The 72,089-nt window shown below is 39.5% G+C and overlaps 2 long non-coding RNA genes across 3 annotated transcripts; both read right to left on the bottom strand.

Annotated features, from left to right (window-relative positions):
• Window positions 1-33,621: 33,621 nt before the first annotated feature.
• LOC149161163 (uncharacterized) lies at window positions 33,622-37,658 on the bottom strand. 2 transcript variants are annotated; one of them, XR_016261864.1, is made up of 3 exons: window positions 36,979-37,658; window positions 35,858-36,130; window positions 33,622-35,601 (listed from the first exon to the last, which is right to left on the bottom strand). It is a non-coding gene; the product is annotated as an uncharacterized LOC149161163 (long non-coding RNA). The 2 variants fall into 2 exon arrangements; XR_016261863.1 differs by having other exon boundaries at window positions 35,858-37,658.
• Window positions 37,659-63,191: 25,533 nt separating this feature from the next.
• LOC149161162 (uncharacterized) lies at window positions 63,192-66,867 on the bottom strand. The gene is made up of 2 exons (XR_016261862.1): window positions 65,136-66,867; window positions 63,192-64,876 (listed from the first exon to the last, which is right to left on the bottom strand). It is a non-coding gene; the product is annotated as an uncharacterized LOC149161162 (long non-coding RNA).
• Window positions 66,868-72,089: the final 5,222 nt, after the last annotated feature.

Here is a 72,089-nt window from a genome sequence, read left to right as displayed (position 1 = left end):
GGATGTGGTCCATTTTGGGCAAAGGATAGTGGTCTTTTAGGGAGACTTGGTTTAAATTTCTCAGATCTACACAAAGTCTAATCTCACCTGTCTTCTTTCTTGTGGGAACAAGATTGGATACCCACTCAGAAAATCTGATGGGTGCTATTATGCCTGCTTCAAACATCCTCTTTACTTCCTTCTCGATCGGGGGAAGAAGCATAGGGTTAATTCTTCTAAGTTTCTGCTTGAAGGGTTTCTGATTTGGTTTTAAGGGAATTGTGTGTTGGATCACCAAGGTGTCATAGGATTTCAAGTCCTCATAACTCCAAGCAAATACATCTTGAAACTCTTTGAACAAATCAATATACTTGGGCTTTTGATCAGGTGGTAAATTTTTGGACAGTTTGATCATTTTTGGATTCTCTGTTGTCCCAATGTTGTGTTCTTCTATATCAGTGTTTATGGGCTGTAATTTCGGCTTTCTGGGAACATCATTGGCGTCAAACATGTCTTCTAATGGGGTTAGGCTAGCAGGCAGAAAATTATCTTTTAAGTCAATGATCTCAGCCTCTGTCTTGTCTATTTCTTCCAAGCACATTTGTTTCAGCTGTTTTATGTTTGCATTGTCAAAAACAGTTGGGTTTAGGATCTGTTTGGCTGTTGCAGCTGTTACAGCTTGTTGATTTTCCTGCTGATTTTCAGTTGTTTGCTGTTAGTCATCTGTCATAGCGTCCATGTCAATGTTAATATTTGAAACCTCATGCTCAAGGGTGAGGAAATTATTGATCTGGACGTCATTTTCAAACACTTGCCAATCTTTAACCTTATTTGGGACAACGGGCCTATGTTTTATTTCAGCTGTGAAGTGATGGTTTGGGTCAAAAGGAAGCTTGCATGTACTAGCAAAGGTGGCTAGGCTGTGAGCGTGAAAGTTGTGATTTCTTGAAATCTTATCAAGCTTGAATTCAGTGAATGCATTGAGTATGTTAGTGGCAGCAGTCCTGTAGGCCCTCATTCTATTATCATTGGTTACAAAGTTACCTTTCATCTGCTGTATGATTAAGTCAGAGTCTCCTAAAATAGACACTTTTGCAGCTCCCAGAGCTTTGAGTAGTTTAAGGCCTAACAGCAGAGCCTCATACTCTGCCATGTTGTTTGTGCATTTAAAGTTCAGTCTGTAGGCATGACCTTCCGCATGGTTATCATGTGTATTGTGAATCCAAACACCTGCCCCTGCTCCTAACTTGTTGACAGAGCCATCAAACTCTAAATACCATGTGATTTCTTGCTTGTGGTTTGTGCTAAGAGTTTCAGCTATGTTAGGATTGGGCAGATTTGAAATTTCTGTTTGGGGAGTTTCTTCTATCATGCTGGTTGCATTAATTGTTGTGACAGTCTCATGGGTATGTGCAACCGGTTCTTCATTGATTTGTGCTCGTTGTTCTAGAGCTAAAAGCTCATCATCAGTTAGAGAATTTGTATTATCATTAAACAAAATAAAAGAATCCATATCAGAATGGATTGAGTAGATGGGAAAATTTTCAGGCTTGCTCTCACTACTTACCACATATTTCATGAGCGTTTCTCTATACAGTCTCTTTGGTTGCCCAAAGACTGAAATAGTAGCATAAGAGAGGTCTAGTTGAAGGGGTCCTTGGAGCTTTGCTCCCCATGATCTTGATAGGAGCATACCATACTTTGGTGGGATGTCAGCCACCACCACATCCATGAGGATGGTCTTATTGGAATATTGGACTAAGGAGACACACAAGTCTTTGATGAGGCCTAAACATTTAACTTGACTGGAGTCAAATGAGTATAAATCTTTGTAGGGTCTTGTAATATTGAGGTTCAGTTTTTCCATAACTGCCTTGGGCATCAGATTGTGTGACGCTCCTGAATCAAACATGGCGTTGTGCAAAACTTTGTCATGTATATGCAAACTGACATAAAAGGGTGGGACAGGCCCATGTGTTGATTTTCCATTAACTTCTGGGCCAAACAACAGTTCAGGGGAATCATCCAAAACATTTACATCGTCCTTATTCTCTGGGATTTGAAGTGATCTTTGAATTTGTTGCCTATATACATCGTGTTTGGCAAGTTCTGAGAGGGGAATGGATATCTTCAACTTAGCTATTTCTGCCTCTAAATTAAATGGTTTTTCCAATGGAGTCTTGGTGTTGATAATGGCAGTTTTTTCTGTTTCATTTGAATTATCTGCTATTTGCTCTTGTTTACCAGCGTTATGGGAATTGATTGCTTGCGGTTTTTCAATTTCAGGAGGGCTTTTAGGAACGTTGTTCGAGTTTTGCTCAGAGGAAGAAGGTGGCAAAAGCTGATCTACAGAAGGTTGTGCTTCTGTAATGTCTTCTACAGTCACTTGATGCGGATTTGGGATAGTTGTATCAGCTGGTTCTGTTATGACAACCTTGCTCTTAATCTTGTTGGGTTGTTTGCCATCCTTTGTTTTGCTAGGTTCAGAAATATCAATGGTCCTAGCTCTCAGCTTATATTGTTTGTGGACTTCATACACAGCAGTATCATAACCTTGTTTAAAATCAAAAGATACACCAGATTTAGTCTGAAACTCATCACAGTCAAGTTCATTTTGGTCTTCTTGGCTCAGAAATGTTTGATGCTCACCCTTTAGATCCATCAGATTCATGTGAGTGTCCTCTATGGGTTCACTAGAAGTAGATCCTTCAACATAGTTATCTTGAAAAGGGGCTCTTATGTCATGGTCTTGGTTAGACCTACCAGCATTTGTGTTGTGTGTTTTTCTGAAATTTGGGTTCCTTATGGTATTGGACTGTTGTCTTTCCCATGATGATCTCCTCTCAACGCTTTCTACTCTTTCTCCCAGTCTTTGTAGGCCACTGATAATAGCATCAAGCTTTTGATCAAAGGATGAGGGTTCTTCCTTTCCATTCTAGCTCTGTTTCTCTTGGCAATTAGATTGGCCTCTACGGTCACGGCAACATTTTGCGCGTCTGCAAGGGTTTGAGGAGCTCTTTCTTTTAGCTGATATGCCATATCCGGGTCGAAACCATCAAGAAATTTGTACAAGGCAAGGTCAGGTGGAGGCCTTAAGTTTTGTGGTATTGCATTATAGACATTATTGAATCTTGCACAGTACTCCAAAACAGTTTCTTGAGGACCTCATTTAATTGTGTCATATTCAGCTAGTATGTGCAAGGGGTCTTTCTTTTTCTCCCATCTGTTGGTAAAGGATTGGTAAAGCTCCTCTGGAGTGGTTATGGAATTCGCAGCAAGTGATCTGAACCAAGTTCTTACATCACTTGTCAGACTCTGAACAAAAATTCTCATTCTGATGCTATCATCATCTATTTCATAGTTTTCAAAATAATCGTGCATCTTTTTGGTATGTTGAATGGCTGTGAAAGGACCAGTGGAGTCAAAATATGTGATTTTCGATTGGTAATCTTGAGGTAAAGCCCTAGCATTAGCAGGTAATTGCAGGGGTGCATATCTATTAGCCATATTGGCAGGGATAAGTGGAACAACAGGGATAAATGGAACAACTGGGGTAACAGGGATAACGGGAGTAGCTGGAAACAACAGTAGTGGTAATGGGAATATATGCAGTGAATGGAGTTGTGGAAGGATTGCTCTGAGATGTGGATGATGAACTAGGGGAAACAGGGGTTGAACGAAATAAAACCTTGACAGGGGTTGGAACGCAGCTTGGGTGAGCTGTTTCAGGACTCAAATCAGCAAAATCTTCCTGTCTTTCTTGCTTCCTAAGGATCTTTGGGATTAGGTTCGGATTTTCAAAAACAGCTGGAGGGTCTAGATCTGGATTTGACCTTGCATATCGCAGATTCTTCTTGGGAGCCAGCTTCCGAATTTTGTTTTTTGGTATTTTTATGGGAATATTTTTGTAATTAGCAAGGAACTGATCAGATTTTGAAATGGCTGTGTATAGCTTAAAACTAGCATGAAGATTGACTGAAGCAGCTTTTATTTGCCTTTGTTAATGTAAAATAGGAATAGTTTCAAAGGCTTCCTGGCTGACATTTAGGCTTCATCTGTAGTTTTAAGGGATATACAACAATTAGAAAATCGATTTGTTCAATGGATTTTTCCAACCTTCTTAGTGAAATTAACTGAGGATGGTCCCCAGTGGAGTCGCCATTATGTTATCACTCAGGTTGTCCCCAGGTTGGAGTAAAGGGATACGGCCGAGGTAACTACAGACCAACTTTGGACTGCAGATTCTAGCCCACTTGCAGTCAGAGAGGGCTCTCCCTTTATGGTTTAGATTTGTTGAGGGGGATTTTAGGCTAGCTATTGAGTTCAGGGGTTTTGTTTGTGTTTTGGTGGGAAGATTGATGTTTTCAGGTAAAGAGGTAGGTATAGTGTGGAAGTTTCAAACCATTGGGCATGGAGTCAAGGAGTAGGACTGCTGGTGCATTTTCTTTGTCACAGGAAGAATAAGGAGCAAGGTAGCTACACATGGAACAATTTTTCAAGTTTAAAGGATGGAAAGAATGCTAAGGAAGGAGAGGCAATTAAGAATATCTCAATCAGCTTAACAAAGAAGGGTGAATGAACTCTATCTAGGGGCAGTAAAGAATCCCTAGATAACTATCAAACACATATGAATTAGAGTAAATATGAGCCACAGGGAATCCATATTCATGTCCAGTTCAGTTCAGATGAAAAAAAAACATAAAGAAACAACAGAAATTGAGCTTAGAGTGCATTTAAACAAGTTCTAAGCTAATATTTCTTTCTGCTATTTAGATGGTGAAACGATGAAAACAGAGGTAAGAAGCACTTATTGAGCCATGTTGCAGCACAAAGATTCTACATTCACCTCCTCAGATCATTAGACACAGAGCAGACAGTCATTCCTCCAATCTCTTCAGCAATCTTTGATTAAGTAAAACATATCAGGTATACCGTGCGAGTCTCTAGTGAAAATTATCAATCGACCAACCCTTGAAACAATAGAGAGGGTGGTATATATAGGGAAAATTCTCCAAAATCGTTTATTACAGTTGTGACCTAAACAGGTCTGAAGGTAAATGATTACTTTTAACCTAACCCTATCAGCAATAAATGCAAGAAAATATCTATGGGCTGCGCTGAGGGCAGCCGTATCAAAACTGAATTAATGTGTTGTCCTCAGTGGCTTGGTGCAGTGCTTCTGCAATAACTGCGCATGGACTTCTGCTCCATTGTGGTTCGGTGGCTTTAAATGCTTTAGCTGTGATTTGAGAGCTGGGATGGGCTTACACCTCCTGATTTGACTTTGCTGGAGCTCATTCAATGCTAACCTGCTTTGGGAACTGAAGATTTCCATTAAAAATTTAACTGATACTCTTTGACAAATGAATCGGGCTGGTTCTCTCTTTCGCTGTGGGTCAAATCAAAACTTAATGGCCGTTGTTCGGCCCTCTGTTTCCTTTAGAACTGTCTTTTGATCCTTTCTGCATGCTTCGCGAAGAAAAACGGGTCATTCGGCGCCTTTCTGGCTTGCTGGGGGCTGTGCAACGAGGGGTTTTCCATTTCGGCCCTTTTCCCGTAGCCATGCGCGATTAGCGCTAAAAACTGCCTCAGAATTTGAATCCGGGCTTCCTAAGCACGATTTTCGCCTCTTGCGCCAAATATTGATGATGACATCAGCATGACGTCAGCAGGTGGGACCATGTACGGCGGATGATGTGGCAGGATGACGTCAGCACGTACGGAGGTGACGTGGCAGTACGGTAAATGGACACGGTGGCAGTGATGTGGCAGGGTGACTCGGCGGTGTGGTGGCAGGAGGCCACGCAGGCAGATGACGCAGCAGTTATGACGTGGGGCTTACGTCACCCAGAGGAGAGCGGTTTGTGGTTTTTTGGGCGCACCGCCTTAGAGCAAAGGTGGTTTCAGGGAGGGGGGCTCTACCACACCTGGGAAGGTGACGCGTGGCGGGAGTACGGAGACAATACCGCCCATCTCCCGGACGCTAACCTTCGGCACGTTGGGAGATGGGAAGGCCCGCCCACCATAGATCTCGGGCAGGCCAGATCTGACGGCTGGCGGGAAGGACGAGGCGGCAGAGGGATAAGGACTGGGCCGCGGGAATATGCGAATCTTCATATGGCGCGGCGGGGGAGGGGTTAAAAACTTAGAAAAATGGGTTTTGGGTCATGTACAAACGAGCGGGTTAATATTTTTACTCTTGGGACTTAGGCATAAGGGCGAAACAATGGGTTTTTGAGGGTTAGGACTAGGGGAAAAAGGTTGTTAGTATGACCAGGTGTCAAACTAACTCCTGTTAAGACTCGGATGGGCTAAAAACAGCCCCAGATGGACTATTTTTCCCTGGACTTTTAGGGAAATATGGCTATAGTGCCAGGGGGGGGGTATTATTATATTTTTGGGATTTTTATACATAGTTTTAGTAGGGGAAGGGGAAACGGATTAGGGAGTTAGATAATATAGTTAGTAATTAATATGGAGGTGACCAAAAAGCGCTAAGGTAAGGGACCTTAGGCTATTTGGGAAAAATGATTCATATAAGAGAAATGAACAATCCTTGAGTAAAGCAGATCTTCACCAAGGCAAGTGATATGGAGAATGATGAAACTAAGAGACTCAAGCAGATCTTGACCTCTTTGGGGCAATTAGTAAGTGACTTGGGAAATAAGAAGAAGGGGGAGTTAGTGATATCCAGCCTGAGCTCCTCAAGGTGAAAAACTGCATCATAACTGTGATCTGAAAAGATAAAACACTTTGTAACACAAAACTGATCATGAATCATCATTCTGCAACCTCAACGCTACCTACCCAGCCTAATATACCTAACATTTTTTCTTCGTTTTGGGTGGGTGCAGTTAGACTTGCAGACCCAACTTTACAAATTTTTTTTTTTTTTCTATTTTCCTATCTAAATCTACACTTATTTCTGCCAAGGGCCCAGATTAAGCAGTTGGGCTCTTTTGATTCTCTACCTATCTACAAATCTGCCAAGATTAAATTGCTTAGATAGATATCATTCTCTATATTCTAAAACATGAAATTGAAACCTAGAGAGATCAAGGTTAAACTGTTTGGCCTTCCCTTAACCTAAAGAACTTATCAAAATGAAACAACTCATCAAAATTGGAATACAGCAGTGGCACTTGGACTAGCACACTTTTATGACTTCTTCTTTGGCCTCTTTAAGGAAATATGGAACCTTGCAGCATGAAAGATGACATATTTGGCATGTAAAAATGTCAATCATGAAACATGAACACCTGTTGCAACAGGAGGCTAACAGGTAGGACCCTTCTAAATTTCTTGGTACATTATCCTAAAGGTACAATGTTTATTAAAGCAATGGATGAATCAACACATATAAGAGATGCAACATTGATATGTGAGTTGTTATATGGGTTCATCTGGGAGATTTGTGTGCAGAATGTGGTGCAAGTCATAATAAATAATGCAACTAATTATGTGTATGTCGACATGATACTTATGAAGAGGCACTGCACTTTGTTTTAGACTCCTTGTGCAACACATTATATTGATTTGTTGCTTGAGGATATGGGGAAACTCTCCTTCATCAAGGAGGTGATTGATATGGCTAAGAGTGTCCCCAAAGTTATATATAACGATGAAGAGATACTAGAAACAAGGAGTTGTGGCGTCCTGCAATCACATGTTTTTCCACCAACTTTATTACTCTTCAATCTTTACTTCGATGTCAAATTGAGTTGAAGCAAATGTTTGTTTTTCATGAGTGGTGTGATTGTAGATACAACAGGAGACAGGATGGGAGAACCATTGCAAAAATGGTGTACACTGACACATTTTATCAAAGAATAGAAGAAGTGTGCTCAGTTAGTGAACCTATAGTAAAAGTTCTGAGATTGGTAGCTGGGGACAATCATGCAATGGCTTATTTGTATGAGGCTGTGGGTAGGGTCAAGAGGCCATTCGTGCTTATTATGCAGAAAAGGGTTCTGTTGGGCTTGATAGACAAATGATGTTATGGGATGTGATTGATAGTCGGTGGGAAAAGATGCTTCATCGACCCATTCATGCAACAACGCTCTTCCTCAACCCCGCATTTTCATACAAATACAGCTTTGATTTTGATGGTGAAGTGATGGAAGGGCTTCATTCATGTATTCATAGGAAGGTACCTGATCCTAAACTTCATAGCAAAATCAATTGCGAAATACAATTTTATCATGATTGTGTTGCCCTATTTAGCTTTGATGATGTTATTAGGGAAAAGACCCTCTTCATGCCACGTAAGTGACAAGTCATGACTTGTTAGAATTTTTAATTTAGAATTTACGTATTTATAATTCTAGATTTTTAAAATTCAATCGAATAACTTTTATTTGAAAGTTTAAATGTGTTTTAAGTTTTAAACTTTTTTATTTCTTTATTTTGTTGTAGATATATGGTAGTGAAGCTATGGTGCAAAGACACTAAATTCACAGAAATTGGCCATAAGAATCTTGAGTCAAACATGTAGCTCTTCAGGTTGTCAGCGCAATTGAAGTGTATTTGAGAAAAATACACACAAGAGCGAATAAGTATAACTTTGAGCTTCAGCGTTCAGTTGAGCAATTGCATTTATTGTAATTTTAATTTATAACCCTCAAGTGTCAAGAGTCAAGACTCATTAGTTTTTTTGACATTCTTACAGGTTGGAGTTCTCACGCCTCAATGATTTAGTGTATGTGCATTACAATCTTTGACTTCGAGTGAAGCAAATAGAAACACCAATAGATCCAGATGTCATTTCCTTAGACAATATTGATGTATTGTCTAAGTGGAGGGTGGAGTCTAAAGTGGCCATATTGGAGGAGTCACCTGCATAGTTAGAGCCAGAGAACCATTAGAACAGGGGCGGTAAGAGGAGGACGACTCGGGGGAGGAGAAACACTAAGAGGAAGAAGAGGAGGAGGAGGAGACTGTGGGAGTATCAACATCAACACCATTTGCTATAGATATAGGAGAGCACAATTCCATACCCAAAAATTATTATTTGACATTAGTTGTAAGGTCAGGGCCTTCTATTGTTAAGGGCAAAGTTGGAAAACAACGCATCATGTTTTCTTGAAAAAGGAGGAGAGGACAATGATCTCAAATAGCTAACTGCTAGTTTTATTTGTTTTGCTACATATAACTTATGATGATGAGATACTTTTATATATGTGATGTTATGTTGTATTGGTTCTCTGCATTTGAGCCCTTGATTAGACAATTATTAGGGATCAGCAAGATTTTGTATTGTCTTTGATGTTTCATCTTTATTTTACATCCACTACAACATATATATGAGTTTTTTCTTCATATTTATGTGCCAATGTGTTTATTTCATATATATATATATGAAATAAACACATTGGCACATAATGTTGATTTGGAGTGGCATCGGATGTGCTCTAGCCATGAAATTTGATAGAGAGGTTGAGGCACATGAGATCTCCAATGCCCAAAAAGGGTTTGGGCAGATTCTAAATAGATCAAGAGATATTAAAATAATTAATATTTTTAATGGGGTCCCTAAGTCTAAACTTAGGGAAAATAAAATATTAATGTGTATTAATATAAATCTGTGTTAGAGTGGTTCAAAAGACATAGATCAAGCCAAATCTAATCTTAGCCATTGATTAGGGACTTAATCTCGACCGTTGAGATGTCAATAGGAAAAGTATAAGAGAAGGCTTTAGAGTCACTTGGAGAAGACTTCAAAGTGATCAGTGATTCTATTCTCTAGAGCAGGGTTTGCTAAGAGACATAGAATCAATGATCGGGAGAGAAACTGAGGGGCATTGAGTACGAAGAGGCAGAGAAGCAAAGATAGTGTCGGGAGAGCAGTAGAGTAGCCAGAGAGAGACACAAGAGCAACTAGTGCTCATGCAGGGCCATGCAAGGGCAACTAAGTGTTGCGCAGAGCACCAGAGAGGCCAACATAGCTGACACAGAGGCTTAGAGCGCTGACGCAGGGCCTCCTGGGGCTGATGCAGGCCAAGATACGCTGATGCAGGGCTAGCGTTGGGCTAGGAGAGGCTGACACAATCCAGATTGGGCAGACAGGCCAAGATAAGCTGACGCAGAGCTAGCGTTGGGTTAGGAGAGGCTGACGCAATCCAGATTGGGCAGACGCTGGGGTTTTTGGGGTAGATTGGTGCTGAGTAGCTGCCAAAAATATTATTTGGGGTTTCAACCCATAGATTTGTCAGAAACTGAGAGGTATTACTGCTAAGGAAATTCTCTGTTGGGTAGGTCAGTTTCGGCAGCCAGATTGTACTCTGATATTGCTTAATAAGAAAACCCTCAGATAGTTGTATCAGTTTTCCCACATTGGGTTTTTCTGGGGACATTGGTCCAAAAATAATGGTGTCATATGGTGTGTTTGTTCTTATTTCTTTTAGTTGTTGATTTGTAATATTCAACATGCACTGGTGTTTATTTTCAATATTTACATTGTAAATAACTTGTTGAAGAAAAATAACAAGTAGGTAGGAATAAATCAAATAAAGTGCATGAAGGGTTTTTAACTAAGTAAACTTACAAAATTCGACATTGTATCAGAGCGTGATTGCAGATCACAGGAGAACTAAAAGACATTAGCCGAACAAAGCAATAGCGGTAGAAAACAAATGTCCCGAGGTGACATACGTTGTTTCTAGCAACGCAGAAGCCAGGGACTGTGACGCAAAGCCAACCAGGGCCACACAGAGGAAGTCGTGCACTGCGCAGAATCTCAGAGAGGCCAGTGTTGCTGACGCAAAGGGTCAGAGGGCTGACGTAGGGCATCCCAGGGCTAACGCAGACCCATCCGGGGTGACACAGGGCCAGTGTGAGGCAGAGGGGGGCTGACGCTATTCATATAGAGGCAGTTGTTGGGGTCTAGAAGGCTGCAGGAATATTACAAAGTGGAGCTGGTGAGATACTATAGTCAGAACAGTACCTGACATAGCAGGGCCAGAGGAGTTGTTACCAAAGGTTTCTAGCCGAGGAACCCGGATCAGAAGTGCAGCTGCACAAATCGATTAGAGTAGGGGGCATCTCAACAAGTGGCAGAAGGATTTCCAAGACGGAAATCAGGACTCAGAGGGAGTCCAGAAGAGAACTTCCGGACGGGAAGTAGAGACTCAGAGGAGTCGAACAGAGAACTTCCAGGAGGAAAGTAGAGGAGCATCATGTCACTACACGAGGTAAGAGACTAGGATAGACTGAACGGAACATCGAACTTCGCAGTTTGGAAGGCCAAAATCTTATCCGTGCTTGACAGGAATCGTGTCAAGAACTTCGCCTTGAAAGTAATAGTTGTCTCAGTCGACCCCAATGATAATGACAGGTACGAATAGGCGATGGCGAGGGTCAAGTGCATTATCCTTGACGGGGTCAAGGATCATGCCGTACCACATATAACCAAAAAGAAAACGACATTTGAGATGTTGGAGGCTTTCAAGAAGTTGTACCAGAATACTTCTATGCAAAGAAGAACGCTGCTTGAGAATCAGATGAAGTCGTATTAGATGAAGAAGGGACAACCAATTGACACCTTCCTCGGAGGACTAAATGAGATCCGATACCAGTTGACTGCTATAAGAGCGACACCGGATTAGGAGCTGATGGTAAGGACAACCCTAAATGTTGCCTCATAAGACTGGGAAGTATTTGTCCAGAGTATATGTCCAGAGTATACTGGGCAGAGGGACACTTCCACCTTGGGACGAGATGTGGGCAGCTCTTCGCCATGAAGAGATCAGACGGCAGTCGAAGACAGGGAGCAGCAGCAAGGGGATCAAAGTCAAGCAGGAGGAGGAAGATGTGGCCCGCAGGGAAAAGCAGAAGAAGAAAGATCTTTCCAAGATCAAGTGCTTCCACTATGGGGTGCTGGGTCATTATGCGACCCAATGTCCAAGGAAGAAGAGTAAGGGAGAGGCTTCTGAGATTAAGGCAACACCAGTGCAGGCAAAGAAGGAAGTTTTGACAGACGATGACTGTGCCATGAGTGCACACGCACCACTTGAGCGGAAGTGGGGAGACATCGAGCTGTAGTCAAGTGGACTACAAGCAATAAGAGGTAGGTTCCTCGAGGTACCCAGCCTCTTGGATTAGACCTTGCTATGACAGCCCCGACGAGGAATAGAAGAACTGGCTGAGTGGGTAGAGACGGATGCAGATGGAGCGGCTGAGAGAGCTACAGTGCAAGAGTCTTGAGACAGCGCAGAGCTAGCAGGCTGCAACAGTGTGAGAGGCACAAGAGTGTTGCACCAGTGCAGGAAGACACAGAGAGGTGTGCAATAGTGTGAGATGCATGGAGTTGTCGCAGCAACATAGAGGTCAGAGAGGGAGCACTTGTCAGCGGCAGAGGGAGCTTCAGCATCAATGGGTGTCTCTAGCCCAACAAGGAGGTCAGTTGGAAGATCAGTTACTTACTTCTCAATAACTAAGTTGCAATGCAGCAATGGGCAGCATGATGCAGCATGATGAGAGGAGATGCAGTGCAGATGCAGTACTGGGAAAAAGGACCAGCAGTAGCACAGATGCAGAGGGAGTTGTCGTACAGAAGCAGCAATGGCAGTGATAGAATCATGGGCAGTAATACAGGATGCAGCAGTGTAGAGGATGTTGGGCAGGAAGGCCTAGCATCAGCACAGATACCGATGCTAGAGGACCAGAGTTATACTCAATGAGGAGTATTGCTAGAGCACAATGCTCGCTAAGGAGTGTTGATTTGGGGTAGTATCAGATGTGCTCTAGCCACGAAATTTGGTGGAGAGGTTGGGACACATGAGATCTCCAATACCCAGAAAGGGTTTGGGCAGATTCTAAACAGGTCAGGAGATATTAAAATAATTAATATTTTTAATGGAGTCCCTAAGTCTAAACTTAGGGAAAATAAAATATTAATGTGTATTAATATGAACCTATATTAGAGTGGTCCAAAAGACATGGATCGTGCTAGATCTAATCTTAGTCGTTGATTAGAGACTTAATCTCAATCGTTGAGATGTCAACAAGAAAAGTATAAGAAGAGGTTTGAGGGTCACTTGGAGAAGACACTAGAGTGATTAGTCATTCTATTCTCTAGAGCAAGGTTTGCTAAGAGAGATAGAATCAGTGATCGGGTGATCGAGAGGGCAGTTGAGGGGCATTGAGTACAAAGAGACAGAGAGGCAAAGATAGTGCCGAGAGAGCAGCAGAGCACCCAGTGAGAGAGATGCAGGAGCAGCTAGTGCTCATGCAGGGCCACGTAGAGGCAGCTAAGTGTTGCACACAGCACCAGAGAGGCCAGCGTAGCTGACGCAGAGGCTCAAAGAGTTGACGCAGGGCCTCCTGGGGCTAACGCAAGCCAAGATAGGCCGACGCAAGGCCAGCACTGGGCTAAGAGAGTCTGACGCAATCCAGATTGGATAGACACTCATGTTTCTGGGGCAGATTGGTGCTGAGTAGCTGCCGGAAGAATTATTCGGGGTTTCAACCCGTAGATTTGTCAGAAACTGACAAGTATTACTGCCAAGGAAATTCTCTGTTGGGTAGGCCAGTTTCAGCACCCAGATTGTACTCTGATATTGCTTAATAAGAAAACGCTTAGATAGTTGCACTGATTTTCCAACATTAGGTTTTTCTGGGGACATTAGTCCAAAAATAATGGTGTCATATGGTGTGTTTGTTCTTGTTTTTTTTAGTCGTTGATCTATAATATGTTAAGCATTGTAAATAACTTGTTAAGGAAAATAACAAGTAGGTGGGAACAAATCAGATAAAGAGCATGAAGGGTTTCTAACTAAGTAAACTTAGAAACTTCGACACATACATATGAAGAAAAAACTCATATATATGATGTAGTGGATGTAAAATATATATATTATGCATTTTTTATGTTTGCCAATATTTTCACTGAAATTATCGATAAGAAGTTTTCAAGACCCTCACCAATACCAATATTTTCAACACTGATCTATATTATATTGGATCTAAATGGAATATCAAGAAGCTTGTCCCATTTTTAGTTTTCATATTTCTAACATCACTCCTTGTTGAACTAGGATTGGAAACAACAAAATAATTAAGTTGTATATTCCAGAATTCATAGAACTAACTTTACAAATTTATCAAACCCATTGTTAAAAAAACTTAGTATTCAAAATGATGTGGTTGAGCTATAAACTTTAAAATTTACGATTAAATACACAAAATTAAAAGCATTGTTGCTTGCAAACTTACGCATAAACTTAACAAATCCATATAACCTCATTTATACTGCATCATATTTCAATCCAAAGAAAATGTTAATGGCTCAGATATTTAGATCTCTTTTGTTAGTTTATATAGTGTTTTGAGAACGATGTTTTGTAGTGTTCTAACAAGTTCTCGGGATGTGAGAACAAAGAAATACGCAATGGGGCATGTGGAGATAACCCCCACATTTTAGTGAAATTCAGAGTAGGCAAAGGGTAGGCAAAGGAATGATGTCAGGGTTTTAGATAAAGAGACAATAATTCATTATGTTTAAGTTTTATGGATGCAGGAACACAGAAGCAGACCAGAGGCATGTGGAGACGCACCCAATATTTTAGTGAAATTCAGGGAGGGGCAGAGAAATGATGCCGGGGTATTAGGGGTTTATTTTTGGAGTTTAAATAAAAATACAGATTTTATCATAGTATCAGTGATATTAGGTGACTTTCTAAAGCTTTTTGGTATTTTAATCTTTCTTAAATATAAATTCAGCTAAATCACCTTAAGTTTCTTGGATTTATAAGTTTCGTAAATTTGTCAGCATATCTGATTTTTTTGGGAAATTCTCATATAATAAAAATTACTTTCACTTTAAAATATTTACTGGCAAATTACATAGCTTCTTAAAACCATTAAAAGAAATATCTTTGAAAATAAATAAGACTCATAGAGAGGCAATTTTTTATTAAATTGTCCACAGGACGATGTGGGCTATATTGGAGAACAAAAGGTGTCACAATTTTTAAAATGTGTAACTTTAACACTGAAAAACAACAAACGGAAAAATATGTATTCATATAAGCACCCACAGTTATAATAACTCTAAAGACCAGAAATAGAAGAGAATCACGATGACCAGAACCTGATAAGAATAGAAAATTATTATAAGCTTGTACTGGTCCAGTTAGACTCTCCAAAACAATGGAAAAAATGTGCGTAAACACAACATTATCGAAACTTGTAATAAAAAAAAAAGCCTTTAATAATGATTATTCAATTAAATAGTCAGTTAATATTTTGTGGGGTAGCTAGTTTACCTATTAAACATTTTCGAAACTAGGATATTTTGGTCAGAAAACTTTTCATATCAATACCATGTACGGTAATGGGTTGAGATGCTAAGCAATGTGGGGCTTGACTGATTTTGATCTCGATTGAGTAGAAACAGAGAAGATCGTGATCAGATCTCAATTAACAAAGACAGAGAATCGTCTTCTGTCTTTACACTTCATAAAAGGAGAACAAATTTATAAAACTCGTAATTTCTTAGAACTCATCCGTTCAGAAACACTGGGATATGAAAAGTAATTCAGATTTATTGTTATTTTTTATTCGATTAAACAAATTTTAGTAGGAGAGTACTTCCAGTTCCATTGCTTGCCCACAAGTTTAGAGAACTTTGCTAAAAAGAGTTTAGACATTAACCATCAAATTAATATAATAGAATACCTCCTCCTCCTCCTTTTTTTTTTTTTTAGAAAGAAAAAGCTAAATTATATTATATTGAGTCGATATAACAGATACAAAATAGTACATATCATGCTGATGAGACCGGATAATTTGGGGACATGGAACACAAAAACTCGAGGATAAGGTTACTTAAGCAGATCCATGTAGATGAGACACATCATGCAAGAACAGAGGGGAAGAGTCGGCAGAAAACATATATATGCCATACAAAAGCTTGGAAAACAAAAAAGGATGAGAAAACCAGATCAGATAATCAAAACCCTGGGAGAGAGAAGTCCTGTATGGAAAATGCTTCCCCTCCAGACTTTACCTCCAAGGACCAGCAACCTGGATCAAGATAAAGACCGTTCTTTGACAAGTTGTCTGCAAGCTGGTTCTGTGCCCTGTAGATGTGCTTGATGGTGCAATCTCGCAAATGGCCCCAAAAGAACATGATCCTATCCATCCAAGCAGAAAGGTGGGGGCATTTGATGTGGCATTTTCCATTTACATGATCGACCATGATTTTTGAGTCCCCGAAAATGGAGATGGCGCGTATATCAAGATAAATACAAAAGGCAAGAAGACCAGCAAGGGCCTTTGCTTCAGCCAAGCTGTTGGTGCCCTTTCCAGAATTCCAAGAGAGACTGTAATGAAGATCCTCATCCATAATAATGAGAGCTCCGCAGCCACATGAGTTCTGCTGAGCGGCGCCATCAAAGAAGGCCATTGGGGGGTGGGCTTGTAAATCTTCTTGTCCATTTCTGTTGATTGCTTTCAGATTGGGAAGCTTTTTCGAAATAGAGTCGTGGATGGAAATGATGTGTTGTAAAATATCATCGAGAGGCTCCTTAACATCCTTGAAGATAATTTGGTTCCTCCACCTCCATGCACACCATATGACAATGATAATGAAGGAGCGCCATGTATCCCGCTGTCCACTCCACCATTCAAAAGCTGCGTGTGTAGAAGCATGAGTGACCAGGGGGAAGCCATATAGGCCTGCCAATTCGTGCCAAAGATGCTGAATGGATTTGCATTGGAAGAACATGTGAAAATTTGTTTCTTCTTCTGATTTACACAAGAGACACCTGCTCGGCCCTTGCCACTTCCTTTTTCTTAAATTTTCCCAGGATAGATTTTTGTTGTTAAACACCAGCCACGAGAAATATATAAGTTTTGGAGAGCAGCCTGTTTTCCAGAAGACTGTAGGGAAAATGGGGAGAGAAAGCGGGGATATTAAACCAATCAGGTCTGTATATATATCCTTGACGCGAACCTGTTCCTCAGCAATAGGCGCCTTCCAGATGAGATAATCATGTGACCTTGATCTGTGAAAACCGCAACATCTTAAGGCATTCCTGACTGTGTTCCAAAGGCTAGCCATAGGCTCCGACATACAAAGATCAGCGGCCGTTTTCCATGAAGGGAGGGGGCCTTGCCAACCAGCTATGAGCTTGTCCCATGTGAAAAAGCCCTTGCTGTGGAGAAAGATTAGGATCTGCTCGGGGATGGAGATGTGTTCACGCCCGCTCATGATGGGGTCGAGCCCAATGAGGATATTTGTGCCAGATTGGAGGGACCATTTTAGGTTCATTAGAAAGTATTTCTCTATTTTGCAGAAGCTGAGCCAAATCGCGGACCCATTTCTGGCGCCAATCCTTCCAAGGCGAAACCAGTATTCCAGCTTCTTGCCTCTCATATATTTAAGTTTAATTGTAGTGCTCCACGGCCCTTCCCCGAATATTCCCCTCCATAGAGATTTGCACAGCAGTGCTTTCCCAAAGGCCCTCAAGTCAAGAAGTCCCCAACCACCTGCGGACTTTGGCCGCGAGATCTTTTTCAAACTAGTGAGATGATATTTTTCTTTGACCGTTTTGCCGCTCCATATGAAATTTGCGGTCACCTTGTTCATTTTCTGTATGATACTAGCCGGTAGAAGGAAGATGTGAGCCCAGTATACTGCAAGTTGCGACAGTACTGCTTGTGTAAGCACGATTCTACCTGCCAATGATAGAAATCTGTATTCCCATGCTGTGATCTTTTTATAGAAACTATCAATTAGCCATTGCCAATCATCTTTGGTATAACCCTTTGCCTTTAGCCTGAAGCCCAGATATTTTATACCGTCCTTTATTGATCTCGCTTCTACTCCAAACAGTGAAGATATCCATTCCACTGTTTCCATATTGGCGTCATTGTGGAAGAGAGTGGATTTTGACTTGTTTATTTGTAAGCCAGTGGCGCTTTGAAACTTAATTAATATGTCATATAAACATGTCCACGAGATCCTGCACAGCATGGCAAATATTAGTACGTCGTCAACAAACAAATTGTGTGAGATAAATTTGTTCCTACAAATCTTTACGGCCCTACATCTGTTCTCAGTGACAACCTTATTTATATGTAGGCTTAAGGAGTTCATGGCTAGAATGAACAGCAGCGGAGAGAGTGGGCAGCCTTGGCGAAGCCCCCTTTCTGCAGGGAAGAATGGGGAGGGAGTTCCGTTTATGATGATTGAATAGTTCACATTCTCGACGCATGCCATTATCCAGTTTATGGCATTTGATTTCAAGCCAATCTTAGCTAATAAACATCTGATGAAGCCCCAATCTAAGCAGTCAAAAGCTTTTTGTAAGTCGATTTTCAGAATGGCAGCTTCTGTTTTGTTGGAGACTATGGAGAACAGGCTCTCTTGAGTGTTGGCCACTGCGTCCAATATGTTCCTCCCCTTTAAAAATGCGTGCTAGTCCTTTGATAAAAAGCTGGCTAAGGTCGATTTCATTCTTTCAGCAATGATTTTGGTGATGATTTTGAAAGTTATGTTGCATAAGGAAATCGGCCTGAAATCTTTGAAGGTGTCCGCTTCCAGTTTCTTTGGGATAAGAGCTATCTGTGTGGAAGAAGTAATCTGATGAATGCTGCCAGAGATTCTTGCTGCTTCAACCATTCTCAGCAGATCTAGTTTGATGATGTCGAAGAAGTGAATGAAAAAATCAATTGTCCAGCCGTCCGGGCCAGGACATTTATCCTTCTTAAAGGCCTTCATAACTCCAAGAAGCTCTTCCTCAGTAATGGGCTGAAAGAGACTTTCATTTTTTTCATCATCGAACATTTGAGGGACCAGTTCAAGGCCCCATAAGATATCCTGGAAGCTGCAATTTTCCCTTCTTTTGTATTGATTTTTAAAATGTCTCACGGCTTCCTTTGATATGTCTTGTTGTGAGAAGAGGAACCCCCCTTTCCATCACTAATCTTCCATATGGTGTTTCTCTCCCTTCTGGCATTTGCATACTTGTGAAAGAATTTAGAGTTTTTGTCCCCTTCCTTGAGCCAGGTTGCTCTGCTTTTTAGACGCCATGTTGTTTCCTCCTGCTTTAGAAAATTTTGTTTCTTTCTTTCAAGCTCATTGAGGCGACATCTCATACTGAAAGGAAGCGAGTTGGCCTCCAAAAGCTTGGAAATACTGTCCAGTTCCTTTTGCACTTCCTGTAGAGCCATTCTGTCCGCCTGTCTTTTTTTGTGTTGCCATTCCTTTACCACTTTTCTAATTTGAGATAGCTTGTCTCGAAATGTCATAAAATGGGGGGGGGGAGTTTTTTGTTGTTAACTCCTTCCATGTTTTTTTAATTAATTCATTGAATTCAGGGTGCTCTAAGCAAATTCTGTTGAATTTGAAAGGGTATCCATTCTTATACCCTTTTTCCTTCCAGCTGAGAAAGATAGGCCTGTGGTCGGAGATGTATACATTCTCAATGGACGAGAAAGGCATGCCCATTGTGTCAATTATGCTGGTATGAACAAGGAACCTGTCTATCCTTTTTGCAATATAGGCCTTCTCAATTCTTCCATTGTCCCACGTAGGCATAATTTCGAGCGGGACAACATCTACTAGGTTCATGTGCAAGAGCTCATACTTAATTCTATCAGCGAGCGGATCCAATGAGGATCCCACAAAACCGCCAGCCCTCCGGATAGACCCTATGCTTCCGAGGCAGACATGTGCCATGTGGGGAACATTTTCCTGAAGTAAGAAATGGTCGCCTGCTTACTGTGCATGGTTTCTTGAACTAGAATGATTTTAGGATTGGCAGAGGAGAAGAGGTCTTTAAGCGCCAAAAATTTGAGGTCTGCTCCTAGGCCTCGGATGTTCATAGATATGATGAAGGTCATTTGGAGGGCATATCAGCTGTGCTTGCTCTAAGAGGCTGAAACTCTGACATGTCGAAGATGGGAACATCCCTAAGGGACAGGTCTCTCATTCCTCTGTCCGCATCCTTTGTCCTCCCCCGAAAATGTCTACTCCCTCCATTGGATTTTTTCCTCACTGTAATATTTTTAGCAGAATTCAAACTGATGAAAGGAGGCGAAGGTTTACGAGGCTTATGGATGGTTAAAGGTTCCAGCTCAAGAGGAAATCTAAATCACAGTCGTACAAATTTGTAGGGGATGGGGCCAGGGAGTTTACGGGGGTGGCAGAAACTATCGGTTCTTTGCCTTTAAAGGATGGAAACTGGACCTTTTCCGATACATTGCCTTTCAATGAAGGAGACTGGACCTTTTCGGGCGAAGGTGAGGATGATGAGATGTGGATGGTTTGGGAGCCCACTGTAAAGACCTTTGGCTTGGAGATCGGGGGGGAGGAATAGGTCTATCATCAGATGGTATCGGGGGGGACGAACAATGAAAGATTTGTGTATTATTTTCAGCATCGAGGCCAGTCATAGAAAAGCTATCAGGTCTGGAGCGGAAATTCCGAGAGAGGTCTTGAGAGAAGTGTTGTGGAGATAGGTTGAAATCATTTACCAGATTATTGAAATCTTGTGCATCGACCAGATCCGCCGGATTTGAACTAGCTGTAGGAGATAGCTTTTCCTTTTCAGAGGACAGGGGAGAAACCGCCCGGAGCTTTCCATGATGCATCCTGCTATTTATGCTCGGACGACGAGGGCAGTTTTTTATAAGATGACCTGTCTTATGACAAGCAGAACACCTGAAGGGAATGCCCCAAAAGTCCAGACGCTGTTTTATTTTTAAGTCCCTCCATGCAATTTCTATGTGGTCGGGGAATCCTCCCCTGTAGGCCATTTCAATAAGAATCCACGCAATGCGTTTATCTCTCTGCCCAAGACACCATGGATCGACATAGACAAATCTTCCGATGGAGTTTCCTATCTCTGTAAGGGTCTCTTTTGACCACATTTCCAGGGGAAGGTTTGGGAGTTTTACCCAGATCAGGTTATTCGAGGGGGTGTTTCTCAAAGGGTTGTACCCTATGTACCATCTGTGGAGGGCAAGGAAGCTCCTTCTGTGAACCCAAGGGCGAGACTGGATGGCTTCTGCATCCCCAGCTTTTAAAAAATGGAAGCAATACCACTCCTTCATGAGCTTAGAGATAATGGGGAGGTATCCAATCAGCGGCTTCCACTGAGTCTCAAGCCATTTTCGCATTGAGGAATCATTCATTTCTCGGAAATGCCATCTGCCTACTAAGGCGAGATCCTGTAGACTGTCTATGCGCTCAGTCAGGTGGACGCTGTCTAATTTGATAGCAGCAGGCGGAGGTATGGTCTTAACCGGGTTTCAAGCCTTGTTGTAGTGACCTGTGTGATCCAACAGCACTTGCTGAGATCGATCTCTGTCCTTGTCGGCATGGTGCATTGTTGATTGGATGACAACCTCGTCCAACGTGGCTTGCCAACCTTTGGATGATGTGGCGCCACCCCATTCTTTCTCTGCCATTATGGCAGCCTGTATCATGGCCTCCGTGGCCGATGCGTCGGAGCCACCCTCCATGTGCCTCCAAAACTGTCACCTAGCTTTGTAGAGTGAACTGGATTCCTAAGTAGATTTCCAAATCGGGGCAATTGGCCTAGAATTTAATACATAGGCGTCCGGTCTCTGAGAGAAAAGCCTAGAAGAGATATTGACATGCCGGGGAAAGAGACCCGTTTTGACAAAGTGCCTGGCAGCTAGAAGACTCGGGAAGGGGACGTCTTACAATTCGAGAGAGGCTCGGGTATTGAGAAGGCCAACTCAGCGGAGGGATAGATTGCCGAATTGGGATAAAGTACGGGGAATAAATGAGCAGACAATCAGGCACTGGACATAAGGCTCGGATTAGGTGATGTCGGATGAAAGGAATTTAAGTCCCCTCTGACGACTGTCTCACAATTTGAGGTGATTGAGTTTAATAATTTACTCCCACAGGTGTGAGACCCTTCGTCCTATGTACTATTCCCAAAGCCATAAGGGTAGCCGGATTGGAGTTTCAATTCTGGGCGTCGGGAAGTGGTTTTCCGTCCACTTCAGGAGAGTGGAGGGAGAGAGTTCAGGATATGTGGCGAAAGCAGACTCTATTCAAAATACCGCTAGGGAGCCTTAACTAACTGATGATTCTTGGCATACAATGCAACAACAATAGATTTCAAATATGCACCACCATGTTCCTATTTTAACTCGAAACTCTGTACATGGCTTGTAAAACACTATAGATTTCTTCAATTTGTGAAATAATAACCAGGACATGTTGTAACCAGAAAAACCAGAATCTATGCAGAGAGACTTTTAAACTTGCTTAGAAAAAACCGATTCTGTACAGAGGACCTTGTAATCCCAATCAAAATATATAATCTTTTTTCAAGCAGGCTAATCACTATGACTGTGGTAAGCTGGAAGAAATCACTCAATAAACAATATCCCAGACACTTTTTAAAGAGGCAGAGAAAAACTGTGTAAAGCATGTAAGACAAAAACTGTGTGACTGGCCTCTATCCGGGCGCGTGCCGAGGGAATAGCGACTGAGAGCCTCCAGCCGAGCCAAAACCAGAACGACGACCACCGGGAAAGTGAAAGGTCAAATTGCAAAAGGTCAGCGTGAAGGGGAAGCTGGCCAAACGTCCTCACAACTGCAAAGGTTGGATTTGTAGGTCTCTATGGAATCGAGGCCAGATGAGAAATGGAGAGTGCGTGTCAGTCAGGGGGTTGCATGAGAGGTTGTGAGGTCTACTGCTGGCAAGTAGCTATGGAGGAGGCACGTCAAAGCAGCAGACGTGCATGGACTTACAGGGATTCTACCAGGGTGAATAACGTGGCGTTGAAAACAGAAACTAGTCATGCATTGGCTGTTGGCGTACCTGCTTTGCGTAGATTGGTTGTTGGCGTGTGGAAGTCATGGCAATGGCGACCTGGTAGCTTCATCATGCTGTTCCAGCCGACACCGCCTCTTTGTGTCCCCAATATAATAGAATACCCTTATCATAACATTGTCACCGCTTGGCCTCAAGCACTGTGATTACAGAGAATACTCGCGATTGGCTGGCAACTTAATAAAATACCCCCCATCAAACATTGTATTCTTTCGGCAGCGGCTAACCAGCCTGCCATAGGGCATTAAATGCCCGGGGAGATGCAGGCTGGATAGCCCGCTAACACGCGAATTCGGAAACTGGGCACTAAATAAGAAATGCGAATTCGCGTGTTAGCGGGCTATCCAGCCTGCATCTCCCCGGGCATTTAATGCCCTATGGCAGGTTGGTTAGCCGTTGTCGTATTCTTTCCACTTGACGTCAAGTTCTGTGGTTACCAAAAATAGTCATGGTTGGGATGGTTATCCTGATTTGATTGATTTGATTTGATTATGTTAAAGACATATTTAGTGTCTGATGCATGCACTTAATTCAACTATATGGGGAGATTATTAAAGTAGGAAAATTCGAGTTTGATTGACTATGTTGCAGGCATATATTGATTATCGGATGCATGCACTTAATCTATATTCAACTATATCGGGAGATTATTAAAGCAGAAAATTTCGAGTTCCCTCTTAACTCTCGTGATGACAGAAGATACCTGGGGCGCTGATATTATAAAACGCTTACTACATGGACATTACCTCTTGCACATTGCTCTGAAAAATAAAAGCCTGGGGAGAAATCAATTAGAACCCCTCCATTGCAAATCAGATTGGGAATTCTCTTAAACTAACTTTGCCATATTGGAATTCTCTTAAATAATTTGCCTGGGAGGACCTGTTTGAATCAATGAGCTGAATCTGCACTAACATCTCAAATCATTGATCTGCAATGAAAAATAAAACAAAGGGTTGATTTCGCTTGCTTATTATGTTTGGAAAGACGTTTTCTGAGTTTTATATTGTACGGAAAGATCGCGTAAGCTCCTTTACACGCTATTGGTTATAATTCTACATGTTATACAAGGCCGGTTTGGTGTTATATTTTACCATTTCTCTTTCATATGGAATTTTAATTTTTTTTATAATGATATAATATTTGTGATGATATTTCCTATAAAATGCAGGGTATATACACATCTACCATTTAAAAAATTGTTTTGAATTTTCAAATCTATGTCCAATCACTATCATAAACGCATTGAAATACACAACTTCATGCACTTTGCACATGGAAATATAACAACGCTGAATCAACAAAGTACACCAAAGTATGAATACCTCAAAACGTGGTTTTATTACTCCTTTAATAAAACAAACGTAAAGCTCTGGTACTAGGGATCATGGCTCCTACAAAGCGCCCTGATACAAGACACTAGTATACGCATTATACACTAGGGCTTGAGGTCTGTCCTTTGATCCTCAATCTGCCCAAAGAACAAAGACAAAAATAACAAACTTGCTGATGTAAATCCTTCAACAACACTCCTTTCAACCCTTTTTTGTCACCGACACCGAGCAGTCCTTTGCCTCCTTTACTTACAGAGAAATTTGCTCCTTTAAAGTCTCTTCACACCAGCTGCTCACAAGAACTTTTGTCCTTTAAATCTCTTGCACAATTAGCCCTAAACTAACAGCTACTCACAGTGGTCTTTGTCCTTTAGGATCATTATACAATTAGCCCTCAAACAGCTGTCCAAACCCTCCTTTGTTGAACAGACTTCAGTGGTTCACCTCAGCAACCAATCAAGCTCACACACTGTCCAGTTGAACTCAACTCACATGTCCACGGCCTCTGTTCCAAGTCTGTGGTAATTTCAATCTCTTCTAAGGCTCTACCAAGACACATAAACCCTGCACAATTTCCCAAGGAATTTCACCCTCCACAGGGGGACATCTGAGGCTAATTCATCCTCTTTCCAGGGCCCTTCTCCTTGTGCAGAGAACAAAGACAAACCTTCAAACAGAATTGTTGCTTCTCAACTCAACCTGGACAGAACCCTATATAGGGCACAAAACTCACAGAAACTTCGCCTTTGCTAGGTCAAACTCGGCCTCTTTCTAACACAAACAAACCATAACCTTCCCTCCTCTTCAAGCTGCAGTGTCCTACAGAAGAAAACTGGGGAGTGAGGACATTCATGCTGCCAGCAAATTAGTAGAATTGGCAGGTAGTGTCAGCGTTTTCGAGGAGGTTGTGGGGCTCAACAAAACTTTGGGTATTTGTATAAACGGACAACTTTGCATATAAGATATAACTTTTCCGAACTTTGCTTTATTATATAATATAATAATTGTTTTGCTATTTATAACTATAACTTTGGTTAAACATTGATGAATGAAACAAATGTTCAGTGAAAAGAAAAATTAATAATCATCAATAGAGGAATATAGTCTCAGTAAGGTAAGGACTGATAAATGTAGATATGGTATAGAAATTATCTTTATACGAATTCTAAAATACTGAAAATAAATAATGCTAGAGCATAACATATAAAACACATACACAGAGATTTTCCCCTGGATCCCAAAACCTGAACTTCCAGATTGATTTTTCATTATGTTCCTTTCAATGTTACAATACATATTTATACATGCCAAAACATCCAATACCATGGACCTAAAGATTGATTTTTCATTATGTTCCTTTCAATGTTACAATACATATTTATACATGCCAAAGCATCCAATACCATGAACCTAAAAACCATCGCATCCAAAACTATGGACCGAAAACCATCACATTTAAAACCATGGACCCAAAACCATCGCGTCCAAAACCATGTGCAAAAACCATACACAAAACTATAGGTAAGTCCACCCAACTTAATATAGGGTCCCAAAAAAAATTCCCCAAAACGCTGCCCCAGAGCCCATAGAGGGGGGGCTACCCGCCCCCTTCTAACCCTCTGGACAAAGGAGGCTGCCACCCCCTGTGACTCCCACTGCATAATCTATGTAACGAAAGGGGACTCCGCCCCCCCTCTAACCCCCCGGTTAACTAAATAGGCTAGTCATTGAAAGAATATAACACAACCCAACAGATATTTGTTAAGTCTATTTCTTTAAACCATAAAAAGAAAACAATATTTTTAAAGTGCACATATTTTTTACATAAATTATAAACAAAATTAAATATTTCAAAATACAAGTTTTGTGATTCAAAATTTTATATAAAATATTTTTTGAAAAAATTATATCACTGTTTTTATGTTTAATCATAGGGTGTGGTTATGTCAATATTTTTCAAATTACATATTGTGATTTACTTATATCTTAATGATAAACCATAGTATACAGTTTGAAACAGATCACAAAAACAGTGGTTATGTGAATTCTCTAGAAAATATTTTATATAAATTAAATGTTGTATCAGTATTTTTTGCAATATAAAATTAAAAAAAATCAATATATTTACAAATTTACAAAAAATTATAAATCCAATAATATTAAAATGAAAAATAAATTTATAAAATGTCACATAATATCATTGATCCAAATATTAAAAACCACCCCCAAAATATAATTAAAGAAATCACCCCCAAACAAAAAAACTTTAAAAACCCAATAAAAACAACATACATCGTCTTTGTTAAAAAAAAGTGTACATCCAACAAAATCTTTGGTTAGTCAACAGTAAAAATGTCCAAAATCAACAACAATTGTCTTTGTACTTTCCCTTACACAAGTTGTATGAACTCTTAAAACCACCCATCATAACTTTCATAAATACAAAAGCTTTCAACCCTACAGAGATCGTTGATTAATCACTTCTAACATCCCCTTACACAAGTTGTATGAACTCTTAAAACCACCCATCATTACTTTCATAAATACAAAAGCTTTCAACCCTACGAAGAACGTTGATTAATCATTTCTAACATCGATGATTAAAATGGCCACAAACTAATTAAAACTAATATGATTGAAATGACCACAAACTAATTAAAACCAATATAAGGCGTCAGCCATCTATTAACAAAAAACAATTCTAAAATAGCAAATTAAAAATAAGACCATATAGATTTATTTTAGGTAAAGATTTAACATGAGTTGATAGGCATCAAATTATAAGAATGCAAAATATAATATGTTAATTTTCATTATTTAAATTGTATTTTTAAATGTTAAATAAATAAAAAATTTAATCATAAAAATTTAATTGTTTCATAATATATACATTTTTTAAATAATGTATAATATATTTATAATTTACATTCAAATATTTTGCATTACATTTATCTATACATCAAAACATTTTATGAAACAAATTAAAATAATTTCTTTATTATTAAAACATTCCTGAAATTAATTTTAATCATTTTATCAAATAACTGTTTATTAAAACACAAATACATAGTAACAGGATCGTCACCATATTTTTGGAACCAAACCAAAAACCAATTAAAATGGTTAATAACTAGCATTTGCACCAGATGTTGGAAAGGAAACGTCGTAAGGCATAAATTCGAGAAGCATTGTGACATATAAAGAATCATTGAAGACGAAAATTAGTAGGCAGAGGGTAAAGACCTAATACCTAAAGCCCATTGCATTAAATAGGACTTGTTGTTTTTGGAAACTTTTTGGCTATGACATCTTGCCAAAAAAACTTCTCATTTATAGCGGGCTATGGAATGACTTTAACTAGGAGACAATATTGAATACTATTGCATGACTTTAACTAGGAGACAACACTGAATACTATTGCAGGTATTGAGGAGGAGCAGAATGTTGTCCTCATTAGCAAGCTGAATAAGGGAAACATTAAAAGAGGAACTAAGAAGGGTTAAAAGGGTTATTTACAGTCCTCCATTGTGGGCTTTTTCTATATCTCAATGTGTATGGTATGGTAAGTCTTCAACACTCTCTCTGCTTCCAATGACTTCAATTTGCATATTCTTAAAAGGAGTTTTTGCTGCTGTTTAAGCTAACATCCTCTTTTTGGTTGGATTTATTTTTGTGAGCAAGGTGGTATTCATTCTTTTGGCTCTCTTTAGTTCTCTTAGTTGTAAGTGGACAAAAATGTTGGACTTATATGACACTGAAACAAAGAACCACTGAGCTATCACAGTTTATAAATAATCATATAACAGAGGTAAACATATCAACCAAAATTTGTGATGCATCGAGGGCATGGTCGACTCCCTGAGACCAGATAAAAACCAAAGAAGTCACTGTCATGACCCCGGTAGAGAGCCACAGTAAAACCTGAGTCGTTTGGGGAGAATGGAGTTCCAGCATAAAAACTAGAGAAGCCATTGTCATGACCCCGATAGAGAGCAGCAGCAAAACCTAAGTCGTTTGGGGAGAATGGAGTTCTCGGAAAGGGTTCGCTGACCAGTGCTCCCAAGAAAACCAATGTGGCAAGGAATAGGCTCGCAGCATCTAACCAAACATTGGATGACAATATACCTACAACAGTGACGTGAAATGATTTACAATGAAGTTTCTATGGGTAACAGAGACATTAGAGTTTCAATCTAGCAGAACTAAAAGGAAGGACGAGAAAAATCTTTCTTACTTAGTATGCTCCCACCAGGTGAACCACAATGCATGCATCGGAAAATTCAATAAGTCAATAAGGCTCATAGAATCCAAATTTTGTCAATAAGTTTCTAGGTGCATTTTCCCCAAAATATGCATAACCCTAAAAAGCACATAACATATAGAAGGTAGTTGTTATTCTTAGTGACAACAAATTTGCTTGTGTCTTAGCTAAACATTAATGAATATCTAATAGAAGAATAAGTATTGATTTATGGGTTCCCCCCCCGTGAGGCTTTTCCCTCGTCTTTGACTAAAAACTTTGGTGTACCTATTGTGTATGTTTTTCTTCTCTTATTCCTTTATGTTCTGCTAAATTATTGAATTTATTGTTCTCTCTACATTATTTCTAATGATGATATGATGTTATGGGGCGAACGTAATATGAAAACATTGAACAAGTTTAAAAATGCAATTATCTACAATAAAGAACAAATTAGCCCTAAAAATTAACATCCCACTCCCCCTTCCTCTCTCTCCACTCTCTCCTCTCTTTATCTCCCCTCTCTCTACCTCTCCATCTCCCTTCATCTTTCTTACTCATTATCCCTCTCCCTTCATCCCACTCTCTCTATCCCTCTCTCCCTCTCCCTCTTCTATCCATCTTTCCCTCTTTCCCCTCTCTCTCTTTCTCTCACTCTCTCTCTTCCTCCATCACTCTTTCCCTCTCCCTCTATTTACCTCTTTCCCTCTCTCTCCCTCTCTCTTGTCTCCCCATCTCTTACTTCTCTCTCTCTCCCTCTCTCTCTCTCTCTTTGAATCTCCTTCTCTATTTTCCTCTCTACCTTCCTCCTTCCATACCCCCTTTCTCTTTCATATTCTCTTCTATTTCTCTCCAACCTTTCTTCAAATTCTCTACCTCCTCACTTACTTCTCTCTCTCTCCCTCTCTCTCTCTCTCTTTGAATCTCCTTCTCTATTTTCCTCTCTCCCTTCCTCCTTCCATACCCCCTTTCTCTTTCATATTCTCTTCTATTTCTCTCCAACCTTTCTTCAAATTCTCTACCTCCTCACTCTCACTCACTCTCTTCTTCCCCCTTTTCCCTCTCTCTCTCTCTCCACCTCCCTCCCAATTTTTATACATCTATTTATATAATCTTTTCTAGGTTTTTCTCTATGTTCCTCTATCTCTCTCTCCCTCTCAACCTCCCAAATTCTATGTCCCTCCCTCCTTCCTTCCTTCTACCTCCCCTTCTCTCCCTTTTCACTCTTCTCTTTAGAATAAGATGCATACTATATAATTGGAATCTAACAATTATATAACAATGCAAAACATCAAACCTAAAATAATAATGTTTATAGAAATATTTAGCATAAGCTAAATAATTACGAAATCTTAATAACAATTACATCAATTTGATATTTATTTTATAATAAACCTTAGAGAGGCAAATAGAGAAAGAGATTGAGAGAGAGGGAGAGAGGGGGAGTGATAGAGGGAAAGGGAGAGAGAGAATTAAGAGAGGGGATATATATATATATATATATATTAACTCTCTCTCTCTCCCCTCTATATGTCTCTCCCCTCTCTTAATTCTCTCTCTCCCTTTCCCTCTATCACTCCCCCTCTCTCTCTATTTGCCTCTCTCCCTCCCTTCTTCCCTCCCTCCATAACCCCTTTCTCTTTCATATTCTCTCCAACCTCTCTTCGAATTCTCTACCTCCTCACTCCCACTCACTCTCTTCCCCACCCTTTTCCCTTTCTCTCTCTTCATCTCCCTCCCTATTTCTATACATCTATTTATCTAAATTTTTCTAGGTTTTTCTCTATGTTCCTCTATCTCTCTATCCCTCTCAACCTCCAAAATTCTATGTCCCTTCCTCCCTCCTTCTACCTCCCCTTCTCTCCCTTTTCACTCCTCTCTAGAATAAGATGCATACTATATAATTGGAATATACAATGCAAAACATCAAACCTACAATAAAAATGTTTATAGAAATATTTGACCTAAGCTAAATAATTACTAAATCTTAATAACAATTACATCAATTTGATATTTATTTTATAATAAACCTTACTTTATATAATATATATATATATATATATATATATTAACTATTTACAAATAGATATTAATATTAATAATCTTAATATTAATATTTTATAATAAACCTTACTCTTTATATATATATTAACTATTTACAAATAAATATTAATATTAATAATCTTCTAGAAGCCACCATCCCTCTTAGTAGAGATGGAGTTAAGATAATCTAATCACTCCCTTAAAATAAGATATATTCCATATGAATATCATGGGTTGTTATAAACCTAACGCTCAAAAACCTCTACTAATTTGACCAAGTCAAGTTTATCTTAAACCAAGAACCATTCTATGAAACTAATAACAACTTTATCTAAATAGTTGAGTTATACAATGAAGTCCACCAATAAAGATAAATAACAAGAGATTGACATACTTCTTAAGACTGATACTGAAAAATAAAAAAAAATAAAAAATAAAAAAGCAGCCGTGTCATACGCTTCCTTGCAAGTGCTTTTCGAGAATAATGGTGGATATAATTCAGCGCTATTCTGAAAATAATGTGGATTTAATTCAGTATAATCATAACTGTAAAAAAGAAATAGAAAAACAAAAAAACCCATGCAATTCGAGCAAAATGTAAATTAAGTGGATAATACTTCATTGGAAAATGGCAACACAACTTGAGAATTTAGAGCAAATGCAATTCAAGTGAATGAAACTTCATTCGAGATTGACAACACAGGTACACATATGAATATGAAATTACAAAGTTACTAGGCTTGCAATCTAGGAAAATGCAATCCTCAGTGGATTTCAATTAGAATCTACGCTGATGTAGAACTAAAATGGAAAAGAAATTTGCATATAATCATCATGTTTATGCAAAGCAGATAAACAACCGATGGTATTTTTGGGCAGTGACAGTGACAGTGAGTGTTTATAGAAGGAAATGTAACTGTTAGTTCCAGAGGGTCTTAGCAGTTTCTAATACGATTTATGTGTTAAGTTTTTTTTTTTTAGCAATTCCTATCTTGGTTTCTATTAAGACCTATGTGTTAAGTTTTTTTTTAGCAATTTCTGTCCTGTTTTTCTATATGTCCCAATTTATTTGTTAATGGAATAGCAATGGTACTGTTTTTTTGTGTGGGGAAAAGGGTAAAGAACTGATATATGGGGTTGTATTATATAGTGCACAAAAAGGGCAAGTGGCATAAGAAATATTAAAAAATAAAAAGGAAGTTATCCCATCATCCCTTCACAAATTGAGAAGAAGACAGAGAGGAGAATGTTCCAGTGTTAAATATGGTCGAACCCGCCAGAAAACCAAAGAGTTGGGTACAATTTCAGTGTACTTAAAAAGCAGTACAAGAGGTAGCCAAAGAGAGCCCATAACTCTTGGAAAAATGCATAATGGAAAAGAAACTTGCAACTATTGTGCAACAGAAGACCAAGCCAGCGAATAAAGGAAACAGAGGCAACTGTAGTTTGACCTAATGTTAGGCCTGGAAAAAAATATTTAAAAATAAAAGTAAAATTTGTGGATTGTGTTGAAAAAATAAAAGTCCGATCTAGTGAAAAGGAGATTGCCATTGCCATTCTTGTATTTATTGTAAGAAGGAAAGGCCTGGAGGCTGGATGCATATAATTTGATTTCCTTATTAATTAAAACAGACCAGACCATCTATATTGTTTATTTAAAAATAAAAGTAAAATTTGTGGATTGTGTTGAAAAATTGAAAGTCCGATCTAGTGAAAAGGAGATTGCCATTCTTGTATTTATTGTAAGAAGGAAAGGCCTGGAGGCTGGATGCATATAATTTGATTTCCTTGTTAATTAAAACAGACTAGACCATCTATATTGTTTATTTAGCCCCTATGTGCCCATGCATTTTTTGTCCGTGCTGTTATGAACTGGGAAAGTTGTAATAGAGCGTGAGGATGTTTCATCCTACACCTGCATGTGTTTGTGATAAACTCACCGCCTAACTTTATTTTGGGGGCAATACATTTGGCCATATATCAATCCTCTTGGGGCAATACATTTGGCCATATATCAATCCTCTTGTCCATACACAATAGCTATCATGGAATACAAATTCCTTAAACATTCAGCTTAGACGAGGCTCAGACAGCCATGAGGCCTTGTTAGCAGTGCAACAGGGAATTTTGATATCTATAGAAAATTAGATATGACAAACCACTGACCTTATTTACCAGGATTCCGAAAGATCATCAAGTTTAAATAAACACTGAAATAAAATCACTACCCACAAAATACATAAATAAAACCACTGCGCACAACAGATCTTGCCATGACATATCATCAAAATTTGGAATGCGCAACAAAATTTGGCATAAGGCATATAGCTTTTACGAGGTTAATTCCCTAGACTTCTCTCTAGCTTTCAGTGATTTGTCTTCCTACAGCAGTGATATTTCTGAAGAATTACAGAGGCTGGCAACAATTTCATCCCCACCTCCAGTTTTCCGTCCAAAGGAGACTGCATCTCTGGCCAATTGGATAGGTAGATTTGTGAAGTCAGACATTTAGAAGAACATGGGCAAAGTGGGAGTGCGCGACACGTATCACCATTATTAAAAAAGTTGCAACATCAGGTACTCTTGAAACTGAAAATTTGGAGATTATTTTTAAAAGTTTGGTAGAAGATTTGGAATCAACATCAACGAAGTTGCAGAGGAAGGCAGCAGCACAGTTGAGGTTATATGCAAAAAAATAACATGGAGAATAGGATTATGATAGCTAATGTAGGGGCTGTAAAGTCTTTAGTATCATTGTTACATTCTGTGGATCCTCTAACACAGGAAAATGCAGTCACTGCTCTGTTGAAATTGTCTCTTGATGAAAACAAGTTTGAAATAACATAAGCTATCAAGCCCCTTACACATGTACTAAAGTCAGGAACATCAACAACGAAAGAGAATGCAGCTTGTACCCTTTTGAGTCTGTCACTCATAGAGAATACAATAGGAGCTTCCGATGCGATTCCTTCCTTGGTAGCTCTTCTTATTAACGGTTCCTTAAGAGGGAAAAAAGATGCAGCTACAACCCTTTAACCTTATAAGCTTATGGAGAATCAAGGTCCAAGGCATGCAGTTTTTCCCTTGGAGTCTGTGAGCTCCATTTCAATGCATCTACATGTTTTCTTCTGGTCTCTGTTGGGACTTCAAAAAAAAAAACTGACCGTAATATGAAAATAAGCAGTTCAATATATACCAACTTCAACAGAAAGGGAAAAGAGAAGCCATACCTAAAAACTTGAATGAATGCAGGTTCTAGAGATTATAGGTGTCTTCTTCACTGAACTGGATCTTGGTGCTCCTGTAGTTGTTCGGCTGCACAAGAAAAGATCTTGGTGCTCCTTTAGCAAAAGAATATGGAACCTAATCCTTGAAGTCTCCTTGGATATTTTGTGCTTTAGTCTATCTACAGATTTATTAGACTTGTTTAACCAACTTGTTGACCTGATAATATCATGATGTCTGTGGGCGTTGATCCCCATTCCAAGCACTATTCATATAATAAGTCACAGTTTGATTGCAACAATTTTCTGTCCAACAGTTGTCCGAATGTTTTGAGAAAGAACAATAGTGGTGTTTTGAGAAAGAACAGTGGTAGCCAGAGTGATTCAAATAGCCTTGGGAGGCGTCTTCCTAGATCTATGAGAACCTTCCGTTCCCGATTTGATGAGGGAGTAGGTAAAGCCAAAGCAGTGGAAAGCAAAGCTTTTAGTGGTCCTTGACCTTCAATTCAAACTCGGATTATAAAAGTGTTGACTAAAATTTGGATTATAAAAGTGTTGATTTTCTAATATGAAACCATAGATGAAAGGTGAGAGGATACATCCTTGATGAAGGGGCTTTTCTCTCTCCTGAAGACACTGGAAATAGACTAAAAAGTGAGAAACAAGTTCATGAATTAACCTAAATAATCTACTTCCCAGGTTAATACACTGCGAGTACAGTTGCAGTTCCTGTTTCTCATAGTTGTGTGATGTTTTCTTTTTGAAGTTTTGTCTCTCTTGCAACCATTTCACTCTAGTTTTCTACGCCAAGAGCATTTCCTCTAATAGACCCTGTTACTATCTACAGATTTATTAGACTTGTTTAACCAACTTGTTGACCTCATAATATCATGATGTCTGTGGCCGCCGATCCCCATACCAAGCACTATTCATATAATAAGTCACAGTTTGATTGCAACAATTCTCTGTCCAACAGTTGTCCGAATGTTTTGAGAAAGAACAATAGTGGTAGCCAGAGTGATTCAAATAGCCTTGGGAGGCCTGTTCCTAGATCTATGAGAACCTTCCGTTCCCGATTTGATGAGGGAGTAGGTAAAGCCAAAGCCAAAGCAGTGGAAAGCAGAGCTTTTAAAAGAACATGGGCAAAGTAGGAGCGCGTGGAATGTATCGCCATTATTAAAAACAGTTGCAACATCAGGTACTCTTGAAACTGAAAATTTGGAGATTATTTATATAAGTTTGGTAGAAGATTTGGAATCAACATCAACGGAGTTGCAAAGGAAGGCAGTAGCACAGTTGAGGTTATATGCAAAAAATAACTTGGAGAATAGGATTATGATAGCTAATGTAGGGGCTGTAAATCCTTTAGTATCATTGTTACATTCTGTGGATCCTCTAACACAGGAAAATGCAGCCACTGCTCTGTTGAATTTGTCTCTTTATGAAAACAACAAGTTTGAAATAACAGAAGCTAGAGCTATCAAGCCCCTTATACATGTACTAAAGTCAGGAACATCAATAGCGAAAGAGAATGCAACTTGTACTCTTTTGAGTCTGTCACTCATAGAGGATAATAAAGTTACAATAGGAGCTTCCGGTGCGATTCCTCCCTTGGTAGCTCTGCTTATTAATGGTTCCTTAAGAGGGAAAAAAGATGCAGCTACAACCCTTTAACCTTATAAGCTTATGGAGAATAAAGGTACAAGGCATGCAGTTCTTCCCTTGGAGTCTGTAATCTCCATTTCAATGCATATCTACATGCTTTCTTCTTGTCTCTGTTGGGACTTCAAAAAAAGCTGACCGTAATATGAAAATAAGTAGTTCAAAATATACCAACTTCAACAGAAAGGAAAAGAGAAGCCATACCTGAAAACTTGAATGAATGCAAGTTCCAGAGATTATAGGTGTCTTCGCTGGTCTTCGCTGAACTGGATTTTCGTGCTCCTGTAGCTGTTCGGCTGCACAAGAAAAGATATTAGTGCTCCTGTAGCTGTTTGGCTTCACAAGAAAATAGTTGTTCTGCTTCACGATCTCCCTTAATACATGCCCTGGTGCGGCTTTCATACTCTGTGCAGCTACACGTAAAACCCTATCTATATCGCTCAACAAATAGGGAAAAAATGGAAACGGGAAGAAATAAAATTGTATATTCATAATATTGGAGGCAGAATTCACATTCTTAGCAGGAAAATGCCAACTAAGCTAATGGAATACCATGGTGGAGGTCTTCAATGAGACATTTCGTGAAGACGAAACCTTCTCTCGTAGAGACAAGCTAGACAACGACAAGCAAGAAACTTGCTAGACAGGAATGCCAATGAGAGGGTGGTTTCTGCCATGGTCATCCACCTTCATTCTGCAACACAAGCCTGTTACAAGCCATGGCCATCTACTTTCATTCGGTAATGCAATCCCGTTTCCAGCCATGCTGTTCTACCTTCACTCTGTAACGCAAGCTTCAGGTTCGCTGGTCGAAGAAAAAGAACTCTGCAACGCAAACCATGGCCGTTTACATTCAGGTTCGTTGTTCAAAGAAAAAGATGAAGTTTATACTGTTATAGAGCATTGCCAATCATATGCATAAGGTACAGCCGATGATAGCCAGTAATAGCCATACAATCAGAGCCAGGCTACCTGCCATACATAAGTCATAGCCAAGAGTATGCCATAGAGCATATTTAGCAATACAGACCAATATTGTTTCAGTTATAACTAATTTTTTTAATGAACTGTGGCAAATATTTTAATAACATCATCAGATCAGACGGTTCATAGTAAGACACAGTAATATCAGATCAAATAGGAAGACAGGTAAGATAAGAGGAGAAAGTTGATTCCAGAGGAAAACGCTTTACGTGTAATAAAAACCAAAAACCAATCACAGTTAGAGATAGATGTCAGAGGAAAACACCTTACTGTATAATTAAAAAAACCATAATTACATAGATTTTAGATTTTAGATTTTAAAGGAGGATTTCAAAGGAAAACACCTTACTGCATAATTAAAAAAACCACAATTACATAAATTTCAGAAGAAAACGCATTACAATAACGGGTTATTAGAATACACGGATACATAGCTACATAGCTATCTTGACCATATTTTTGGTACCAAACCAAAAACCAATTAAAATGGCTAATAATGGAAAACCACAGCTGTTACATATCATTGCAATTTATAAAATGACAAAACACAAAAAATTAGTCATCTGACTGCCAGTCACATTTATGGCTTTAAAGTCATAAAACATACTGCCCCACCCCAGGAAAACACTTGAGCTTTTTGAAATGTATATGGTAAATAACTAACCTAGCTGCCATTAATTTCTACAAACCTCGAAGCTTCGTTTCGCGGCAACATGAAAGTTTTACTCGTTACCTCTGCTGAGAGCTCGATTCCCTAAAGAAGCTTCGCAGATGGATTTCATTCATTCATTGATATGGTTACTGAAGTGACTCTTTACTCCCCACAGCCATAAGACACCTGCGCTCTAGATTCGTATACCTTTCAGTGTGAACCTAGAGAGCAAGTGTCTTGTGGAAGTAGAGAGTAAATGCAAGATCTTCTTAAAATCGCGTAACCCTAGACCGAAAAAGAAAAACCAAAAGAAAAAACCAATGAAATAAATGCAGGCCGTCCATTGCTTAGAATGGCATGGCCATGGCAGATCCACTTAAAAACGCGGTGCCCCCACTTGAGGGAAAGAAACGACCGCCCTCCGAAATGCCGAAGTCCACGGGCTGCCATGAAATTGGCAACCCCGAATCTTGGATGAATGGGGGTAACCTCAATGAAAGCAGTCCCGTTAATTCACCAGTGGAGAAACAAAAGAAAATCAGATGCAATCAGAAAACAAAGAAGGAATAAGGGGCGTATCCTTATCCACAGAGGTGTGAATCCAGTTCTCCAGGAAGGAAAGCTCGATGAAACAAAGTTGTGCGCAAATGGGGGATAAAATGATCACAACCAAACCCTAACAAAAACCTTATTAAATCGTGACCATTGATCTACATCTAGCGGTTGAAATTCAAGGCTTCAGCTTGTTCTTTAAATCAACCTCAGCTACTTAGTACTACTTCCTTAGCGATGGATTTGCTCGTTGATCAGCTACTTAGTAGTTCTTCCTTAGCAATGGATTTGCTGGTTAATTATTAAATAATAATTTATAATGTGTAATTTTATTTATTAATATTATTAAAAAATAATTTTCAAATATTTGATTGGACCATTTAAGGTATTGTTGTGATTTTTGCATAAGATAATGTCATGTGAATAATTGAATTTGTTAGAATCACAAGTTTGAATAATTAAGTTTGTTGAAATCACAAGTTTGAATTGTGAATTCTCTATAATTCGATAAAGACAACTAAATCCTTAATTGAAGGTCTTTCAAGAAAAAAAGGATTGTTCTCAAGGGAGGAGAGTGTTCAATAATTCCACATGTATATTGTAGAATCATAACATAAAGAAATTTCACTTGGAACTTGAACAAAGAGTAGTGATCTAGAATCATAACATAAAGAAATACTCAATTTCACTTGGAACTTGAGCAAAGAGTAGTGATCACTCTTCATAGCTAAAAAGAGTTTTTTGCATTTATTTTTTTATAGTTACTTGAGTCAGATGAGAGGAAACTTTTACGTTAGATCCTAAGGGGGAATCTTAGAATCAATATCCTAGAGGTTTTTGAGGGCATTGAATCCATCTAAATAGTGAAAAAACCATTTTAAACAACAAAGATCAAGATGTAAGCAAAATTTCAACAACCAAAAACTCCAAAACTTATAATAGATAGACAACATCCATATTTTATGCCATAATTTATGGATATAGTTGTAATATTCATCCATTATTTTTAAATATTTGGGCGCTTGTTTTTATTCTTAAACTAAGAAAAAAGTAAATACAATATATTTACCATCAGTTACTTCCCACCATAATTTAAGCAAATTTTTGCATAAAAAATGGATAGGAATAAGATGTAAATAAATGCATTTGCTAAGAGATACTTCTCACCATTATTTATGTTTTTCTCGCCATAAAACTATAAATGTGTAGATGGTTACTACCCACTAAAATATAAGCAAATTCATGTGTTACCAAGCAATTAATTTATCCACTTCACATCTCAATTTATTAATTCCACCCAAAACAAGACTATAAAATTTCAATTTTGTATTAACCACCATTAATTTAGCTAACATTAATCACTATAAATTATAATTTATTATACAATTTTCCCATTACATAATTTTTAACTTGAAGCATAAACTAAATCATTAACCCTTATTAATAATTGAAACATAAACTAAATCATTAACGCTTATTAATAATTTCTAACCATTGAAATTAAAAATACCAACATGTTCTTCAATTTTTTATTGATAAAGTTATTTGATTCTAATCTACTAATAAACTCGTATCCAACCATTGGAATTAAAGGTACCAACATGTTCTTCAACTTTTTATCCATAAAGATTATCTCATTCTAATCTACAAATAGGTTAAACTCCGATATTGATGGTCCACTCGTGGAAAAGAATAACATGGCATAACACATGAGAAGGAAGGAAGTAGATTTTATAGAAGTTATTCTTATAGTATATTGTTTTATTATAAGTACAATGGTAAGTTGAAATTTTTATTTTATTCCAAATTAAATATCATAATGGATATGGATAATATAAGATTAGAAAGGAAGTAGATTTTATAGTAATAAAAGTTATTTTTATAAGTCATGGATATATCTAGTTGTTCTTTCTCACACACATACCACACAACCTCTCTTGCACAAGAGAAAACATCAAATGGTGTTTTCACATACCCATTTAAAAAGATGTAATATTTCAATTTTTATCCTTGAAATATAATATGTTAAACCATGTTTTATTTGTGAATGATAAAGTTATTTGAGAAGTGTCCAATCATGTAGGTTGAGCTATAAAATCTCTATGTTGTAAAATTGTGGAATACATTATGTATTGCATAACTCAAGATGAAGACACGACTAATGAATGTTTTGTCTCTATTGGGGACATAGATTATGATGTGCTTGTTATGTTTCCAATATTAATATGGGGTAGTTATGTTTGTCATGATGTGTTTATAATTATGCAAGGCATGAATAAAATGAAGGGAGTTGTCTATAATGCGACTTTTTGGAGATTCCGGTGACGGAATCCAGCCGAAGAAATTGAGGTTAAATCTTGATTTGTTGCAGTTAAAATGGTTTTTTAACTGCATATTTGGATTCAGCACCCTAGAAAACCCCTAGGATGCTTTGATTGTGCAGAAACTAGCTATCAAACTTGCGATTCCAATAAATTGCTACCGGATTTTGACCGGAAAAACCCACCGGAAAGGCTTCCAAAAAGTCGCATTATAGACAACTGCAAAATGAAGTATATATTAACATAATTTCCAACAAAAAGGTTGTTTGAGGAAGTAATGAGGATACTATCACCAATCACTGAGGGATTTAACAAAGAAAGTGAATATCTTACTTATGTAGTATGGGTAATGGAAGAGAGTGTTGTCATTAATTAATTGTTGAATAACGCATTGAAGTCTTCAGTAGTGAGTACATTGGCTTGGTCATGAGAGCAATGGGTTAAGCTAAGTGAAATTGGAACCTCATAGAAGCTTCCTTTGCCTTGATGGCATCATCATCTAGCTTGGGGGTAGAATCTATAACTGATTTATATGGTTGGGCAGTGAATCACTCACCAACAACCAATTTGTTGGACTTCCCTTGATTGCAAAAACTTTTGCATACCTCCTTTTTGCATGAATGTTTCATGTTTATATCATGTTATGTAATTCCTATAATGTGATGGAAAGTAAATGGATTTTGAATATATAATGTCAATTTCATTGTTGTTATCTATTTGTATATCAATTCTAGATTATGTTGTTGTTAGAAGTAGAAGACAACCTTGCAACTAGTTAATAGAAGAAGGTTTCATATGAAGTGTCTTAATGGCCAAGGGAGGCATCAAAATAAATGATAGGAGAGATGTTATAATTGATTAGCAGAATGGATTGATTGGTATAATTTGTACGCTAAAAAAAGAATGGATCCACTCTATCCATAGCTATAAGAAGTCTTAAAGCGAGTTAGGTCACTCTCTCTCTGCATTTGTTAAGCATAAGCTAGGAAAGCGTATGGTAGTTTGTTTTGTTTGTTGCTAGACCCACTCATTGGGCCAGAGAGATTGCCTCTGCATGTAGAGGGGATTTGCCTTCACAACACCTTGAGAGTGTCAAGTATATTCGACCATGTGACATCATATTGGCAAGATGCATACTCGACCATGTGCCATCACATTAGCGAGGTGCTTTAGTAACAGGATCTCACATACTTGCCTACTATAGTACACTTGGCCAGAATAGAGTTCATAACAAGGCAAAATTTTCACTCATAAATTTATAGCACAATTTATGTTTACAACACAAAAGGTTATAGCGATTCACCTCTAGGACACTTTTCGCAATCTTCAAGAAGGCTTACAGCAAGCCACCTCTAAGAAACTTAATAGAAAATTTCCAATCATATCTATTACAAAAATAGGTGAAGTAGTCTGATACCTAAAGGATCTTTTCCTTTTATGGCTTTACATTAGGTCAAACAAAACTTCTTCCACATATGGCAGCGTGTATTAGTGTTGATAGTGTCGTCGAGATATCGACAATATTTGAAAATATCGCGATATTTTCCCGCTTGAAAATATCTCAATATTTATGAAATATCGCTAATATCTTAACAAATTATCACGCGACGATCAATTTAATTGCCCGACAAGCTAGGTCGCAGCTAGAAAAGTAATTTTTTGGGTTTTCTTTGTTCATTTTGCTTTCTTAGCCTTGGAGAAAGAAGGGGAAGCGCTTTGTGGTGGTTTTCACGGAGGTATTGAGGATCAAACAACCATTATCACCACCAACTAAGATTTTTTTTGTGGATCAAAGATTCAAGAGCAATAATACACACTTCATTTCTTCCATTAACATCTATCTTCTTAAAAACCCTATGTTAATAATTTTTTCATAGATTTGGGGTTATGCTTGCTTCCCTCTTTGCCTACCAACATTTTTTTTTTGCTATGTTTTTCATGTCCATGAGCCAATGGAAGGGTTCTCTATATTTGGACAACAAGCTTCATTTCGACATGGTATCAGAGCGTGATTGCAGATCACAGGAGGACTAAAAGACATTAGCCAAGCAGAGCAATAGCGGTTGAAAACAAATGTCCCGAGGTGACAGAAGTTGTTTCTAGCAATGCAGAAGCCAAGGAGTGTGACGCAGAGCCACGGCCACACAGAGGAAGTCGGGAGCTGCACAGAGCCTCAAAGATGCCAACGTCGCTGATGCAGAGGGTTAGAGGGCTGACGCAGGGCATCCCAGCGCTGACGCAGACCCATTCGAGGTGACACAGGGCCAGCATGAGGCAAAAAGGGGCTGACCTTGTTCATATAGAGGCAGTGGTTGGGGTCTAGAAGGCTGCAGGAATATTATAAAGTGGAGTTGGTGAGGTACTATAGCCATAATAGTACCTGACAACGCAGGGCCAGAGGAGTTGTTACCGAGAGTTTCTAGTCGAGGAACCCGGATCAGAAATGCCATTGCACAAGTCGATCAGAGTAGGGGGCATCTCAACAAGTGGCAAAAGGATTTCCAGGAGGGAAATCAGGACTCAGAGGGAGTCCAGAAGAGATCTTTCAGACAGGAAGTAGAAACTCAGAGGAGTCGAACAGAGAACTTTCAGGAGGGAAGTAGAGGAGCATCATGGCACTACACAAGGTAAGAGACCAGGATAGACTGGTCGGAGCATCGAACTTCACAATCTGGAAGGCCAAAATCTTATCCGTGCTTAACAGGGATCGTGTCAAGAACTTCGCCTTGAAAGTAATAGCTGCCCCAGTGGACCCCAGTGATAATGATAGGTACGAGGAGGCGATGGCGAGGGTCAAGTGCATTATCCTTAATGGGGTCAAGGATCATGTGGTACCACATATAACTGAAAAGGAAACGACATTTGAGATGTTGGAGGCTCTCGAGAAGTTGTACCAGCATACTTCTGTGCAGAGAAGAACGTTGCTTGAGAATCAGATGCAATCGTATTAGATGAAGAAGGCACAATCGATTGACACCTTTCTCAAAGGACTTAATGAGATCCAAGACCAGTTGACTGCTATAAGAGCGACATCGGATCAGGCGCTGATTGTGAGGACAACCTTGAATGTTGCCTCATAAGACTAGGAAGTATTTGTCTAGAGTATACTGGGCAGAGGGACAATTCCACCTTGGGACGAGATGTGAGCAGCTCTTCGCCATGAAAAGATCAGACGGCATTCGAAAACAAGGAGCAGTAGCAAGGGGATCAAAGTCAAGCAGGAGGAGGAAGACGTGGCCTTAGCACAGGGAAAAACAGAAGAAGAAAGATCTTTCCAAGATCAAGTGCTTCCACTATGGAGAGTTGGGTCATTATGCGACCTAGTGTCCAAGGAAGAAGAGTAAGGGAGAGGCTTCCGAGACTAAGGCAGCACTAGCACGGGCAGAGAAAGAAGTTTTAACAGACGATGAGTGTGGCATGAGTGCACATGCACCACTTGAGTGAAAGTGGGGAGACATCGAGCTATAGTCAGGTGGACTACAGGCGGTGAGGGGCAGGTTCCTCGAGGTACCCAGCCTCTTGGATTAGACCTTGCTACGGGAGCCCCGACGAAGAGTAGCAGGACTAGCTGAGTGGGTAGAGATGGATGCAGAGGGAGTGGCAGAGAGAGCTATAGTGCAGGAGTCCTAAGACAGTGCGGAGCTAGCAAGGTGCAACAGTGTCAGAGGCACAGGAGTGTTGCACCAGTGCAGGAAGGCACATAGAGCTGTGCAACGGTGTGAGATGCACGGAGTTGTTGCAGCAGCGTAGAGGTCAGAAAGGGAGCACTTGTCAGCGACAGAAGGAGCTTCAACATCAATGGGTGTCTCTAGCCCAATAGGGAGGTCAGTTGGGAAATCAGTTACTTACTTCTCAATAACTGAGTTGCAGTGCAGCAATGGGCAGCATGATGCAGCATGATGAGAGGAGGTGCAGTGCAGATGCAGTACTGGAAAAAAGGACCAGCAGTAGCACGAATGCAGAGGGAGCTATCGTACAGATGCAGTAGTGGCAGTGGCAGAACCATGGGCAGCAGTATAGGATGCTGTAGTGCAGAGGATGTTGGTCAGGAAGGCCTAACATCAGCACAGGTACCGATGCTGGAGGATCAGAGTTATACTCAGTGAGGAGTATTGCTAGATCACAGTCCTCACTAAGAGGGAGTGTTGCTTTGGGGTAGCATCAGATGTGATCTAGCCACAAAATTTGGTGGAGAGGTTGAGACACATGAGATCTCTAATACCCAGAAAGAGTTTGGGTAGATTCTAAATAGATCAGGGGATATTAAAATAATTAATATTTTTAATGGAGCCCCTAAGTCTAAACTTAGGGAAAATAAAATATTAATGTGTATTAATATGAATCTGTGTTAGAGTGGTTCAAAATACATGGATCACGCCAGATCTAATCTTAGTCGTTGATTAGGGCCTTAATCTCAGTGGCTGAGATGTCGACAAGAAAAGTATAAGAAGAGGTTTGAGGGTCACCTGGAGAAGACACCAGAGTGATTGGTCATTCTCTTCTCCAACGCAAAGTTCGCTAAGAGAGATAGAATTAGTGATCAGGGGATCGAGAGGGCAGTTGAGGGGCATTAAGTACAGCGAGACACAGGGGCATAGATAGTGTCGGGAGAGCAGCAGAGCACCCAGTGAGAGAGACGCAGGAGGAGCTAGTGCTCATGCAGGGCCACGCAGAGGCAGCTAAGTGTTGCGTAGAGCACTAGAGAGGCCAGCCTAGCTAACGCAAACGCTCAGAGAGCTGACACAGAGGCTCAAAGAGCTAACGCAAGGCCTCCTGGGGCTGACGCAGGGCCAGCGCTAGGCTAAGAGAGGCTGACGCAATCCAAATTGGACAGACGCTGGTGATTCTGGGGCAGATTGGTGCTAAGTAATTGCCGGAAGAATTATCCGGAGTTTCAGCTAGTAAATTTGTCAGAAACTAACAAGTATTACTGCCAAGGAAATTCTCTGTTGGGTAGGCCAGTTTCGACATCCAAATTGTATTCTGATATTGCTTAATAAGAAAACCCTCAGATAGTTGCACCGATTTTCCCACATTGGGTTTTTTTGGGGACATTAGTCCAAAAATAATGGTGTCATATGGTGTGTTCTTATTTTTTTTAGTTGCTGATCTGTAATATGTTAAGCACTGTAAATAACTTTTCTGCCATTCACGAATGAGATATGTGTCAAACCATATTCGATCGATAGAGAGTGAATGTTGCTATGGGCATATGTCATTATGCATTGTCGGCAGTCATTCCATTAAAGCATAACATTACAGCATCCTTATATATCGTATAGAAATGAGGATATTCCTATTTCAGATACGGACGGGACGGATATTGACAGGAACGTTAGCCGATCAGTTACAGACGCAATATAAGGCCCATTAGCCATTTAGTTACAGTCGTTCCCCTATACTTAGATTAGTTACCTTACCTGCTGAGCAAGGAGTTATATACGTATTTACAGCTCCGTTAGCTGCAGAGGAACAAATTACAGTGCATACCTGGAGCTTAGCCGAATATGATGAGAATCCGTACGAAATTCATTAGCGTTAGACCAAGACACTTCGTACTACATGGTCTTAAGGAAGGGTGAGGATTAGAGACGGAGGGTCGGCTCCACAAAAGAATGAGGTTTCATAAGGCGGTATAGTCAAGAGTCTAATTCAGGTTGCTTCAAAAGCAAAAAAATCTTAACCTCCTCGTCGATATACACACATTACGGGTTATCTACCCTCCTCATCTATCTGAGTCTTGCAACTATGATAGTGTGATAGTGCTTCCCCTATCGGGGAACCTCATGGTCTCTATCGGTAGGTAGGTAGCGGGAACAGACCAATATAACCTATTGGTTATTTTCAATTCAAGTTGTGTACTTAGGGAATTTAGGTGTTTAAATGGAAAAGTGACACGTAGAGATGCAGGTCTCACGTAGATATGTGATATAATATCAGCGTTCACCTCCTTCCTATCAAACATTCCTATAAAACAAACCATAGCTATAGATTTAGTTCAGACAGACCAGAGCTTATATTTTTTTAGTTAAGAAGGACTAGATTTATCAGAAGGAATACTGACTAGCTATCATATAGAAACAAAATAAAATGTATAGTTTAGTATATATAAAAAAAGATGTTTTTCTTGCTCGGATGAATATGGGGATGGATTCATCTTTCCCATCAAAAATCAATTTTGACTATGGCAAAATATGAAATGAGGAACTTTAGTTGCTCGACTGTTAAGGAGAGGACCTTTAGGGTGCGTAAGCACGCTCGACTAATAAGGAAAGGTGCTCGACCAAAAGGGAGAGGAGAGGATGCGCAAGCAGGCTCTCAATATAGGGAGAGGAAGTTTTTGAACTTATCCAACTCCACCTTATTGATTGTTGTGCCTGGGCCAAACCAAGTGGGTGTACACTTAGGGTGCTAATACAGAGCTATAGATTGATTTGGTTCACTATTATTTGGTTCACATAGATATATAAGAGAGAAACCTCATGAAAATGGTATAGTTGATTAACACAATAATATCCCCTACCCTATGCGGTTGTGCAACCTCATCAGCTGACCCTACTAATAGTGCTGCCCCTACTAGAAGCAAGGAATCATGGCTATCAGATATAAACTTCCTGAAATGGCATTCTAACTAAATAAAATCTCCATTTTATATACCCGCATAGCATAGCCTAGTAGAGGTGTTTTTTGTGGGGTTTCATCGAACCCATCAAAATGATGAGGATGCGCAAGCAGGCTCGACCGCTAGGGAGAGGTTTTGACTATGGAAAAAGATGAATTGTGAATCAACATATGTAACGCTTCATCATAGCATCCACCAGTCGAGGTAGTAACCTCGTGTTCTGCGCGTACAATCCTGTAGGGTCCCTATATATCGGGTATGTCAGTTTGGCTCTGATTGTATGGCTATGATTGGAAAAGTGAGGTTATGTTGGCTGCTACAAGTCATCGTCTATGTTATCCGGGTGGTGCTGCTCTGTCTGGCTGGTAGGGTGTTTAGGCCTCCTGTTTAGTCCTCAATTGTCCATCTCGTGGGACCTGCCTATCTCGGAAGATCGGGCTATCAATCAATCACTATCAAGCATCATCACCAACCTCGCTTACAGGCACTGCTGCCTTCCTAGCGTGAAATAAACCTTGTGTCCTTTTGATGATCCTCAGGTGCATAGTAGGTAATGCATCTTCATGTCTTAAATTGTTCCGAACCATTAATCCTTTCCGAGTAGCCGGGGAGCTAAGCTAAGGAGCAAAGGCAAATAAGACACCCGACAAAAGAGAGACACCAAGTGAGGCCGCCATACGTGAGATAATTGATGGCTTGCTTTTTGGAAATGAAAAAACCGGAAGGTGCGAAGCCGCTTGTCCCTCCGGGGGCAAGGATTTCATTACTTCACGTGCTTCCTTGCTTATCTTACTGGCTGGGATGGGATAAGAACCGGCGCGCTTACTTACGTGATTACTGCTTGCCCGAAAAAGAAATAGAATGACTCGACCTTGAATACTTCCCCCTGCTTTGACGAACAAACTCTGAACGAACGGTACGGTTCCATCAAATAGGAGAGCAAAGAGCTTTCTCGCAAAGGTCCATCTGATCGGCGTCACGCTAAGAATTTAGATTCTCGCATCTCGCCTTCTTAGTTGGTTTGTCTCCCTGGCGTAGCACTTGTGATTATCTGTTCGCTGGTGGGCATTCCAGTTTTGATTGATTGGACGATGGGAACTTTTTGATGGTCCACTGAGCATTGGGTTAACTAGGCCTACTGCTACTTGGTCAATTACAATGGATTATGGGTAAATAGGCTGCTTATCTGGTTCTTCGACTGAATGCGGAACGGATTATTCGACTAGATCAAATGGAGCTGGGTCAACTTCTGGATTTGGATCTGCTTGAACTCAATCTGTTTGAACCGCTGCTTATACCTCCGCTGCTGGATCATTTACTGGTTCTGGTCATGGATCGGCCTCTCGCGGCTCTTCCATGCAAAGAAAGAAGAGAACAAATGAAAATGAAAAGAATAAGGGACGGAGTCACTCACTATTCATATGGTGAGGGAATTGTTAAGAGTGAGGTGACTTCCTTCCTTCGAACCATTTAGCCAAAATATGTTCCGACGGGCAAGGATGTTCCAGGAGCTAATCTCGGTCTAGCTAATGAAGTAAAATGCTACCTTGGGCTTGCCTAACTAAGTTCTCTGGGTTGGCCTTCCAACCAGGGAGCCAACAAATAAAAAAAAAAGATCCCTCACCATATGAATAGTGAGTGACTCCATCCCTTGATGGGTTACTCCAGCGATTAGTCTAGCTTCCCAGCGGCCTGCCTACACGGATTAATGCCTAGACCCCGAGGGAGGCCTGCTCAGGGGTGAAATGCTTCACTTCTCTTTTGCATCCTTCACTTCTATGGTGCTTGCTTCCAGCTTCAGCAGTAGACCCAGCAGCAGAGACCTCACCCCCGTAGCTAATCTAGTTGGGTACCTGAAGTAAAATGAGTGTAAAACTGGGTAGCTCCAAGTATAGGTGTTGTCGGCTACTTGGGTAGCTCCTCGTTCATTCTGTGGGCTGTCCTAAAGTCTAATCGAAGGGCCTAAACTTAAGCGGTCTCTTGGAACTTAACCGGGCTCAAGTAGATGGATGCTCTGTCAAGGGACTGTCCATACGCTGACTTCCGGATATAAACAAAGGCTATAATAGTCCTCCCTCGAGCTGCTTGCCTTCCATAATAAAGTATCCCAGGGAAAGAATCCAATTCCTAGTGATGTTTAGAAGTTGTTCTGGATGGACCTAATGGGCCTACAATTCTAATGCTTTTGAGCTAGCAGAGATAAAGGAGTAGGGTGGATGATATCCTTCACCCCAGGGAATAAGAGATCTCAAACTGTGGATAGCTTTCCTCACCTTCCTAAGTCAGGTGAGCCATCCTTCCTTATGACTAGAAGAACATAAGAGTATCGATCTTTTCCCCATTATATCTTATATTACCAGACACTCACACTCACACTAAATCAAGCCTATCTTATGGTAAGGTCAGTTGTATTAATCATGAGCCCGTATAAGTCGTAGTATAAATAAGTCGTTGTCAGGGATATATAGTCTGTATCCTTTCCTTATCACTTGCCCTGTCCTTATCTCTAGATGCAGGCCTCCCTCGAGGTCTAGGCATTAATCCGTGTAGGCAGGCCGGTGGGAAGCTAGACTAATCGCTGGAGTAACCCATCAAGGGATGGATTCACTCACTATTCATATGGTGAGGGATCTTCTTTTTTAATTTGTTGGCTCCCTGGTTGGAAGGCCAGCCCAGAGAACTTAGTTAGGCAAGCCCAAGGTAGCATTTTACTTCATTAGCTGGACCGAGATTAGCTCCTGGAACATCCTTGCCCGTCGGAACATATTTTGGCTAAATGGTTCGAAGGAAGGAAGTCGCCTAACTCTTAACAATTCCCTCACCATATGAATAGTGAGTGACTCCGTCCCTTATTCTTTTCATTTTCATTTGTTCTCTTCTTTCTTTGCATGGAAGAGCCGCGAGAGGCCGATCCATGACCAGAACCAGTAAATAATCCAGCAACGGAGGTATAAGCAGCGGTTCAAACAGATTGAGTTCAAGCAGATCCAAATCCAGAAGTTGACCCAGCTCCATTTGATCTAGTCGAATAATCCGTTCCGCATTCAGTCGAAGAACCCGATAAGCAGCCTATTTACCCATAATCCATTGTAATTGACCAAGTAGCAGTAGGCCTAGTTAACCCAATGCTCAGCGGACCATCAAAAAGTGCAATTCCCATCGTCCAATCAATCAAAACTGGAATGCCCACCAGCGAACACCTACCAGATAATCACAAGTGCTACGCCGGGGAGACAAACCAACTAAGAAGGCGAGACGCGGGAATCTAAATTCTTAGCGTGACGCCGATCGGATGGACCTTTGCGAGAAAGCTCTTTGCTCTCCTATTTGATGGAACCGTACCGTTCGTTCAGAGTTTGTTCGTCAAAGCAGGGGGAAGTATTCAAGGTCGAGTCATTCTATTTCTTTTTCGGGCAAGCAGTAATCACGTAAGTAAGCGCGCCGGTTCTTATCCCATCCCAGCCAGTAAGATAAGCAAGGAAGCACGTGAAGTAATGAAATCCTTGCCCCCGGAGGGACAAGCGGCTTCGCACCTTCCGGTTTTTTCATTTCCAAAAAGCAAGCCATCAATTATCTCACGTATGGCGGCCTCACTTGGTGTCTCTCTTTTGTCGGGTGTCTTATTTGCCTTTGCTCCTTAGCTTAGCTCCCCGGCTACTCGGAAAGGATTAATGGTTCGGAACAATTTAAGACATGAAGATGCATTACCTACTATGCACCTGAGGATCATCAAAAGGACACAAGGTTTATTTCACGCTAGGAAGGCAGCAGTGCCTGTAAGCGAGGTTGGTGATGATGCTTGATAGTGATTGATTGATAGCCCGATCTTCCGAGATAGGCAGGTCCCACGAGATGGACAATTGAGGACTAAACAGGAGGCCTAAACACCCTACCAGCCAGACAGAGCAGCACCACCCGGATAACATAGACGACGACCTGTAGCAGCCAACATAACCTCACTTTTCCAATCATAGCCATACAGTCAGAGCCAGACTGACATACCCGATATATAGGGACCCTACAGGATTGTACGCGCAGAACACGAGGTTACTACCTCGACTGGTGGATGCTATGATGAAGCGTTACATATGTTGATTCACAATTCATCATTTTCCATAGTCAAAACCTCTCCCTAGAGGTCAAGCCTGCTTGCGCATCCTTATCATTTTGATGGGTTCGATGAAACCCCACAAAAAACACCTCTACTAGGCTATGCTATGCGGGTATATAAAATGGAGATTTTATTTAGTTAGAATGCCATTTCAGGAAGTTTATATCTGATAGCCATGATTCCTTGTTTCTAGTAGGGGCAGCACTATTAGTAGGGTTAGCTGACGAGGTTGCACAACCGCATAGGGTAGGGGATATTATTGTGTTAATCAACTATACCATTTTCATGAGGTTTCTCTCTTATATATCTATGTGAACCAAATAATAGTGAACCAAATCAATCTATAGCTCTGTATTAGCACCCTAAGTGTACACCCACTTGGTTTGGCCCACGCACAACAATCAATAAGGTGGAGTTGGATAAGTTCAAAAACTTCCTCTCCCTATATTGAGAGCCTGCTTGCGCATCCTCTCCTCTCTCTTTTGGTCGAGCACCTCTCCTTACTAGTCGAGCGTGCTTACGCACCCTAAAGGTCCTCTCCTTAACAGTGGAGCCTGCTTGCGCATCTTTATCAGTCGAGCAACTAAAGTTCCTCATTTCATATTTTGCCATAGTCAAAACTGATTTTTGATGAGAAAGATGAATCCATCCCCATATTCATCCGAGCAAGAAAAACATCTTTTTTTATATATACTAAACTATACATTTTATTTTGTTTCTATATGATAGCTAGTCAGTGTTCCTTCTTATAAATCTAGTCCTTCTTAACTAAAAAATATATAGCTCTGGTTTGTCTGAACTAAATCTATAGCTATGGTTTGTTTTATAGGAACGTTTGATAGGAAGGAGGTGAACGTTGATATTATATCACATATCTACGTGAGACTTGCATCTCTACGTGTCACTTTTCCATTTAAACACCTAAATTCCCTAAGTACACAACTTGAATTGAAAATAACCAATAGGTTATATTGGTCTGTTCCCACTACCTACCTACCGATAGAGACCATGAGGTTCCGCGATAGGGGAAGCACTATCACACTATCATAGTTGCAAGAGTCAGATAGATGAGGAGGGTAGATAACCCGTAATGTGTGTATATCGACGAGGAGGTTAAGGTTTTTTTGCTTTTGAACCAACCTGAATTAGACTCCTGACTATACCGCCTTATGAAACCTCATTCTTTTGTGGAGCCGACCCTCCGTCTCTGATCCTCACCCTTCCTTAAGACCGTGTAGTACGAAGTGTCTTGGGCTAACGCTAATGAATTTCGTACGGATTCTCATCATATTCGGCTAAGCTCCAGGTATGTACTGTAATTCGTTCCTCTGCAGCTAACGGAGCTGTAAATACGTATATAACTCCTTGCTCAGCAGGTAAGGTAACTGATCTAAGTATAGGGGAACGTCTGTAACTAAATGGCTAATGGGCCTTATATTGCGTCTGTAACTGATCGGCTAACGTTCCTGTCAATATCCGTCCCGTCCGTATCTGAAATAGGAATATCCTCATTTCTATACGATATATAAGGATGCTGTAATGTTATGCTTTAATGGAATGACCGCCGACAATGCATAATGACATATGCCCATAGCAACATTCACTCTCTATCGATTGAATCTGGTCTGACACATATCTCATTCATGAAAACTTTTCATATCAATACCATGTACAGTAATGGGTTGAGATGCTAAGCAATGTGGGGCTTGACTGATTTTGATCTCGATTGAGTAGAAACAGAGAAGATCGTGATCAGATCTCAATTAACAAAGACAGAGAATCGTCTTCTGTCTTTACACTTCATAAAAGGAGAACAAATTTATAAAGCTCGTAATTTCTCAGGACTCATCCGTTCAGAAACACTGGGATATAAAAAGTAATTCAGATTTATTGTTATTTCTTATTCGATTAAACAAATTTTAGTAGGAGAGTAGTTCCAGTTCCATTGCTTGCGCCACAAGTTTATAGAACTTTGCTAAAAATAGTTGAGACATTAACCATCAAATTAATATAACAGAATACCCTTATCATAACATTGTCACCGCTTGGCCTCAAGCACTGTGATTACAGAGTTCCCTCTTAATTCTCGTGATGACAGAAGATACCTGGGGCGCTGATATTATAACACGCTTACTACATGGACATTACCTCTTGCACATTGCTCTGAAAAATGAAAGCCTTGGTAAAAATCAACTAGAACCCCTCCATTGCAAATCAGATTGGGAATTCTCTTAGAGTAACTTTGCCATATTGGGAATTCTCTTAAATAATTTGCCTGGGAGGACCTGTTTGAATCAATGAGCTGAATCTGCAATAACATCTCAAATCATTGATCTGCAATGAAAAATAAGACAAAGGGTTGATTGCGCTTTGCTTATTATGTTTGGAAAGACGTTTTCTGAGTTTTATACTGTACGGAAAGATCGCGTAAGCTCCTTTACACGCTGTTGGTTATAATTCTGCATGTTATACAAGGCCGGTTTGGTGTTATATTTTACCATTTCTCTTTCATATGGAATTTTTATTTTTTTTATAATGATATAATATTTGTGATGATATTTCCTATAAAATGCAGGCTGTATACATAACTACCATTTTAAAAACTGTTTTGAATTTTCAAATCTATGTCCAATCACTATCATAAACGCATTGAAATACACAACTTCATGCACTTTGCACATGGAAATATAACAACGTTGAAGCAACAAAGTACACCAAAATATGAATACCTCAAAACTTGGTTTTATTACTCCTTTAATAAAACAAAGGTAAAGCTCCGGTACTAGGGATCATGGCTCTTACAAAGCGCCCTGATACAAAACACTAGTATACGCATTATACACTAGGGCTTGAGGTTCGTCCTTTGATCCTCAATCTGCCCAAAAGAACAAAGACAAAAATGACAAACTTGCTGATGTAAATCCTTCAACAACAATCCTTTCAACCCTTTTTGGTCACCGAGACCGAGCAGTCCTTTGCCTCCTTTACTTACAGAGAAATTTGCTCCTTTAAAGTCTCTTCACACTAGCTGCTCACAAGAACTTTTGTCCTTCAAATCTCTTGCACAATCAGCCCTAAACTAACAGCTACTCACAGTGGTCTTTGTCCTTTAGGATCATTATACAATTAGCCCTCAAACAGCTGTCCAAACCCTCCTTTGTTGAACAGACTTCAGTAGTTCACCTCAGCAACCAATCAAGCTCACACACTGTCCAGTTGACTTCAACTCACATGTCCACGGCCTCTGTTCCAAGTCTGAGGTAATTTCAGCCTCTTCTAAGGCTCTGCCAAGACACATAAACCCTGCACAATTTCCCAAGGAACTTCACCCTCCACAGGGGGACATCTGAGGCTAATTCATCCTCTTTCCAGGGCCCTTCTCCTTGTGCAGAGAACAAAGACAGACCTTCAAACACAATTGTTGCTTCTCAACTCAGCCTGGACAGAACCCTATATAGGGCACAAAACTCACAGAAACTTCGTCCTTTGCTAGGTCAAACTCGGCCTCTTTCTAACACAAACAGACCATAACCTTCCCTCCTCTTCAAGCTGCAGTGTCCTACAGAAGAAAACTGGGGAGTGAGGACATTCATGCTGCCAGCAAATTAGTAGAATTGGCAGGTAATGTCAGCGTTTTCGAGGAGGTTGTGGGGATAAACAAAACTTTGGGTATTTGCATAAACGGATAACTTTGCATATAAGATATAACTTTTCCAAACTTTGCTTTATTATATAATATAATAATTGTTTTGCTACTTATAACTATAACTTTGGTTAAACATTGATGAATGAAACAAATGTTCAGGGAAAAGAAAAATTAATAATCATCAATAGAGAATATAGTCTAGGTAAGGTAAGGACTGATAAATATAAATGTAGATATGGTATAGAAATTATCTTTATACGAATTCTAAAATACTGAAAACAAATAATGCGAGAGCATAACATATAAGACACATACACAGAGATTTTCCTCTGGATCCGAAAACCTGGACTTCCAGATTGATTTTTCATTATGTTCTTTTCAATGTTACAATACATATTTATACATGCCAAAACATCCAATACCATGGACCTAAAAACCATCGCATCCAAAACTATGGACCGAAAACCATCACATTTAAAACCATGGACCCAAAACCATCGCGTCCAAAACCATGTGCAAAAACCATGCACAAAACCATAGGTAAGTCCACCCAACTTAATATAGGGTCCCAAAAAAAATTCCCCAAAACGCTGCCCCAGAGCCCATAGAGGGGGGCTACCCGGACAAAGGGGGCTACCCCCCTGTGACCCCCACTGTATAATCTACGCAACGAAAGGGGGCTCCGCCCCCCCTCTAACCCCCCGGTTAACTAAACAGGCTAGTCATTGAAAGAATATAACACAACCCAACAGATATTTGTTAAGTCTATTTCTTTAAACCATAAAAAGAAAACAATATTTTTAAAGTGCACATATTTTTTACATAAATTATAAACAAAATTAAATATTTCAAAATACAAGTTTTGTGATTCAAATTTTATATAAAATATTTTTTGAAAAAATTATATCACTGTTTTTATGTTTAATCATAGAGTGTGGTTATGTCAATATTTTTCAAATTACATATTGTGATTTACTTATATCTTAATGATAAACCATAGTATACAGTTTGAAATAGATCATAAAAACAGTGGTTATGTGAATTCTCTAGAAAATATTTTATATAAAATTAAATGTTGTATAAGTATTTTTTGCAATATAAAATTTAAAAAAAAACCAATATATTTACAAATTTACAAAAAATTATAAATCCAATAATATTAAAATGAAAAATAAAATTATAAAATGTCACATAATATCACTGATCCAAATATTAAAAACCACCCCAAAATATAATTAAAGAAATCACCCCCAAACAAAAAAAACTTTAAAAACCCACTAAAAACAACATACATCGTCTTTGTTAAAAAAAAAGTGTACATCCAACAAAATATTTGGTTAGTCAACAGTAAAAATGTCCAAAATCAACAAAACTTCTCTGTGTACTTTCCCTTACACAAGTTGTATGAACTCTTAAAACCACCCATCATAACTTTCATAAATACAAAAGCTTTCAACCCTACAAAGATCGTTGATTAATCACTTCTAACATCCCCTTACACAAGTTGTATGAACTCTTTAAACCACCCATCATTACTTTCATAAATACAAAAGCTTTCAACCCTACAAAGATCGCTGATTAATCACTTCTAACATCCCCTTACACAAGTTGTATGAACTCTTAAAACCACCCATCATTACTTTCATAAATACAAAAGCTTTCAACCCTAAGAAGATCGTTGATTAATCATTTCTAACATCGATAATTAAAATGGCCACAAACTAATTAAAACTAATATGATTGAAATGACCACAAACTAATTAAAACCAATATAAGGCGTCAGCCATCTATTAACAAAACAATTCTAAAATAGCAAATTAAAAATAAGACCATATAGATTTATTTTAGGTACAGATTTAACCTGAGTTGATAGGCAGCATCAAATTATATGAATGCAAAATATAATATGTTAATTTTCATTATTTAAATTGTATTTTTAAATGTTAAAAAAAATAAAAAAATTTAATCATAAAAATTTAATTGTTTCATAATATATACATTTTTTAAATAATATATAATATATTCATAATTTACATTCAAATATTTTGCATTACATTTACCTATATATCAAAACATTTTATGAAACAAATTAAAATAATTTTTTTATTATTAAAACATTCCTGAAATTAATTTTAATCATTTTATCAAATCACTGTTTATTAAAACACAAATACATAGTAACCGGATCGTCACCATATTTTTGGAACCAAACCAAAAACCAATTAAAATGGTTAATAACTAGCATTTGCACCGGATGTTGCAAAGGAAACGCCGTAAGGCATAAATTCAAGAAGCATTGTGACATATAAAGAATCATTGAAGATGAAAATTAGTAGGTGGAGGGTAAAGACCTAATACCTAAAGCCCATTGCATTAAATAGGTCTTGTTGTTTTTGGAAACTTTTTGGCTATGACATCTTGCCAAAAAAAACTTCTCATTTATAGCGGGCTATGGAATGACTTTAACTAGGAGACAATACTGAATACTATTGCATGACTTTAACTAGGAGACAACACTGAATACTATTGCAGGTATTGAGGAGGAGCAGAATGTTGTCCTCATTAGCAAGCTGAATAAGGGAAACATTAAAAGAGGAACTAAGAAGGGTTAAAAAGGGTTATTTACAGTCCTCCATTGTGGGCTTTTTCTATATCTCAATGTGTATGGTAAGTCTTCAACACTCTCTCTGCTTCCAATGACTTCAATTTTCATATTCTTAAAAGGAGTTTCTGCTGCTGTTTAAGCTAACATCCTCTTTTTGGTTGGATTTATTTCTGTGAGCAAGCTGGTATTCATTCTTTTGGCTCTCGTTAGTTCTCTTAGTTGCAAGTGGACAAAAATGTTGGACTTATATGACACTGAAACAAAGAACCACTGAGCTATCACAGTTTATAAATAATCATATAACAGAGGTAAACATATCAACCAAAATTTGTAATGCATCGGGGGCATGGTCGACTCCCTGAGACCAGATAAAAACCAGAGAAGTCACTGTCATGACCCCGGTAGAGAGCCGCAGCAAAACCTGAGTCGTTTGGGGAGAATGGAGTTCCGGCATAAAAACTAGAGAAGCCACTGTCATGACCCCGACAAAGAGCAGTAGCAAAACCTGAGTCGTTTGGGGAGAATGGAGTTCCCGGAAAGGGTTCGCCGACCAGTGCTCCCAAGAAAACCAATGTGGCGAGGAATAGGCTCGCAGCGTCTAACCAAACATTAGACAAACATTGGATGACAATATACCTGCAACAGTGACGTGAAATGATTTACAATAAAGTTTCTATGGGTAACAGAGACATTAGAGTTTCAATCTAGCAGAACGAAAAGAAAGGATGCGAAAAATCTTTCTTACTTAGTATGCTCCCACCAGGTGAACCACAATGCATGCATTGGAAAATTCAATAAGTCAATAAGGCTCATAGAATCCAAATTTTGTCAATAAGTTTCTAGGTGCATTTTCCCCAAAATCTGCATAACCCTAAAAAGCACATAACATATAGAAGGTAGTTGTTATTCTTAGTGACAACAAATTTGCTTGTGTCTTAGCTAAACATTAATGAATATCTAATAGAAGAATAAGTATTGATTTATGGGTTCCCCCCCCTGTGAGGCTTTTCCCTCGTCTTTGATTAAAAACTTTGGTGTACCTATTGTGTATGTTTTTCTTCTCTTATTCTTTTATGTTCCACTAAATTATTGAATTTATTGTTCTCTCTACATTATTTCTAATGATGATATGATGTTATGGGGAGAACGTAATATGAAAACATTGAACAAGTTTAAAAATGCAATTATCTACAACAAAGAACAAATTAGCCCTAAAAATTAACATCCCACTCCCCCTTCCTCTCTCTCCACTCTCTCCTCTCTTTATCTCCCCTCTCTCTACCTCTCCATCTCCCTTCATCTTTCTTACTCATTATCCCTCTTCCTTCATCCCACTCTCTCTATCCCTCTCTCCCTCTCCCTCTTCCTTCATCCCACTCTCTCTATCCCTCTCTCCCTCTCTCTCTTCTATCCATCTTTCCCTCTTTCCCCTCTTTCTCTTTCTCTCACTCTTTCTCTTCCTCCATCACTCTTTCCCTCTCTCTCCCTCTCTCTGGTCTCCCCATCTCTTACTTCTCTCTCCCTCTCTCTTTGAATCTCCTTCTCTATTTTCCTCTCTCCCTTCCTCCTTCCATACCCCCTTTCTCTTTCATATTCTCTTCTATTTCTCTCCAACCTTTCTTCAAATTCTCTACCTCCTCACTCTCTTCTTCCCCCTTTTCCCTCTCTCTCTCTCCACCTCCCTCCCTATTTTTATACATCTATTTATATAATTTTTTCTAGGTTTTTCTCTATGTTCCTCTATCTCTCTCTCCCTCTCAACCTCCCAAATTCTATGTCCCTCCCTCCTTCCTTCCTTCCACCTCCCCTTCTCTCCCTTTTCTCTTTAGAATAAATTCTCTACCTCCTCACTCTCACTCACTCTCTTCTTCCCCCTTTTCCCTCTCTCTCTCTCCACCTCCCTCCCTATTTTTATACATCTATTTATATAATTTTTTCTAGGTTTTTCTCTATGTTCCTCTATCTCTCTCTCCCTCTCAACCTCCCAAATTCTATGTCCCTCCCTCCTTCCTTCCTTCCACCTCCCCTTCTCTCCCTTTTCTCTTTAGAATAAGATGCATACTATATAATTGGAATCTAACAATTATATAACAATGCAAAACATCAAACCTACAATAAAAATGTTTATAAAAATATTTAGCATAAGCTAAATAATTACGAAATCTTAATAACAATTACATCAATTTGATATTTATTTTATAATAAACCTTAGAGAGGCAAATAGAGAAAGAGATTGAGAGAGAGGAAGAGAGGGGGAGTGATAGAGGGAAAGGGAGAGAGAGAATTAAGAGAGGGGAGAGACATATAGAGTGGAGAGAGAGAGAGAAAGAGAGTTAATATATATATATAGAGAGGGGGGAGAGAGAGAGAGTTTATATATATATATATATATATATATATATATATATATCCCCTCTCTTAATTCTCTCTCCCTCTCTCTCAATCTCTCTCTATTTGCCTCTCTCCCTCCCTTCTTCCCTCCCTCCGTAACCCTTTCTCTTTCATATTCTCTCCAACCTCTCTTCGAATTCTCTACCTCCTCACTCCCACTCACTCTCTTCCCCCGCCCTTTTCCCTTTCTCTCTCTCCATCTCCCTCCCTATTTTTATACATCTATTTATCTAAATTTTTCTAGGTTTTTCTCTATGTTCCTCTATCTCTCTATCTCTCTCTCCCTCTCAACCTCCAAAATTCTATGTCCCCTCCTCCCTCCTTCTACCTCCCCTTCTCTCCCTTTTCACTCCTCTCTAGAATAAGATGCATACTATATAATTGGAATATAACAATGCAAAACATCAAACCTACAATAAAAATGTTTATAGAAATATTTGACATAAGCTAAATAATTACTAAATCTTAATAACAATTACATCAATTTGATATTTATTTTATAATAAACCTTACTTTATATAATATATATATATTAACTATTTACAAATAGATATTAATATTAATAATCTTAATATTAATATTTTATAATAAACCTTACTCTTTATATATATATATATATATATATATATATATAAAATAACTATTTACAAATAAATATTAATATTAATAATCTTCTAGAAGCCACCATCCCTCTTAGTAGAGATGGAGTTAAGATAATCTATTAGTCACTCCCTTAAAATAAGACATATTCCATATGAATATCATGGGTTGTTATAAACGTAACGCTCAAAAACCACTACTAATTTGACCAAGTCAAGTTTATCTTAAACCAAGAACCATTCTATGAAACTAATAACAACTTTATCTAAATAGTTGAGTTATACAATGAAGTCCACCAATAAAGATAAATAACAAGAAGGGTCAGCATAACAAGAGATTGACATACTTCTTAAGACTGATACTGAAAAAAAAAAAAAAAAGGCAGCCGTGTCATACGCTTCCTTGCAAGTGCTTTTCGAGAATAATGGTGGATATAATTCAGCGCTATTCTGAAAATAATGTGGATTTAATTCAGTATAATCATAACTGTAAAAAAGAAATAAAAAAACCCATGCAATTCGAACAAAATGTAAATTAAGTGGATAATACTTCATTGGAAAATGGCAACACAACTTGAGAATTTAGAGCAAATGCAATTCAAGTGAATGAAACTTCATTCGAGATTGACAACACTGGTACACATATGAATATGAAATTACAAAGTTACTAGGCTTGCAATCTAGGAAAATGCAATCCTCAGTGGATTTCAATTAGAATCTACGCTGATGTAGAACTAAAATGGAAAAGAAATTTGCATATAATCATCATGTTTATGCAAAGCAGATAAACAACCGATGGTATTTTTGGGCAGTGACAGTGAGTGTTTATAGAAGGAAATGTTACTGTTCGTTCCAGAGGGTCTTGGCAGTTTCTAATAACCCTCTTGGCAGTTTCTAATACGATTTATGTGTTAAGGTTTTTTTTTAGCAATTCCTGTCCTGGTTTCTATTAAGATCTATGTGTTAAGTTTTTTTTTTTAGCAATTTCTGTCATGTTTTTCTATATGTCCCAATTTATTTGTTAATGGAATAGCAATGGTACTGTTTTTTTGTGTGGGGAAAAGGGTAAACCACTGATATATGGGGTTGTATTATATAGTGCACAAAAAGGGCAAGTGGCATAAGAAATATTAAAAAATAAAAAGGGAGTTATCCCATCATCCCTTCATGAATTGAGAAGAAGACAGAGAGGAGAATGTTCCAGTGTTAAATATGGTTGAACCCGCCAGAAAACCAAAGTGTTGGATACAATTTCAGTGTACTTTGGCAGCACTACAAGAGGTAGCATAAGAGCCCATAACTCTTGGAAAAATGCATAATGGAAAAGAAGCTTGCAACTATTGTGCAACAGAAGACCAAGCCAGCGAATTAAAGGAAACAGAGGCAATTGTAGTTTGATCTAATGTTAGGCCTGGAAAAAAATATTTAAAAATAAAAGTAAAATTTGTGGATTGTGTTGAAAAATTGAAAGTCCGATCTAGTGAAAAGGAGATTGCCATTCTTGTATTTATTGTAAGAAGGAAAGGCCTGGAGGCTGGATGCATATAATTTGATTTCCTTGTTAATTAAAACAGACCAGACCATCTATATTATTTATTTAAAAATAAAAGTAAAATTTGTGGATTGTGTTGAAAAATTGAAAGTCCGATCTAGTGAAAAGGAGATTGCCATTCTTGTATTTATTGTAAGAAAGAAAGGCCTGGAGGCTGGATGCATATAATTTGATTTCCTTGTTAATTAAAACAGGCTAGACCATCTATATTGTTTATTTAGCACCTGTATGTGCCCATGCATTTTTTGTCCGTGCTGTTATGAACTGGGAAAGTTGTAATAGAGCATGAGGATGTTTCATCCTACACCGGAATGTGTTTGTGATAAACTCATCACCTAACTTTATTTTGGGGGCAATACATTTGGCCATATATCAATCCTCTTGTCCATACACAATAGCTATCATGGAATACAAATTCCTTAAACATTCAGCTTAGACGAGGCTCAGACAGCCATGAGGCCTTGTTAGCAGTGCAACAGGGAATTTTGATGTCTATAGAAAATTAGATATGACAAACCACTGGCCTTATTTAACAGGATTCCGAAAGATCATCAAGTTTAAATAAACACTGAAATAAAATCACTACCCACAAAATAAATAAATAAAACCACTGCGCACAACAGATCTTGCCATGACATATCATCAAAATTTGGAATGCCCAACAAAATTTGGCATAAGGCATATAGCTTTTATGAGGTTAATTCCCTAGACTTCTCTCTAGCTTTCAGTGATTTGTCTTCCTACAGCAGTGATATTTCTGAAGAATTACAGAGGCTGGCAACAATTTCATCCCCACCTCCAGTTTTCCGTCCAAAGGAGACTGCATCTCAGGCCAATTGGATAGGTAGATTTGTGAAGTCAGACATTTAGAAGAACATGGGCAAAGTGGGAGTGCGCGACATGTATCACCATTATTAAAAACAGTTGCAACATCAGGTACTCTTGAAACTGAAAATTTGGAGATTATTTTTAAAAGTTTGGTAGAAGATTTGGAATCAACATCAACGAAGTTGCAGAGGAAGGCAGCAGCACAGTTGAGGTTATATGCAAAAAATAACATGGAGAATAGGATTATGATAGCTAATGTAGGGGCTGTAAAGCCTTTAGTATCATTGTTACATTCTGTGGATCCTCTAACACAGGAAAATGCAGTCACTGCTCTGTTGAAATTGTCTCTTTATGAAAACAAGTTTGAAATAACATAAGCTATCAAGCCCCTTACACATGTACTAAAGTCAGGAACATCAACAACAAAAGAGAATGCAGTTTGTATCCTTTTGAGTCTGTCACTCATAGAGAATACAATAGGAGCTTCCGATGCGATTCCTTTCTTGGTAGCTCTTCTTATTAACGGTTCCTTAAGAGGGAAAAAAGATGCAGCTACAACCCTTTAACCTTATAAGCTTATGGAGAATCAAGGTCCAAGGCATGCAGTTTTTCCCTTGGAGTCTGTGATCTCCATTTCAATGCATCTACATGTTTTCTTCTTGTCTCTGTTGGGACTTCAAAAAAAAAAAAAACTGACCGTAATATGAAAATAAGCAGTTCAATATATACCAACTTCAACAGAAAGGGAAAAGAGAAGCCATACCTAAAAACTTGAATGAATGCAGGTTCTAGAGATTATAGGTGTCTTCTTCACTGAACTGGATCTTGGTGCTCCTGTAGCTGTTCGGCTGCACAAGAAAAGATCTTGGTGCTCCTTTAGCAAAAGAATATGGAACCTAATCCTTGAAGTCTCCTTGGATATTTTGTGCTTTAGTCTATCTACAGATTTATTATACTTGTTTAACAACTTGTTGACCTGTTAATATCATGATGTCTGTGGGCGTTGATCCCCATTCCAAGCACTATTCATATAATAAGTCACAGTTTGATTGCAACAATTCTCTGTCCAACAGTTGTCCGAATGTTTTGAGAAAGAACAATAGTGGTGTTTTGAGAAAGAACAATAGTGGTAGACAGAGTGATTCAAATAGCCTTGGGAGGCCTCTTCCTAGATCTATGAGAACCTTCCGTTCCCGATTTGATGAGGGAGTAGGTAAAGCCAAAGCAGTGGAAAGCAAAGCTTTTAGTGGTCCTTGACCTTCAATTCAAACTCGGATTATAAAAGTGTTGACTAAAATTTGGATTATAAAAGTGTTGATTTTCTAATATGAAACCATAGATGAAAGGTGAGAGGATACATCCTTGATGAAGGGGCTTTTCTCTCTCCTGAAGACACTGGAAATAGACTAAAAAGTGAGAAACAAGTTCATGACTTAACCTAAATAATCTCATTCCCAGGTTAATTAATCTGCGAGTACAGTTGCAGTTCCTGTTTCTCATAGTTGTGTGATGTTTTCTTTTTGAAGTTTTGTCTCTCTTGCAACCATTTCACTCTAGTTTTCTACGCCAAGAGCATTTCCTCTAATAGACCCTGTTACTATCTACAGATTTATTAGACTTGTTTAACCAACTTGTTGACCTCATAATATCATGATGTCTGTGGCCGCCGATCCCCATTCCAAGCACTATTCATATAATAAGTCACAGTTTGATTGCAACAATTCTCTGTCCAACAGTTGTCCGAATGTTTTGAGAAAGAACAATAGTGGTAGCCAGAGTGATTCAAATAGCCTTGGGAGGCCTGTTCCTAGATCTATGAGAACCTTCCGTTCCCGATTTGATGAGGGAGTAGGTAAAGCCAAAGCCAAAGCAGTGGAAAGCAGAGCTTTTAAAAGAACATGGGCAAAGTAGGAGCGCGTGGAATGTATCGCCATTATTAAAAACAGTTGCAACATCAGGTACTCTTGAAACTGAAAATTTGAAGATTATTTATATAAGTTTGGTAGAAGATTTGGAATCAACATCAACGGAGTTGCAAAGGAAGGCAGTAGCACAGTTGAGGTTATATGCAAAAAAAAACTTGGAGAATAGGATTATGATAGCTAATGTAGGGGTTGTAAATCCTTTAGTATCATTGTTACATTCTGTGGATCCTCTAACACAGGAAAATGCAGCCACTGCTCTGTTGAATTTGTCTCTTTATGAAAACAACAAGTTTGAAATAACAGAAGGTAGAGCTATCAAGCCCTTTATACATGTACTAAAGTCAGGGACATCAATAGCGAAAGAGAATGCAACTTGTACTCTTTTGAGTCTGTCACTCATAGAGGATAATAAAGTTACAATAGGAGCTTCCGGTGCGATTCCTCCCTTGGTAGCTCTGCTTATTAATGGTTCCTTAAGAGAGAAAAAAGATGCAGCTACAACCCTTTAACCTTATAAGCTTATGGAGAATAAAGGTCCAAGGCATGCAGTTCTTCCCTTGGAGTCTGTAATCTCCATTTCAATGGATATCTACATGCTTTCTTCTTGTCTCTGTTGGGACTTCAAAAAAAGTTGACCGTAATATGAAAATAAGTAGTTCAAAATATACCAACTTCAACAGAAAGGAAAAGAGAAGCCATACCTGAAAACTTGAATGAATGCAAGTTCCAGAGATTATAGGTGTCTTCGCTGAACTGGATCTTGGTGCTCCTGTAGCTGTTCGGCTGCACAAGAAAAGATATTAGTGCTCCTGTAGCTGTTTGGCTTCACAAGAAAATAGTTGTTCTGCTTCACAATCTCCCTCAATACATGCCCTGGTGCGGCTTTCATACTCTGTGCAGCTACACAATGTAAAACCCTATCTATATCGCTCAACAAATAGGGAAAAAATGGAAACGGGAAAAAATAAAATTTTATATTCATAATATTGGAGGCAGAATTCACATTCTTAGCAGGAAAATGCCAACTAAGCTAATGGAATACCATGGTGGAGGTCTTCAATGAGACATTTCGTGAACACGAAACCTTCTCTCGTAGAGACAAGCTAGACAACGACAAGCAAGAAACTTGCTAGACAGGAATGCAAATGAGAGGGTGGTTTCTGCAATGGTCATCCACCTTCATTCTGCAACACAAGCCTGTTGCAAGCCATGGCCATCTACTTTCATTCGGTAATGCAATCCCGTTTCCAGCCATGCTGTTCTACCTTCACTCTGTAATGCAAGCTTCAGGTTCGCTGGTCGAAGAAAAAGAACTCCTCTGCAACGCAAACCATGGCCGTTTACATTCAGGTTCGTTGTTCAAAGAAAAAGATGAAGTTTATACTGTTATAGAGCATTGCCAATCATTGCCATAAGGTACAGCCGATGATAGCCAGTAATAGCCATACAATCAGAGCCAGGCTGCCTGCCATACATAAGTCATAGCCGAGAGTATGCCATAGAGCATATTTAGCAATACAGAACAATATTGTTTCAGTTATAACTACATTTTTTTAATGAACGGTGGCAAATATGGCAAATATTTTAATAGTCTAACATCAGATCAGACGGTTCACAGTAAGACAGTAATATCAGATCAAACAGTTCGTAGAGACAGGTAAGATAGGAGAATTGATTTCAAAGAGCAAAACGCTTTACGTGTAATAAAAAACCAAAAACCAACCACAGTTAGAGATAGATTTTAGAGGAAAACACCTTACTCCATAATTAAAAAAACCACAGTTAAGATAGATTTCAAAGAAAAACGCCTTACAATAAGGGTTTATTAAAATACACGGATACATAACTAAGCTATCTTGACCATATTTTTGGAACCAAACCAAAAACCAATTAAAATGGCTAATAATGGAAAACCATAGCTGTTACATATCATTGCAATTTATAAAATGACAAAAAACTAGGCTATAACTCCAAAAAATTAGTCATCTGACTGCCAGTCACATTTATGGCTTTAAAGTCATAAAACATACTGCCCCACCCCAGGAAAACACTTGAGCTTTTTGAAATGTATATGGTAAATAACTAAGCTAGCTGCCATTAATTTCTACAAACATCGAAGCTTCGTTTCGCGGCAACATGAAAGTTTTACTCGTTACCTCTGCTGAGAGCTCCATTCCCTAAAGAAGCTTCGCAGATGGATTTCTTCATTCATTGATATGGTTACTGAAGTGACTCTTTACTCCCCACAGCCATAAGACACCTGCGCTCTAGATTCGTATACCTTTCAGTGTGAACCTAGAGAGCAAGTGTCTTGTGGAAGTAGAGAGTAATTGCAAGGTCTTCTTAAAATCGCGTAACCCTAGACCGAAAAAAAAAAAACCAAAAGAAAAAAACCAATGAAATAAATGCAGGCCGTCCAGTGCTTAGAACGGCATGGCCATGGCAGATCCACTTAAAAACGGGGTGCCCCCACTTGAGGGAAAGAAACGACCGCCCTCCGAAATGCCGAAGTCCACGCGCTGCCATGAAATTGGCAACCCCGAATCTTGGATGAATGCGGGTAACCTCAATGAAAGCAGTCCCGTTAATTCACCAGTGGAGAAACAAAAGAAAATCAGATGCAATCAGAAAACAATCCTTATCCACAGAGGTGTGAATCCAGTTCTCCAGGAAGGAAAGCTCGATGAAACAAAGTTGTGCGCAAATGGGGGATAAAATGATCACAACCAAACCCTAACAAAAACCTTATTAAGTCGTGACCATTGATCTACATCTAGTGGTTGAAATTCAAGGCTTCAGCTTGTTCTTTAAATCAACCTCAGCTACTTAGTACTACTTCCTTAGCGATGGATTTGCTCGTTGATCAGCTACTTAGTAGTTCTTCCTATAATGTGATGGAAAGTAAATGGATTTTGAACATATAATGTCAATTTCATTGTTGTTATCTATTTGTATATCAATTCTAGATTATGTTGTTGTTAGAAGCGGAAGACAACCTTGCAACTAGTTAATAGAAGAAGGTTTCATATGAAGTGTCTTAATGGCCAAGGGAGGCATCAAAATAAATGATAGGAGAGATGTTATAATTGATTAGCAGAATGGATTGATTGGTATAATTTGTACACTAAAAAAAGAATGGATCCACTCTATCCATACTATAAGAAGTCTTAAAGCGAGTTAGGTCACTCTCTCTCTGCATTTGTTAAGCATAAGCTAGGAAAGCGTATGGTAGTTTGTTTTGTTTGTTGCTAGACCCACTCATTGGGCCAGAGAGATTGCCTCTGCATGTAGAGGGGATTTGCCTTCACAACACCTTGAGAGTGTCAAGTATATTCGACCATGTGACATCATATTGGCAAGATGCATACACATTGGCGAGGTGCTTTAGTAACAGGATCTCACGTACTTGCCTACTATAGTACACTTGGCCCGAATAGAGTTCATAACAAGGCAAAATTTTCACTCATAAATTTATAGCACAATTTATGTTTACAACACCTTGAGAGTGTCATAGCGATTCACCTCCAGGACACTTTTCGCAGTCTTCAAGAAGGCTTACAGCAAGCCACCTCTAAGAAACTTAATAGAAAATTTCCAATCATATCTATTACAAAAATAGGTAAAGTACTCTAATACCTAAAGGATCTTTTCCTTTTATGGTTTTACATTAGGTCAAACAAAACTTCTTCCACATATGGCAGCGTGTATTAGTGTTGATAGTGTCGTCGAGATATCGACAATATTTGAAAATATCGCGATATTTTCAACAAAACAAAATATTGCCAAGAAAATATCGCGATATTTTCCTGCTTGAAAATATCTCAATATTTATGAAATATCGCTAATATCTTAACAAAATATCACGCGACAATCAATTTAATTGCCTGACAAGCTAGGTCGCAGCTAGAAAAGTAATTTTTTGGGTTTTCTTTGTTCATTTTGCTTTCTTAGCCTTGGAGAAAGAAGGGGAAGCGCTTTGTGGTGGTTTTCACGGAGGTATTGAGGATCAAACAACCATTATCACCACCAACTAAGATTTTTTTTGTGGATCAAAGATTCAAGAGCAATAATACACACTTCATTTCTTCCATTAACATATATCTTCTTAAAAACCCTATGTTAACCATTTTTTTCATAGATTTGGGGTTATGCTTGCTTGCCTCTTTGCCTCCCAACATTTTTTTTTTGCTATGTTTTTCATGCCCATGAGCCAATGGAAGGGTTCTCTATATTTGGACAAGCAGCTTCATTTCGACATGGTATCAGAGCGTGATTGCAGATCACAGGAGGACTAAAAGACATCAGCCAAGCAGAGCAATAGCGGTTGAAAACAAATATCCCGAGGTGACAGAAGTTGTTTCTAGCAATGTAGAAGCCAAGGAGTGTGACACAGAGCCAGCCAGGGCCACGCAGAGGAAGTCGGGAGCTGCACAGAGCCTCAAAGAGGCCAGCGTCGCTGATGCAGAGGGTCAGAGGGCTGACGCAGGGCATCCCAGCGCTGACGCAGACCCATTCGAGGTGACACAGGGCCAGCATGAGGCAAAAAGGGGCTGACATTGTTCATATAGAGGCAGTTGTTGGGGTCTAGAAGGTTGCAGGAATATTATAAAGTGGAGTTGGTGAGGTACTATAGTCAGAATAGTACCTGACAACGCAGGGCCAGAGGAGTTGTTATCGAGAGTTTCTAGCCGAGGAACCCGGATCAGAAATGCCATTGCACAAGTTGATCAGAGTAGGGGGCGTCTCAACAAGTGGCAAAAGGATTTCCAGAAGGGAAATCAGGACTCAGAGGGAGTCCAGAAGAGATCTTTCAGACAGGAAGTAGAAACTCAGAGGAGTCGAACAGAGAACTTTTAGGAGGGAAGTAGAGGAGCATCATGGCACTACACGAGGTAAGAGACCAGGATAGACTGGTCGGAGCATCGAACTTCGCAGTCTGGAAGGCCAGAATCTTATCCGTGCTTAACAGGGATCGTGTCAAGAACTTCTCCTTGAAAGTAATAGTTGTCCCAGTGGACCCCAGTGATAATGACAGGTACGAGGAGGCGATGGCGAGGGTCAAGTGCATTATCCTTAACGGGGTCAAGGATCATGTGGTACCACATATAACTGAAAAGGAAACGACATTTGAGATGTTGGAGGCTCTCAAGAAGTTGTACCAGCATACTTCTGTGCAGAGAAGAACGTTGCTTGAGAATCAGATGCAGTCGTATTAGATGAAGAAGGGACAATCGATTGACACCTTTCTCGGAGGACTTAATGAGATCCGAGACCAGTTGACTGCTATAAGAGCGACATCGGATCAGGAGCTGATTGTGAGGACAACCCTGAATGTTGCCTCATAAGACTAGGAAGTATTTGTCCAGAGTATACTGGGCAGAGGGACAATTCCACCTTGGGACGAGATGTGAGCAGCTCTTCGCCATGAAAAGATCAGACGGCATTCGAAAACAAGGAGCAGTAGCAAGGGGATCAAAGTCAAGCAGGAGGAGGAAGACGTGGCCTTAGCGCAGGGAAAAACAAAAGAAGAAAGATCTTTCCAAGATCAAGTGCTTCCACTATGGAGAGCTGAGTCATTATGCGACCCAGTGTCCAAGGAAGAAGAGTAAGGGAGAGGCTTCCGAGACTAAGGCAGCACTAGCACGGGCAGAGAAAGAAGTTTTAACAGACGATGACTGTGCCATGAGTGCACATGCACCCCTTGAACGAAAGTGCGGAGACATCGAGCTGTAGTCAGGTGGACTACAAGCGATGAGGGGCAGGTTCCTCGAGGTACCCAGCCTCTTGGATTAGACCTTGCTACGGGAGCCCCGACGAAGAGTAGCAGGACTAGCTGAGTCGGTAGAGATGGATGCAGAGGGAGTGGCAGAGAGAGCTATAGTGCAGGAGTCCTGAGACAGCGCAGAGCTAGGAGGGTGCAACAGTGTGAGAGGCACAGGAGTGTTGCACCCGTGCAGGAAGGCACATAGAGGTGTGCAACGGTGTGAGATGCACGGAGTTGTTGCAGCAGCGTAGAGGTCAGAAAGGGAGCACTTGTCAGCGGCAAAAGGAGCTTCAACATCAATGGGTGTCTCTAGCCCAATAGGGAGGTCAGTTGGGAGATCAGTTACTTACTTCTCAATAACTAAGTTGTAGTGCAGCAATGGGAAGCATGATGAGAGGAGGTGCAGTGCGGATGCAGTACTGGAAAAAAGGACCAGCAGTAGCACGAATGCAAAGGGAGCTATCGTACAGATGCAGCAGTGGCAGTGGCAGTGGCAGAACCATGGGCAGCAGTATAAGATGCGGTAATGCAGAGGATGTTGGTCAGGAAGGCCTAACATCAGCACAGGTACCAATGCTGGAGGATCAAAGTTATACTCAGTGAGGAGTATTGCTAAATCACAGTCCTCACTAAGAGGGAGTGTTGCTTTGGGGTAGCATCAGATGTGATCTAGCCACAAAATTTGGTGGAGAGGTTGGGACACATGAGATCTCCAATACCCAGAAAGAGTTTGGGCAGATTTTAAATAGATCAGGGGATATTAAAATAATTAATATTTTTAATGGAGTCCCTAAGTCTAAACTTAAGGAAAATAAAATATTAATGTGTATTAATATGAATCTGTGTTAGAGTGGTTCAAAATACATGGATCACGCCAGATCTAATCTTAGTCGTTGATTAGGGCCTTAATCTCAGTGGTTGAGATGTCAACAAGAAAAGTATAAGAAGAGGTTTTAGGGTCACCTGGAGAAGACACCAGAGTGATTAGTCATTCTATTCTCCAACGCAAAGTTCGCTAAGAGAGATAGAATTAGTGATCAGAGGATCGAGAGGGCAGTTGAGGGGCATTAAGTACAGAGAGACACAAGGGCAGAGATAGTGTCGGGAGAGCAGCAGAGCACCCAGTGAGAGAGACGCAGGAGGAGCTAGTGCTCATGCAGGGCCACGCAGAGGCAGCTAAGTGTTGCGTAGAGCACTAGAGAGGCCAGCGTAGCTAACGCAGATGCTCAGAGAGCTGACACAGAGGCTCAAAGAGCTGACGCATGGCCTCCTGGGGCTGACGCAGGGCCAGCGCTAGGCTAAGAGAGGCTGACGCAATCAAAATTGGACAGACGCTGGTGTTTCTGGGGCAGATTGGTGCTAAGTAATTGCCGGAAGAATTATCCGGAGTTTCAGCTAGTAAATTTGTCAGACACTGACAAGTATTACTGCCAAGGAAATTCTTTGTTGGGTAGGCCAGTTTCGGCACCCAAATTGTATTCTGATATTGCTTAATAAGAAAACCCTCAGATAGTTGCACCGATTTTCCCACATTGGGTTTTTTCGGGGACATTAGTCCAAAAATAATGGTGTCATATGGTGTGTTTGTTCTTATTTTTTTTAGTTGCTGATCTGTAATATGTTAAGCATTGTAAATAACTTTTCTGCCATTCATGAATGAGATATGTGTCAGACCAGATTCGATCGATAGAGAGTGAATGTTGCTATGGGCATATGTCATTATGCATTGTCGGCGGTCATTCCATTAAAGCATAACATTACAACATCCTTATATATCGTATAGAAATGAGGATATTCCTATTTCAGATACGGACGGGACGGATATTGACAGGAACGTTAGCCGATCAGTTACAGACGCAATATAAGGCCCATTAGCCATTTAGTTACAGACGTTCCCCTATACTTAGATCAGTTACCTTACCTGCTGAGCAAGGAGTTATATACGTATTTACAGCTCCGTTAGCTGCAGAGGAACGAATTACAGTACATACCTGGAGCTTAGCCGAATATGATGAGAATCCGTACGAAATTCATTAGCGTTAGCCCAAGACACTTCGTACTACACGGTCTTAAGGAAGGGTGAGGATCAGAGACGGAGGGTCGGCTCCACAAAAGAATGAGGTTTCATAAGGCGGTATAGTCAGGAGTCTAATTCAGGTTGGTTCAAAAGCAAAAAAACCTTAACCTCCTCGTCGATATACACACATTACGGGTTATCTACCCTCCTCATCT

This window comes from Pinus tabuliformis, chromosome 5_2 (genome assembly GCF_031772625.1).
Source record: "Pinus tabuliformis cultivar Carrire ecotype Pingquan chromosome 5_2, CPIR1, whole genome shotgun sequence".
NCBI classification, from domain to species: domain Eukaryota; kingdom Viridiplantae; phylum Streptophyta; class Pinopsida; order Pinales; family Pinaceae; genus Pinus; species Pinus tabuliformis.
The sequence above is the reverse complement of the archived record's forward strand: the minus strand, read 5'-3'. Positions and strand labels throughout refer to the sequence as shown.